Source organism: Protomyctophum parallelum (genome assembly GCF_964188405.1).
Source record: "Protomyctophum parallelum genome assembly, chromosome: 21".
In the NCBI taxonomy this organism is placed as follows: domain Eukaryota; kingdom Metazoa; phylum Chordata; class Actinopteri; order Myctophiformes; family Myctophidae; genus Protomyctophum; species Protomyctophum parallelum.
In genome coordinates this window covers 12,473,667-12,545,755 of record NC_139713.1, presented here as the reverse complement: position 1 = coordinate 12,545,755, position 72,089 = coordinate 12,473,667, and the positions used below count along the sequence as shown (strand labels likewise).

The 72,089-nt window shown below is 40.6% G+C and overlaps 1 protein-coding gene across 1 annotated transcript; it reads right to left on the bottom strand.

Moving 5' to 3' along the window:
* Positions 1-40,296: 40,296 nt before the first annotated feature.
* Positions 40,297-62,483, bottom strand: LOC310878778 (keratin, type I cytoskeletal 18). The gene is made up of 10 exons (XM_083793166.1): positions 62,395-62,483; positions 55,540-55,825; positions 54,321-54,446; positions 53,449-53,531; positions 50,971-51,127; positions 47,097-47,261; positions 45,104-45,229; positions 42,998-43,215; positions 41,752-41,780; positions 40,297-40,510 (listed from the first exon to the last, which is right to left on the bottom strand). Exons 2-10 carry the CDS (start codon positions 55,813-55,815, stop codon positions 40,395-40,397), a joined length of 1,296 nt encoding a protein of 431 aa, XP_083649292.1. The 5' UTR covers positions 55,816-55,825; positions 62,395-62,483; the 3' UTR covers positions 40,297-40,394.
* Positions 62,484-72,089: the final 9,606 nt, after the last annotated feature.

Here is a 72,089-nt window from a genome sequence, read left to right as displayed (position 1 = left end):
CAAATTAAATTAGTATTAGCTCCACCCACCACCAAACAAGGCAAACAAGGCAATCTGCTCTCTCAGACTCACACCACCACTCTCAGCTAAAGAGTGGTGGGGTTCTCTACAGCCGTCCCTATCAAATATCTACTGTATTTGCTAACAAGACACAGAAAATAAACCAAAAACAAATTGCCACTGTCCCAGGTCGATATACCTAGGGATGGCAATGTCTATCCTTAGCCGCTAAGCCGCCCCATGAGAGCTCACAACCCTGGTCTGGTAGCAGAGGCACCTCGGATGAAGGACTGGGCGGTTTCAAAATTTCAAAAAACGATGGGCTATAACCCATGTTTTTTCAAATTTAGATTTTTTTTTAAATCCTCAAAAATGATGAAAAACGGCGTGCTATAGTATGCCCTACGGTAGGGGCTATAGCCCATGTTCAAAAATGATGAAAAATGAGGTTAATTTTTTTTTCCAAAATTTCAAAAAACGATGGGCTATAACCCATGTTTTTTAAATTTTGAATTGTTTTCAAATCCTCAAAAATGATGAAAAACGGCGTGCTATAGTATGCCGTACGGTACGGGCTATAGCCCATGTTCAAAAATGATGAAAAACGAGGTTAAAAAAAAAATCAAATTTTCTAAAAACGATGGGCTATAACCCATGTTTTTTGAATTTTAGATCTTTTTTCAAATCCTCAAAAATGATGAAAAACGGCGTGCTATAGTATGCCCTACGGTAGGGGCTATAGCCCATGTTCAAAAATGATGAAAAACAAGGTTATTTTTTTTTCTCCAAAATTTCAAAAAACGATGGGCTATAACCCATGTTTTTTGAAATTTTGAATTGTTTTCAAATCCTCAAAAATGATGTAAAACGGCGTGCTATAGTATGCCCTACGGTAGGGGCTATAGCCCATGTTCAAAAATGATGAAAAACGAGGTTACATTTTTTTTTCAAAATTTCAGAAAACGATGGGCTATAACCCATGTTTTTTGAAATTTTGAATTGTTTTCAAATCCTCAAAAATGATGAAAAACGGCGTGCTATAGTATGCCCTACGGTAGGGGCTATAGCCCATGTTCAAAAATGATGAAAAACTAGGTTAATTTTTTTTTTCAAAATTTCAAAAAACGATGGGCTATAACCCATGTTTTTTTTAATTTTGAATTTTTTTCAAATCCTCAAAAATGATGAAAAACGGCGTGCTATAGTATGCCGTACGGTAGGGGCTATAGCCCATGTTCAAAAATGATGAAAAACTAGGTTAATTTTTTTTGTTCAAAATTTCAAAAAACGATGGGCTATAACCCATTTTTTTGAAATTTTGATTTTTTTCAAATCCTCAAAAATTATGAAAAATGGCGTGCTATAGTATGCAATACGGTGGGGGCTATAGCCCATGTTCAAAAATGATGAAAAACGAGTTTTTTTTTTTTTTCAAAATTCCAAAAAACGATGGGCTATAACCCATGTTTTTTGAAATTTTGAATTTTTTTCAAATCCTCAAAAATGATGAAAAACGGCGTGCTATAGTATGCAATACGGTAGGGGCTATAGCCCATGTTCAAAAATGATGAAAAACGTGGACAAGATGGAAGTGATGATGAATGGGTTAGGGTTAGGGTTAGGGTTAGGGTTAGGGTTAGGGTTAGGGTTTAACTGACAAGAAAGGAAACAGGTAACAATCAGTAGTGCAAAAAAACCAAAGGCATAATCAGACTTATAAGCAAAACGAAGGTACAAACTAATTTAGACATAACAATTCAAACTATAAAACTTAAACATGAACAAATCAAATACTAAAAAAGGACTTTCTGGTAAACAAGGAGCAAACTTACGAATAATGCATCAACATCAAACACAGGATAGCTGTGGTGTCCCCCAGCACCTCTCCAGTGAGAAAAGCAAATGTTTGTGTGGCACCCCAGGTGTGCCAAATTAAATTAGTATTAGCTCCACCCACCACCAAACAAGGCAAACAAGGCAATCTGCTCTCTCAGACTCACACCACCACTCTCAGCTAAAGAGTGGTGGGGTTCTCTACAGCCGTCCCTATCAAATATCTACTGTATTTGCTAACAAGACACAGAAAATAAACAAAAAACAAATTGCCACTGTCCCAGGTCGATATACCTAGGGATGGCAATGTCTATCCTTAGCCGCTAAGCCGCCCCATGAGAGCTCACAACCCTGGTCTGGTAGCAGAGGCACCTCGGATGAAGGACTGGGCGGTTTCAAAATTTCAAAAAACGATGGGCTATAACCCATGTTTTTTCAAATTTAGATTTTTTTTTAAATCCTCAAAAATGATGAAGAACGGCGTGCTATAGTATGCCCTACGGTAGGGGCTATAGCCCATGTTCAAAAATGATGAAAAACGAGGTAAATTTTTTTTTTCAAAATTTCTAAAAACGATGGGCTATAACCCATGTTTTTTGAAATTTTGAATTTTTTTCAAATCCTCAAAAATGATGAAAAACGGCGTGCTATAGTATGCCCTACGGTAGGGGCTATAGCCCATGTCCAAAAATGATGAAAAACGATGTTAAAAAACAAAATCAAATTTTCAAAAAACGATGGGCTATAACCCATGTTTTTTGAAATTTTGATTTTTTTTTCAAATCCTCAAAAATGATGAAAAACGGCGTACTATAGTATGCCCTACGGTAGGGTCTATAGCCCATGTTCAAAAATGATGAAAAACTAGGTTAATTTGTTTTTTCAAAATTTCAAAAAACGATGGGCTATAACCCATGTTTTTTTGAAATTTTGATTTTTTTTCAAATCCTCAAAAATGATGAAAAACTGCGTGCTATAGTATGCCCTACGGTAGGGGCTATAGCCCATGTTAAAAAATGATGAAAAACGAGGTTATTTTTTTTTTCAAAATTTCAAAAAACGATGGGCTATAACCCATGTTTTTTGAAATTTTGATTTTTTTTCAAATCCTCAAAAATGATGAAAAACGGCGTGCTATAGTATGCCCTACGGTAGGGGCTATAGCCCATGTCCAAAAATGATGAAAAACGAGGTTAAAAAACAAAATCAAATTTTCAAAAAACGATGGGCTATAACCCATGTTTTTTGAAATTTTGAATTGTTTTCAAATCCTCAAAAATGATGAAAAACGGCGTGCTATAGTATGCCGTACGGTAGGGGCTATAGCCCATGTTCAAAAATGATGAAAAACTAGGTTAATTTTTTTTTTCAAAATTTCAAAAAACGATGGGCTATAACCCATGTTTTTTTTAATTTTGAATTTTTTTCAAATCCTCAAAAATGATGAAAAACGGCGTGCTATAGTATGCCGTACGGTAGGGGCTATAGCCCATGTTCAAAAATGATGAAAAACTAGGTTAATTTTTTTGTTCAAAATTTCAAAAAACGATGGGCTATAACCCATGTTTTTTGAAATTTTGATTTTTTTTCAAATCCTCAAAAATGATGAAAAACGGCGTGCTATAGTATGCCGTACGGTAGGGGCTATAGCCCATGTTCAAAAATGATGAAAAACGAGGTTAATTCTTTTTTTCAAAATTCCAAAAAACGATGGGCTATAACCCATTTTTTTTAAATTTTGATTTTTTTTCAAATCCTCAAAAATTATGAAAAATGGCGTGCTATAGTATGCAATACGGTGGGGGCTATAGCCCATGTTCAAAAATGATGAAAAACGAGGTTATTTTTTTTTCCAAAATTCCAAAAAACGATGGGCTATAACCCATGTTTTTTGAAATTTTGAAATTTTTTCAAATCCTCAAAAATGATGAAAAACGGCGTGCTATAGTATGCCCTACGGTAGGGGCTATAGCCCATGTCCAAAAATGATGAAAAACGAGGTTAAAAAACAAAATCAAATTTTCAAAAAACGATGGGCTATAACCCATGTTTTTTGAAATTTTGATTTTTTTTTCAAATCCTCAAAAATGATGAAAAACGGCGTACTATAGTATGCCCTACGGTAGGGTCTATAGCCCATGTTCAAAAATGATGAAAAACTAGGTTAATTTTTTTTTTCAAAATTTCAAAAAACGATGGGCTATAACCCATGTTTTTTTAAAAATTTGATTTTTTTTCAAATCCTCAAAAATGATGAAAAACGGCGTGCTATAGTATGCCCTACGGTAGGGGCTATAGCCCATGTTAAAAAATGATGAAAAACGAGGTTATTTTTTTTTTCAAAAAACGATGGGCTATAACCCATGTTTTTTGAAATTTTGAATTTTTTTCAAATCCTCAATAATGATGAAAAACGGCGTGCTATAGTATGCCCTACGGTAGGGGCTATAGCCCATGTCCAAAAATGATGAAAAACGAGGTTAAAAAACAAAATCAAATTTTCAAAAAACGATGGGCTATAACCCATGTTTTTTTAAATTTTGATTTTTTTTTCAAATCCTCAAAAATGATGAAAAACGGCGTACTATAGTATGCCCTACGGTAGGGTCTATAGCCCATGTTCAAAAATGATGAAAAACTAGGTTAATTTTTTTTTTCAAAATTTCAAAAAACGATGGGCTATAACCCATGTTTTTTTGAAATTTTGATTTTTTTTCAAATCCTCAAAAATGATGAAAAACGGCGTGCTATAGTATGCCCTACGGTAGGGGCTATAGCCCATGTTAAAAAATGATGAAAAACGAGGTTACATTTTTTTTTCAAAATTTCAGAAAACGATGGGCTATAACCCATGTTTTTTGAAATTTTGAATTGTTTTCAAATCCTCAAAAATGATGAAAAACGGCGTGCTATAGTATGCCCTACGGTAGGGGCTATAGCCCATGTTCAAAAATGATGAAAAACTAGGTTAATTTTTTTTTTCAAAATTTCAAAAAACGATGGGCTATAACCCATGTTTTTTTAATTTTTAATTTTTTTCAAATCCTCAAAAATGATGAAAAACGGCGTGCTATAGTATGCCGTACGGTAGGGGCTATAGCCCATGTTCAAAAATGATGAAAAACTAGGTTAATTTTTTTGTTCAAAATTTCAAAAAACGATGGGCTATAACCCATGTTTTTTGAAATTTTGATTTTTTTTCAAATCCTCAAAAATGATGAAAAACGGCGTGCTATAGTATGCCGTACGGTAGGGGCTATAGCCCATGTTCAAAAATGAAAAACGAGGTTAATTCTTTTTTTCAAAATTCCAAAAAACGATGGGCTATAACCCATTTTTTTTTAAATTTTGATTTTTTTTCAAATCCTCAAAAATTATGAAAAATGGCGTGCTATAGTATGCAATACGGTGGGGGCTATAGCCCATGTTCAAAAATGATGAAAAACGAGGTTATTTTTTTTTCCAAAATTCCAAAAAACGATGGGCTATAACCCATGTTTTTTGAAATTTTGATTTTTTTTCAAATCCTCAAAAATGATGAAAAACGGCGTGCTATAGTATGCAATACGGTAGGGGCTATAGCCCATGTTCAAAAATGATGAAAAACGTGGACAAGATGGAAGTGATGATGAATGGGTTAGGGTTAGGGTTAGGGTTAGGGTTTAACTGACAAGAAAGGAAACAGGTAACAATCAGTAGTGCAAAAAAACCAAAGGCATAATCAGACTTATAAGCAAAACGAAGGTACAAACTAATTTAGACATAACAATTCAAACTATAAAACTTAAACATGAACAAATCAAATACTAAAAAAGGACTTTCTGGTAAACAAGGAGCAAACTTACGAATAATGCATCAACATCAAACACAGGATAGCTGTGGTGTCCCCCAGCACCTCTCCAGTGAGAAAAGCAAATGTTTGTGTGGCACCCCAGGTGTGCCAAATTAGTATTAGCTCCACCCACCACCAAACAAGGCAAACAAGGCAATCTGCTCTCTCAGACTCACACCACCACTCTCAGCTAAAGAGTGGTGGGGTTCTCTACAGCCGTCCCTATCAAATATCCACTGTATTTGCTAACAAGACACAGAAAATAAACCAAAAACAAATTGCCACTGTCCCAGGTCGATATACCTAGGGATGGCAATGTCTATCCTTAGCCGCTAAGCCGCCCCATGAGAGCTCACAACCCTGGTCTGGTAGCAGAGGCACCTCGGATGAAGGTCTGGGCGGTTTCAAAATTTCAAAAAACGATGGGCTATAACCCATGTTTTTTGAATTTTTGATTTTTTTTCAAATCCTCAAAAATGATGAAAAACGGCGTGCTATAGTATGCCCTACGGTAGGGGCTATAGCCCATGTTCAAAAATGATGAAAAACGAGGTTATTTTTTTTTTTCAAAATTTCAAAAAACGATGGGCTATAACCCATGTTTTTTGAAATTTTGAATTGTTTTCAAATCCTCAAAAATGATGAAAAACGGCGTGCTATAGTATGCCGTACGGTAGGGGCTATAGCCATGTTCAAAAATGATGAAAAACTAGGTTAATTTTTTTTTTCAAAATTTCAAAAAACGATGGGCTATAACCCATGTTTTTTTTAATTTTGAATTTTTTTCAAATCCTCAAAAATGATGAAAAACGGCGTGCTATAGTATGCCGTACGGTAGGGGCTATAGCCCATGTTCAAAAATGATGAAAAACTAGGTTAATTTTTTTGTTCAAAATTTCAAAAAACGATGGGCTATAACCCATGTTTTTTGAAATTTTGATTTTTTTTCAAATCCTCAAAAATGATGAAAAACGGCGTGCTATAGTATGCCGTACGGTAGGGGCTATAGCCCATGTTCAAAAATGATGAAAAACGAGGTTAATTCTTTTTTTCAAAATTCCAAAAAACGATGGGCTATAACCCATTTTTTTTAAATTTTGATTTTTTTTCAAATCCTCAAAAATTATGAAAAATGGCGTGCTATAGTATGCAATACGGTGGGGGCTATAGCCCATGTTCAAAAATGATGAAAAACGAGGTTATTTTTTTTTCCAAAATTCCAAAAAACGATGGGCTATAACCCATGTTTTTTGAAATTTTGAATTTTTTTCAAATCCTCAAAAATGATGAAAAACGGCGTGCTATAGTATGCCCTACGGTAGGGGCTATAGCCCATGTCCAAAAATGATGAAAAACGAGGTTAAAAAACAAAATCAAATTTTCAAAAAACGATGGGCTATAACCCATGTTTTTTGAAATTTTGATTTTTTTTTCAAATCCTCAAAAATGATGAAAAACGGCGTACTATAGTATGCCCTACGGTAGGGTCTATAGCCCATGTTCAAAAATGATGAAAAACTAGGTAATTTTTTTTTTTCAAAATTTCAAAAAACGATGGGCTATAACCCATGTTTTTTTGAAATTTTGATTTTTTTTCAAATCCTCAAAAATGATGAAAAACGGCGTGCTATAGTATGCCCTACGGTAGGGGCTATAGCCCATGTTAAAAAATGATGAAAAACGAGGTTATTTTTTTTTTTCAAAAAACGATGGGCTATAACCCATGTTTTTTGAAATTTTGAATTTTTTTCAAATCCTCAATAATGATGAAAAACGGCGTGCTATAGTATGCCCTACGGTAGGGGCTATAGCCCATGTCCAAAAATGATGAAAAACGAGGTTAAAAAACAAAATCAAATTTTCAAAAAACGATGGGCTATAACCCATGTTTTTTTAAATTTTGATTTTTTTTTCAAATCCTCAAAAATGATGAAAAACGGCGTACTATAGTATGCCCTACGGTAGGGTCTATAGCCCATGTTCAAAAATGATGAAAAACTAGGTTAATTTTTTTTTTCAAAATTTCAAAAAACGATGGGCTATAACCCATGTTTTTTTGAAATTTTGATTTTTTTTCAAATCCTCAAAAATGATGAAAAACGGCGTGCTATAGTATGCCCTACGGTAGGGGCTATAGCCCATGTTAAAAAATGATGAAAAACGAGGTTACATTTTTTTTTCAAAATTTCAGAAAACGATGGGCTATAACCCATGTTTTTTGAAATTTTGAATTGTTTTCAAATCCTCAAAAATGATGAAAAACGGCGTGCTATAGTATGCCCTACGGTAGGGGCTATAGCCCATGTTCAAAAATGATGAAAAACTAGGTTAATTTTTTTTTTCAAAATTTCAAAAAACGATGGGCTATAACCCATGTTTTTTTTAATTTTTAATTTTTTTCAAATCCTCAAAAATGATGAAAAACGGCGTGCTATAGTATGCCGTACGGTAGGGGCTATAGCCCATGTTCAAAAATGATGAAAAACTAGGTTAATTTTTTTGTTCAAAATTTCAAAAAACGATGGGCTATAACCCATGTTTTTTGAAATTTTGATTTTTTTTCAAATCCTCAAAAATGATGAAAAACGGCGTGCTATAGTATGCCGTACGGTAGGGGCTATAGCCCATGTTCAAAAATGAAAAACGAGGTTAATTCTTTTTTTCAAAATTCCAAAAAACGATGGGCTATAACCCATTTTTTTTAAATTTTGATTTTTTTTCAAATCCTCAAAAATTATGAAAAATGGCGTGCTATAGTATGCAATACGGTGGGGGCTATAGCCCATGTTCAAAAATGATGAAAAACGAGGTTATTTTTTTTTCCAAAATTCCAAAAAACGATGGGCTATAACCCATGTTTTTTGAAATTTTGATTTTTTTTCAAATCCTCAAAAATGATGAAAAACGGCGTGCTATAGTATGCAATACGGTAGGGGCTATAGCCCATGTTCAAAAATGATGAAAAACGTGGACAAGATGGAAGTGATGATGAATGGGTTAGGGTTAGGGTTAGGGTTTAACTGACAAGAAAGGAAACAGGTAACAATCAGTAGTGCAAAAAAACCAAAGGCATAATCAGACTTATAAGCAAAACGAAGGTACAAACTAATTTAGACATAACAATTCAAACTATAAAACTTAAACATGAACAAATCAAATACTAAAAAAGGACTTTCTGGTAAACAAGAAGCAAACTTACGAATAATGCATCAACATCAAACACAGGATAGCTGTGGTGTCCCCCAGCACCTCTCCAGTGAGAAAAGCAAATGTTTGTGTGGCACCCCAGGTGTGCCAAATTAGTATTAGCTCCACCCACCACCAAACAAGGCAAACAAGGCAATCTGCTCTCTCAGACTCACACCACCACTCTCAGCTAAAGAGTGGTGGGGTTCTCTACAGCCGTCCCTATCAAATATCCACTGTATTTGCTAACAAGACACAGAAAATAAACCAAAAACAAATTGCCACTGTCCCAGGTCGATATACCTAGGGATGGCAATGTCTATCCTTAGCCGCTAAGCCGCCCCATGAGAGCTCACAACCCTGGTCTGGTAGCAGAGGCACCTCGGATGAAGGTCTGGGCGGTTTCAAAATTTCAAAAAACGATGGGCTATAACCCATGTTTTTTGAATTTTAGATTTTTTTTCAAATCCTCAAAAATGATGAAAAACGGCGTGCTATAGTATGCCCTACGGTAGGGGCTATAGCCCATGTTCAAAAATGATGAAAAACGAGGTTATTTTTTTTTTTCAAATTTTCAAAAAACGATGGGCTATAACCCATGTTTTTTTGAAATTTTGATTTTTTTTTCAAATCCTCAAAAATGATGAAAAACGGCGTGCTATAGTATGCCCTACGGTAGGGGCTATAGCCCATGTTAAAAAATGATGAAAAACGAGGTTATTTTTTTTTCAAAAAACGATGGGCTATAACCCATGTTTTTTGAAATTTTGAATTTTTTTCAAATCCTCAATAATGATGAAAAACGGCGTGCTATAGTATGCCCTACGGTAGGGGCTATAGCCCATGTCCAAAAATGATGAAAAACGAGGTTAAAAAACAAAATCAAATTTTCAAAAAACGATGGGCTATAACCCATGTTTTTTTAAATTTTGATTTTTTTTTCAAATCCTCAAAAATGATGAAAAACGGCGTACTATAGTATGCCCTACGGTAGGGTCTATAGCCCATGTTCAAAAATGATGAAAAACTAGGTTAATTTTTTTTTTCAAAATTTCAAAAAACGATGGGCTATAACCCATGTTTTTTTGAAATTTTGATTTTTTTTCAAATCCTCAAAAATGATGAAAAACGGCGTGCTATAGTATGCCCTACGGTAGGGGCTATAGCCCATGTTAAAAAATGATGAAAAACGAGGTTACATTTTTTTTTCAAAATTTCAGAAAACGATGGGCTATAACCCATGTTTTTTGAAATTTTGAATTGTTTTCAAATCCTCAAAAATGATGAAAAACGGCGTGCTATAGTATGCCCTACGGTAGGGGCTATAGCCCATGTTCAAAAATGATGAAAAACTAGGTTAATTTTTTTTTCCAAAATTTCAAAAAACGATGGGCTATAACCCATGTTTTTTTTAATTTTAAATTTTTTTCAAATCCTCAAAAATGATGAAAAACGGCGTGCTATAGTATGCCGTACGGTAGGGGCTATAGCCCATGTTCAAAAATGATGAAAAACTAGGTTAATTTTTTTGTTCAAAATTTCAAAAAACGATGGGCTATAACCCATGTTTTTTTGAAATTTTGATTTTTTTTCAAATCCTCAAAAATGATGAAAAACGGCGTGCTATAGTATGCCCTACGGTAGGGGCTATAGCCCATGTTAAAAAATGATGAAAAACGAGGTTACATTTTTTTTTCAAAATTTCTGAAAACGATGGGCTATAACCCATGTTTTTTGAAATTTTGAATTGTTTTCAAATCCTCAAAAATGATGAAAAACGGCGTGCTATAGTATGCCCTACGGTAGGGGCTATAGCCCATGTTCAAAAATGATGAAAAACTAGGTTAATTTTTTTTTTCAAAATTTCAAAAAACGATGGGCTATAACCCATGTTTTTTTTAATTTTAAATTTTTTTCAAATCCTCAAAAATGATGAAAAACGGCGTGCTATAGTATGCCGTACGGTAGGGGCTATAGCCCATGTTCAAAAATGATGAAAAACTAGGTTAATTTTTTTGTTCAAAATTTCAAAAAAACGATGGGCTATAACCCATGTTTTTTGAAATTTTGATTTTTTTCAAATCCTCAAAAATGATGAAAAACGGCGTGCTATAGTATGCCGTACGGTAGGGGCTATAGCCCATGTTCAAAAATGAAAAACGAGGTTAATTCTTTTTTTCAAAATTCCAAAAAACGATGGGCTATAACCCATTTTTTTTAAATTTTGATTTTTTTTCAAATCCTCAAAAATTATGAAAAATGGCGTGCTATAGTATGCAATACGGTGGGGGCTATAGCCCATGTTCAAAAATGATGAAAAACGAGGTTATTTTTTTTTCCAAAATTCCAAAAAACGATGGGCTATAACCCATGTTTTTTGAAATTTTGATTTTTTTTCAAATCCTCAAAAATGATGAAAAACGGCGTGCTATAGTATGCAATACGGTAGGGGCTATAGCCCATGTTCAAAAATGATGAAAAACGTGGACAAGATGGAAGTGATGATGAATGGGTTAGGGTTAGGGTTAGGGTTAGGGTTTAACTGACAAGAAAGGAAACAGGTAACAATCAGTAGTGCAAAAAAACCAAAGGCATAATCAGACTTATAAGCAAAACGAAGGTACAAACTAATTTAGACATAACAATTCAAACTATAAAACTTAAACATGAACAAATCAAATACTAAAAAAGGACTTTCTGGTAAACAAGGAGCAAACTTACGAATAATGCATCAACATCAAACACAGGATAGCTGTGGTGTCCCCCAGCACCTCTCCAGTGAGAAAAGCAAATGTTTGTGTGGCACCCCAGGTGTGCCAAATTAGTATTAGCTCCACCCACCACCAAACAAGGCAAACAAGGCAATCTGCTCTCTCAGACTCACACCACCACTCTCAGCTAAAGAGTGGTGGGGTTCTCTACAGCCGTCCCTATCAAATATCCACTGTATTTGCTAACAAGACACAGAAAATAAACCAAAAACAAATTGCCACTGTCCCAGGTCGATATACCTAGGGATGGCAATGTCTATCCTTAGCCGCTAAGCCGCCCCATGAGAGCTCACAACCCTGGTCTGGTAGCAGAGGCACCTCGGATGAAGGTCTGGGCGGTTTCAAAATTTCAAAAAACGATGGGCTATAACCCATGTTTTTTGAATTTTTGATTTTTTTTCAAATCCTCAAAAATGATGAAAAACGGCATGCTATAGTATGCCCTACGGTAGGGGCTATAGCCCATGTTCAAAAATGATGAAAAACGAGGTTATTTTTTTTTTCAAATTTTCAAAAAACGATGGGCTATAACCCATGTTTTTTGAAATTTTGAATTTTTTTCAAATCCTCAAAAATGATGAAAAACGGCGTGCTATAGTATGCCCTACGGTAGGGGCTATAGCCCATGTCCAAAAATGATGAAAAACGAGGTTAAAAAAAAAATTCAATTTTTCAAAAAACGATGGGCTATAACCCATGTTTTTTGAAATTTTGAATTTTTTTCAAATCCTCAATGTTATGATTAATAGCTTACTGATTCTAATCTAAGTACTTGGACCCTCGTCTGGTTCTGGTGTGTGACGACCCGGTTGACATTTCCATGGTTCGGACAGACGGACATACGGGCAGGCCTGCTCCGGGAGAGAGATTAACATGACACGGAGACTTGGTCACATCAATACAATCACAAGGTTTATTGTCTTACAGGATCATATATATGCTTGCATACTTCGTGTCCTACTGACGTCACTGACTAGACATCACAATCACTGCTGCAGCACGCGGCCTTCAGCGTTCCCCTAACAGACCTAGGGAATGTTACAGTTCAGTGCACCATACACATATATCCATACACATATATAAGTACATTGCATATTCACGTACAAGTACCTGTTATCAGTACACAGCCTGTTGGATATTACAACAGTCCACTCTTTGGCCTTGAAAAGGACATCAATCCTCAATCAATCAATCAATCAATCAATCAATCAATCAATCAATCAATCAATCAATCAATCAATCAAGTGCTGTGGTTATAGTGCGGAAAAAGTGTACAATCACGTATTGATACCAAAAAAACCTGGACTCCGCCAGGGAAAATTGTAATCAAGCTTCTCTTAATATGATCTCTTTACTTAATCAATAATCATTGATCAATCTCTGAGCAAGCACGCGCACGCCACCTGATTGTACACGAAATACAGATGGAGAGAGATAGCAGAAACACAGGAAGAAAAGAGGGGAAGAACAATATATAATATATCTGTACAATATATACACAATTTGAAAATACTAAGGATGTGGGGATAGGAAAGGGTACATTATAATATCACATTAATGTAATATCACTTCAGATCACTGATCATTTACACTTAACATTACCTCGTGTCTAATTTCAACACTTCCCGGATCATTCCCTGCTAATCTATTCCTGATTTGCAGAACGCTCTCTGAGCAGTATGTTATGACTCCGTCCTCAGTTATGCCTTATCAGGCCATGTTGTTGCTCTGTCTGGAATGAAAGTACAGCATGTCTAACTGGATTAAATCAGGCAGGACTACACTAGCCTACCTCTACCTAAGGGAAACAATTGCCTTACTAATTGACATTTCTGACATTTATAACTGACGTTTCTTTTATACCGCTCAACACCACTCTTTTATACCTGATCTTGCCTGCCTTCCTTATCTCCGGAGGCCCTGTGTGAGTGTATAACAACAGTGTATAATAACAGCAAAGAAACACATGTTTTACATTGAGACACAAGAAACAAGCCACCAGTCATTAAACCAATAAAAAGAAAATGTTGCAAACCGTCCAAGAACCGAAACATTACAATAAAATATTCCAAACGTCCAGGACCCTATTCCAAACGTCCAGGACCCTGACAAGACAATGTTCCAATCGCCCAGGACAATGACATTACTAGAAAATGTTCAAGAGCGTACCATGTTCACCTCACGACCCTAATCCACGTCACTGGAACCGATAGTTCATGGCCCAGAACCAACAGATCTTCATACTGGCAACCGCGCGCAATTGTCCCGTACCGAATCCATATCAGATAGCGCGCATGTGCCCATGAGGCCGCGTTGATGATATATCCATAAAAGTTGCGCGCGAACAATCTCGCGCACATCCTGACCCAGGACTTGTCTCATAAAAGTCTGAGCAAAAACAGTTCTCCGTCACAATGTGACTAGGATCCTATTCCCCTCATGAGTTCAGGATCCGGGTAATCTGAACATGGGACGTCGTTCAAATGGCACACTTGCATCTGGTCTCCTAGACCCCCCGCTGGGCCGACGCCGACCCTCCTGGCCTGCGGTCCGACATGTGACCTGTCAGATACAGACCCTTGCAGGACGCGGTCTGCGTCCGGTGTAGGCCGTGGCTGGTCTGGCCCTGATGCAGACATACAGGGGGTCTGCAGCACCGACGCGATGGTCTGGCCCGCACCGACGCGATGGTCTGATGTAGGCCGTGGTGGTTCGACCCTGATGTAGCGTCCGCTGTAGGCCGTGGGCTGGCCCTGACGTGTCATCCGATGTAGGCCGTGGTCTTGGCCCAGCTGCAGCATCCGATGTAGGCCGTGGTCTGGCCCTGATGTCATGGTCGGGTGGACCCTTGCAGGCAATGGGTGCTGTTCAATGCCCGAGGCCATCTCCCAATGTCCCCGGCTGACCGCTTAAGCCCGCTGGACCTGGTGCATACCAGGGCTGGGTCTGGAGAACCTTTCTGCATTTTGCAGGCTGCTGTGTCCTGTGGAAAAACTTGGAACAGCACAGGGTCTCCCCCCCCCCCAAAACAACGAATACACACGCATACTGTGTGTGTGCGTGGGGGCCTATGCCCTGTCTTCATTGGGTTTTCTTAATCACTATGCCTCCAATTGATCCATCACCCATCCAAGAGGACTACTAATATAATACAATTAAAATTCAAAATGTGTATTTTTGAGCATGTTGCGTGGCGCGTCTAATACTTACCGCCCGTGACCCCTGAACACTGGTGCTCTCTGGACCTCTGCCTCGTGCTGCACACCTGCTCTGTGTAAACAATTGCTAACGGCCCACTGTGTTCTGATAAGACACAGGGCCTTGCTTTTTCACAACAACCATATACGCTCAGAGGGCCTTCTCCCAAATTCTTTCAAACCAGAAGCCCAAACACACTTGTTATGGATTAATCTTTCAGACCATATTGCGTCATACATCCATCTTCAAATACAATATGTATTTGCCCTCTTGAAACACAATTAAACCGACACATTTCATACAAACGGCGGTAGGGGACATAAAAACATGAATGATGGTTATTAGCATGTCTCAGGTCTGGTCCCGCATGAACTGCATTCCTGACTGCTTCTGTGCGTTTCTGTGAAGGAATATAATTAGGGTTGAATATAATTAGGGTTAACTTTACTCACCCACTCTTAACCACGCTTGTGAAACACAACGTGGTTTTATCACAGACAGTCAACTCTGTACTGCTGGCATGAACCCTTCACACACAACTCTATTGCTTAACCATATTTTTCTCTGGTCCTTTATAGCTTGACAGACGTACCTTACTTAATTTTGCTTTTCTCCCCTGAATAACACTTCATTTATGTCTGTCTAAACACTCCGCTATTTATTTATTTGACCTGAATATGCACTTCTCCCCTCTCCACTAACATGCGTCCATGTGTGGAATGAAGAGAAACGCCAGTCCAGCCAAATTTAAAGCCTATTCTCTTGACTGACTACTTCTTCTCTCACTAAACTGGGGTTTCCCTAACTCACCTGGGGTTTTTCCTAACCCACTTAGTAATTAAATACAAATTATTTCAGGCCTAATAGTGCACTGATTATATTACTACACAAAACTTGCACACCTATCCTAATGGTGCACTGACGCACCCCCTATCTTCTCTAAGTTTACAATAACATTGTCCCAAAAACACCACAACAAAATCGTCTCTCTTTGAACGATTTATTCGTGAGCATCGCTTTCTGCTCCTTACCAGGTGTCATACTACTGAGTGGGACATGTTATATAGGGTGTGTGTGCTGTAGTCCTGTATTACTTTTAAAACCACTGTCTATTGTCCGAATGTTGTGGTCATTATTTGTCCTAATTTGACATTTACTTACTTGACCTATCCGGACTTTATAAGACTAAAGTTGGCCTAATCCGATAAAACACAGTTACTTGTCATTCACTATTGACTGGGCCTAGGCTCTATTGGCTTTTTTATTTCTCCTTAATCCTTATCTAGATGGAGTTCCCTTCCAAATGGATTACAGCTTGCTTATAAATTGCACCAAAATTCTGCAGAAACATGGGCTAAAGGATGAATTAGCCCCCCTAATTACATTGACTAATGATCTTTGCTTTCTTACGAAAATGTCAGATCTACCCTGATGCACACACGTATGTGTACGCGCGTACGTACACGCACCTCCCTTTTTACCCAGGCCACTCTTACTAGACAAAACATTTCCCTGTTGTCTAGCTTTCTGTGTGTGTGTGCGCGTGTGTGCGTGTGCACGTGCCTCTGAGCTGCTCTAACTCTAAATGTGAACAAACTTGCCACACTTTTCCGAATTCCACCAGAAAACTGGTAACATCGATATTTAACCTTCCCTTTCTACATTGTACTCCGCTGTTGCTGTAGATATGACTCCCAACACCGCCTGTAGTCACATGATGGAAAACCCCGCTTCCTTTCATATGAAACAAACAAAAACAAAACAAGTGTTCATTGTTCAATTCAATCGAGTATGTCACCAACTCCTCTCAGCAAAAATGTCTCTGGCAACACACCCCCATCGCCCATCCGACACAAAACAGTTCAGTGCCAAACAACCGTTTCAGTGGTCAAAAACTCCACAGAATGACTTTCTGCTGCCCCTCTCAGCAACATGTCCCAAAGTTCATTGGCAAACACGCTTAGTGGTAAAACTCCACAAAATGTCTTTCTGTCACCTCTTAGCACAAAAAGAAAAGTCCAGGTTTATTGTCTTGGGTGCTCCTGGCTGGGCTGTTGACGATCCAGCTTTTAGACGATTACAGAATGGGAAGGATGAATATCCTTAATACTTTGGGTTTTTTAATGTGGCAGTTTTACTAACATAAAATGTTTTGGACATAAAATGCTGACTAACCACTTCCTTTTAGTGTGTGGGTGTGTGTGTGTAGTCGTGTGAGAAATCTACACACATGAAGTGCTTACTTGATAGCAGCTATATGACCTGACCTACAGGTTGACTATTGCCTAGAATATACACCTGACTTAAAATCTGACTACACCTTAGAATATGATTTGACCTACCAGGCCGGCTACGCCTTGGAATATGAACTGAGCTCCCTGAGTCATATCCATTATAGTTTAATTTGAATAAAATACCCTATGCTTCAGGCCTGTCTGATTCAATATTCACCACACACAATTTGGGATTACATTTGGTGCAATTTAATAAGGCTGTGTAATGATTGAATTTGACTGGAACTCCAGATTACTGCATTTACTCTGAATAATGACAAGTTTTCACTTCAGTAATGCTTACATTTCTTGATACCACTACTTAACCTGGCCAATCTGAGCTATTTATTTTATTTATTTATTTTTCTTAGTGAATGCGGCCCTACCGGCCATTACGAGCTTGTAGATCTGCTATATATATATATATATATTTTACTGATCGCTTAGTTGGGTGCCATTATGTTCTATCTACAGTGACCTTTTAAGACTAATGATCAGAGTGGAACCAACAATGAATGCTGTGGGAAAACTTTCCACAGGCTTAGTCTGCTGTGATATCACTGTATCACAGAACGTCCCCCGTTAGCAAGTCACAAGAACTACACCTGTCACCTTCAAACAAGCTGACTACAGTGAATGCGGCCCGTTTCCTTAACTTTACTGCAGATCTACTTCACTCCTGATAAATAGCCTCGCCTGTTACTACCTTGTCTGGCTTGTCATACTGAATGGCTGACTTACATTACGGTAAACTCACTTAAATAGTAATGTACTTGACCTAGCCAATGTGCCTATATTTTACAGCTGAATGAGGCCCTTCCGGCCATTACCGACGTTTGTAGATCTTCTCTTTTGGTGCCTACATTAATTTAAAGTATTTGTACTTATCTTGTCCAATTTGCCCTTGTAGCACTATTTTCTTAATCACAGACAGTGCCCTGCCGGGCATAATGAGCTTGTAGCTCTGCTCTTTTCTTTACTTTTTAGGTACTACTTGGCATCCTGTCACTATACACGTGACTAATCATCTCCTATTTAGTGCTCCTGATAAATAATCAAGTATTATTTGTTACACCTGAACTTTGGCCCAATGCCATATCACTTATTTGTCCTGTTACCTTACAGCATTTACTCGTCATTAATTAATATAATGGGTTTCTTGATGCGTTTTCAGTGAGTAATATTAGCTCATACTGAGAGCTTTATTTGAGTGTCTTAAGCATGCATTTGACCTTGGCTATATGAGATAAGAGATAACACATTCCGTGAAGCGCCAAACGCTCTCCCGGCCCAAATGAGTTCTAATACTCCGCTCCTAGATTAATACTGAGTTTCCCCCTGACTCTACAACAATCGAAACCCCCCCAAAAACAACTTTATAGCACTTCTAATCCTTATATGAAGGCAATTTTTTATTATTATTACACTATTTATTAGTCACGTGCCTAATCCACTTCTGCTTTTGCAGTGACCATTCGCTCTCATACTGAGAGCTACACATTAACCCTGGCCTCGTGAGGGAGTGACTCTCTCCAACTGATTGCTGTGGGGGGGGGGGGGAGTTTATCAACAATTAAACAATTTGTCTGCGCCCAGCCGCCAACGCTCTCCCGGCTTTCCTCTTGGCCCAGTCAGAATCTCGGGGAGTGCTCCTCTCTGGCGATAAGGTTACCATGGCTACGCCAGCTTCCGCTTAGGTCCTTTGGACTTCCCTGTGTAGGGTGCAGTCCCGGGCTGGACCCCTTTCCGCCTGAGGTCACCCCCCAGGCAACCCTGGACAGAGAAATCAAGCCTCCTTGCTTCCCGGCTCCTTCTTTTCAAAGGCAGCCGATCACAAAGAGCACTGCTCGCCTACTAACTCATTCGTGTTGGGCTAACAGTGGCCTGACTGAACATTGAGCCGAGCACCGACAGCCACCAGTTCTATCTTTCAAGCAACTGGCTTGGACTTAATGTCATTGTGACCCAACCGGCCAGTGACCCAGTCGATAGCGAACTCCTGACCCCGTAGTTGTGTTTGGCAACCCAGGAGGAATCCGACGGTCTGGCCCGGACCCCACGTAGCTATGGGCTATCCGAGCTTTGACCGTTTTCACTGGCCTTGCCTATTCACAGAGGTCGTCTCGAACGCACCTCTGCTAGGTGTGGGCTGTCGCCCACGTACCACGCATCGCCTGCCCGTTACCGCCGACGAGTGCGCTGACTAGAGGATACCACGGTAGGGTGTTAATTCACCCTTCATCAGACACGGAGGCCTTCAGTAGCTCTCCCCAGCACTATAGAAAATCTTTAACGTGCCCTCGGAACCTCGCGGTTCCACCGTCCCCTGTTAGCGCCTAGGTTCAGGGGCGCCCAATCCCCCTCCCTAAGCGCTTTCTCGTCCATGGCCCGATGTGCGGAACAGAAAAGATGAGTTCTACGTCTCGCAACCGAAAACCGAAAATCCCCCCCCAAAAAAAACATTATAGCACTTCCAATCCTTACTTTGAGGCTATCTTTTTATTATTATTTATCTATGGTCAATTGATTCTTAACAGCTCACAGGGCAGGCTAACTAGACACATTGAAACTTTACTCCACTCTTACATTAGACCACCTTTCCTGCCTTTTTACTACTAGGCTGGAGATCCTTCTTAATGCTCAGATTTCGGCTATTTGAGACCTTCTATCTACATGCCTTGTAACTAGGCTGGACACACTTTCTCACTTAGGCTATTTGAGAGCTTGTAGATCGGCTATTTTGCTCACTCAGTTAAGTGAATGAAACCAGAACCTCACTTAGGTCCTTACTGAATACTGATTCATATTTCACTTAAGCAATCCATCATCCCCCTCAGATTGGAGGCTATTTAGCGCTGTGATAACCACATCAGATTGACCACATATCGTGTTTACACTGCATTAATTCACAACGCATGCTACTGTTTTAACTCATTTCCCAGGCTGTAGCTCCGCAGATGCCAATGCATTACATGAAAAAACACCAGAGATGCCACTCTATTTTTATGCCCACTTTAATATCACCCTGGCATAATAGATGACTGTGGCATTAACGACTGTGGTACACTTAAGCGTGTCTGGAAACCACAACCTCACTTTTTTTTTTTTTATATAAACTTGTGCACCCCACTGCTGGGGGGTTGCATCAACTTTGACTGTCCATAGTCGACAAGACACAGAACACAACAAAAAACATAGACGCAACATGGAATGCACAACAATGTCTGTTCACACACCAGCCCTTATCTGGTACCTTGAAATGGGTACCTAAAATCTAGCAGTGACTTTTGACTTTGACCAGAGTGAATTACTGTATGCTGTGGAAACACGACCACAGTCTTTAATACGCTATATCTCAGGAACGTAAATACGCTATATCTCAGACACGTATCCTGCTAGACAACATCATAGCAGATTTATAAAACAACAGGCAGAACTCACAGCTGTTGTGCGGGGCGTAAGGCCTCGTCCCGGCTTCTAACCTAGCTGCGTGATACAAACACTAGGCCACTGTCCTGCTTCAAGAACAGTGTAATAACCAACAGAATAAATCTGTTCTGCTGAACGTACCAAACGTCAGGCTTAATATGGACTCCAACCATATGCTGCGTGGAAACACCGACGCAGTCTTTTTCAACAGAATTAATCTGTTCTGCTAATGAACCTTCATTAGGCTTACATATGGACTCAAACCATATGCGCTGCTTGAACACAAACAGTCTTATCTCTAAACTCTGTCAAGTCACTAAAAAAATTGTATCAGTCACTTAAAAAACACACACTGACCAACAGGATCTATATCAGTGAAATTTGGAAGCTTGTACTAAATGTGGGAACAATAAAAAAGACAAGGTTTAACTAAGGTAAACCCTGCATCATAACCTATATTACTTTTACCAGACAAGAGGAGAGGCACTTTTTCTCTGGATGAAGAGTAAAATATGAAGTGAACTCACCCCTTGTCTGATCCCAACTTCACGACACCAATTGTTATGATTAATAGCTTACTGATTCTAATCTAAGTACTTGGACCCTCGTCTGGTTCTGGTGTGTGACGACCCGGTTGACATTTCCATGGTTCGGACAGACGGACATACGGGCAGGCCTGCTCCGGGAGAGAGATTAACATGACACGGAGACTTGGTCACATCAATACAATCACAAGGTTTATTGTCTTACAGGATCATATATATGCTTGCATACTTCGTGTCCTACTGACGTCACTGACTAGACATCACAATCACTGCTGCAGCACGCGGCCTTCAGCGTTCCCCTAACAGACCTAGGGAATGTTACAGTTCAGTGCACCATACACATATATCCATACACATATATAAGTACATTGCATATTCACGTACAAGTACCTGTTATCAGTACACAGCCTGTTGGATATTACAACACTCAAAAATGATGAAAAACGGCGTACTATAGTATGCCCTACGGTAGGGGCTATAGCCCATGTTCAAAAATGATGAAAAACGAGGTTAATTTTTTTTTTCAAATTTTCAAAAAACGATGGGCTATAACCCATGTTTTTTTGAAATTTTGAATTTTTTTCAAATCCTCAAAAATGATGAAAAACGGCGTGCTATAGTATGCCCTATGGTAGGGGCTATAGCCCATGTTAAAAAATTATGAAAAACGAGGTTACATTTTTTTTTCAAAATTTCAGAAAACGATGGGCTATAACCCATGTTTTTTGAAATTTTGAATTGTTTTCAAATCCTCAAAAATGATGAAAAACGGCGTGCTATAGTATGCCCTACGGTAGGGGCTATATAGCCCATGTTCAAAAATGATGAAAAACGAGGTTATATTTTTTTTTCAAAATTTCAAAAAACGATGGGCTATAACCCATGTTTTTTGAAATTTTTAATTGTTTTCAAATCCTCAAAAATGAGGAAAAATGGCGTGCTATAGTATGCCCTACGGTAGGGGCTATAGCCCATGTTCAAAAATGATGAAAAACGAGGTTCTTTTTTTTTTTTAAATTTTCAAAAAACGATGGGCTATAACCCATGTTTTTTGAAATTTTGATTTTTTTTCAAATCCTCAAAAATGATGAAAAACGGCGTGCTATAGTATGCCGTACGGTAGGGGCTATAGCCCATGTTCAAAAATGATGAAAAACAAGGTTAAAAAAAAAAATCAAATTTTCAAAAAACGATGGGCTATAACCCATGTTTTTTGAAATTTTGAATTTTTTTCAAATCCTCAAAAATGATGAAAAACGGCGTGCTATAGTATGCCGTACGGTAGGGGCTATAGCCCATGTTCAAAAATGATGAAAAACTAGGTTAATTTTTTTTTCCAAAATTTAAAAAAACGATGGGCTATAACCCATGTTTTTTTGAAATTTTGATTTTTTTTCAAATCCTCAAAAATTATGAAAAATGGCGTGCTATAGTATGCAATACGGTGGGGGCTATAGCCCATGTTCAAAAATGATGAAAAACGTGGACAAGATGGAAGTGATGATGAATGGGTTAGGGTTAGGGTTAGGGTTAGGGTTAGGGTTAGGGTTAGGGTTTAACTGACAAGAAAGGAAACAGGTAACAATCAGTAGTGCAAAAAAACCAAAGGCATAATCAGACTTATAAGCAAAACGAAGGTACAAACTAATTTAGACATAACAATTCAAACTATAAAACTTAAACATGAACAAATCAAATACTAAAAAAGGACTTTCTGGTAAACAAGGAGCAAACTTACGAATAATGCATCAACATCAAACACAGGATAGCTGTGGTGTCCCCCAGCACCTCTCCAGTGAGAAAAGCAAATGTTTGTGTGGCACCCCAGGTGTGCCAAATTAAATTAGTATTAGCTCCACCCACCACCAAACAAGGCAATCTGCTCTCTCAGACTCACACCACCACTCTCAGCTAAAGAGTGGTGGGGTTCTCTACAGCCGTCCCTATCAAATATCTACTGTATTTGCTAACAAGACACAGAAAATAAACCAAAAACAAATTGCCACTGTCCCAGGTCGATATACCTAGGGATGGCAATGTCTATCCTTAGCCGCTAAGCCGCCCCATGAGAGCTCACAACCCTGGTCTGGTAGCAGAGGCACCTCGGATGAAGGACTGGGCGGTTTCAAAATTTCAAAAAACGATGGGCTATAACCCATGTTTTTTCAAATATAGATTTTTTTTTAAATCCTCAAAAATGATGAAGAACGGCGTGCTATAGTATGCCCTACGGTAGGGGCTATAGCCCATGTTCAAAAATGATGAAAAACGAGGTTAAAAAAAAAATTCAAAAAATTCAAAAAACGATGGGCTCTAACCCATGTTTTTTGAAAATTTGAATTTTTTTCAAATCCTCAAAAATGATGAAAAACGGCGTGCTATAGTATGCCCTACGGTAGGGGCTATAGCCAGAGATGGGCAGTATTTGAAATACATGTATTTCAAATACGTATTTGAAATACTTTTTTGTATTTTGTAATTTGTATTTCGCTGGGATGGAAGAAATTAGATGTATTTTGTATTTAGATACATTTTTTGACCCAGTATTTGTATTTTGTATCAAAATAAATTTTCAACTATTTTGCCCATCAGAGATGGGCAGTATTTGAAATACATGTATTTGAAATACGTATTTGAAATACTTTTTTTGTATTTTGTAATTTGTATTTCGCTGGGATGGAAGATGTATTTTGTATTTTGTATTTAGATAAATTTTTTGACCCAGTATTTGTATTTTGTATCAAAATACATTTTCAATGTATTTTGCCCATCTCTGGCTATAGCCCATGTTCAAAAATGATGAAAAACTAGGTTAATTTTTTTTTTCAAAATTTCAAAAAACGATGGGCTATAACCCATGTTTTTTGAAATTTTGAATTGTTTTCAAATCCTCAAAAATGATGAAAAACTGCGTGCTATAGTATGCCGTACGGTACGGGCTATAGCCCATGTTCAAAAATGATGAAAAACGAGGTTAAAAAAAAAAATCAAATTTTCTAAAAACGATGGGCTATAACCCATGTTTTTTAATTTTTGATTTTTTTTCAAATCCTCAAAAATGATGAAAAACGGCGTGCTATAGTATGCCCTACGGTAGGGGCTATAGCCCATGTTCAAAAATGATGAAAAACAAGGTTATTTTTTTTTTCAAAATTTCAAAAAACGATGGGCTATAACCCATGTTTTTTGAAATTTTGAATTTTTTTCAAATCCTCAAAAATTATGAAAAACGGCGTGCTATAGTATGCCCTACGGTAGGGGCTATAGCCCATGTCCAAAAATGATGAAAAACGAGGTTAAAAAAAAAATCTAATTTTCAAAAAACGATGGGCTATAACCCATGTTTTTTGAAATTTAGATTTTTTTTCAAATCCTCAAAAATGATGAAAAACGGCGTACTATAGTATGCCCTACGGTAGGGGCTATAGCCCATGTTCAAAAATGATGAAAAACGAGGTTACATTCTTTTTTTCAAAATTTCAGAAAACGATGGGCTATAACCCATGTTTTTTGAAATTTTGAATTGTTTTCAAATCCTCAAAAATGATGAAAAACGGCGTGCTATAGTATGCCCTACGGTAGGGGCTATAGCCCATGTTCAAAAATGATGAAAAACGAGGTTACATTTTTTTTTCAAAATTTCAAAAAACGATGGGCTATAACCCATGTTTTTTGAAATTTTTAATTGTTTTCAAATCCTCAAAAATGATGAAAAACGGCGTGCTATAGTATGCCCTACGGTAGGGGCTATAGCCCATGTTCAAAAATGATGAAAAACGAGGTTAAAAAAAAAATCAAATTTTCAAAAAACGATGGGCTATAACCCATGTTTTTTTAAATTTTGAATTTTTTTCAAATCCTCAAAAATGATGAAAAACGGCGTGCTATAGTATGCCGTACGGTAGGGGCTATAGCCCATGTTCAAAAATGATGAAAAACGAGGTTGCTGGAAGGCGTAGGAGGAGGAGGAGGAGGAGGCCGGCGGCTGCTGGGAGGTGTAGGAGGAGGAGGCGGGCGGGTTAGGGTTAGGGTGCTGCTGGGAGGTGTAGGAGGAGGAGGAGGAGACCGGCGCCTGCTGAAGCGAAGCGTAGGAGGCCGGCTGCTGGGGTGAGGCATAGGAGGAGGAGACTGGCTGGGGTGAGGTATACTGCTGGGGGGCCGGAGGCTGGGAGTTGTAGTACCGCTGGGGGGCCGGAGGCTGGGAGTTGTAGTACTGCTGGGGGGCCGGAGGCTGGGAGTTGTAGTACTGCTGGGGGGCCGGAGGCTGGGAGTTGTAGTACTGCTGGGGGGCCAGAGGCTGGGAGTTGTAGTACCGCTGGGGGCCCAGAGGCTGGGAGTTGTAGTACTGTAATAAAACGAAGGTACAGACTAATTTAGGCTTAACAATTCAAACTATAAACAAACTTAAACATGAACACATTTTCATTAATCTATCATGTATAAAGTACACTTGTGACTTTGTGAGATGCATAAAAACACTGGCCTGTTGCGTTTTAGACGAATGATTCCCAACCCTGGTGCAGTTGGTAATGGTAGCACTGTCGCCTCACAGCTGGACGGTCCCAGGTTCGATTCCCGCCAGGGATGCTGGGGGCACACACACAGGTATGAGGGGTACTGAGGGCACCGTCCCTTAGACCATTATTGATAATGATGTGATATTTTCTTTACCCTAACCCGAGCCATCCCAAACAAGCAAAATATCATATCCACAAGGTTGTCAATCGGCTATTTTCAGCAGAAAAGGCTTTCCACACAACAGAAAACGAGAAATACACTAGAATAAAGTACTGAGAGGGTTTGCGAAGAAGCACCTGCATGTGTCAGTGATCCGTTCCAGTTAAACTTGGTATATTTTAACATGCATTTTTTTAAATGCAGGCAACTTATTTGACATCAACTATTCGGGGCCCCATATTGATGGAAATCATCAGGTACAGGCGGGAAGACATGTTTTTAATTTCCACTTTCAACCTGTGTCCTGTAATGATGTTCTTTGTGCACTACAAGCTATTGACACCAAAGAAGCTCTGAGAAGGAAGAGAAGTGGTCACGTGACTGGGCTGCGCCATGACACTTTCATGGACACTTTCATGGGAGCCAAACTCACACCGGAAGTGCAATTAATACATGGCAGTGAATGGAGCTGGCTGGACCAGCTCATAACAAACATTTATGAACAATTGAGACCTTTTGTAAAGTAATCACTTCTGGAAAATAACAGAAGACAGGTTGTTTTCTAATCACTTACTTTTTGATGTGCACAGAATTCACAGCATATAATTTTATCTGAGGATCTAAACAGCATCAGCATATTTTTTCTGGCTCTGAAGTATCGCGAGATTTGGCGATACTTGGTGCATTCAGAAAGGTACTTTGTGCTCTTTAGATGCCATACCTCTATAAGAAATTACAGTGTACACATCGAATAGCAACACAGCAGACAATAATGTGTTACTTGTCTTGTTATTTTCCAGAAGTGTCATTAGCACAAAGAGGGTAGTTGAGGCAGTGTTCCTGTCCGTCTTGGATTATGGAGACATAATCTATAGACATGTAGTAGCATCCACTCTTAAATCCCTAGACTCTGTTTACCACTCATCGATGTCCACAAGGGAAATTTGTCTTGGGCTTTCACCCCAGCTACAGCCACACAAAAAACATCAATGACAACAAAAAATACATTACAGAGGAAGACTGCACAACATTACACAACTTGTTAAGCCATGCTTGGAGATTGTCCTAAATACATCTCATCTTTCCTGAAAAGGGTCTCTGAACCCTACCACACCCGCTCAAGTAATTTCCCCAAATTCAAGGTACCAAAAGTTAACTCTGAACTTGGTAGATCTGCTTTTAGCTTCTGTGGCCCTAATAAATGGAATGACCTGCAAACGACTTGTTTTACTGTTTACTGTTTTAGATGTAATACACATGTATGCCTTTTGTTTTTTCTTCATGATATTGTATTTCTCGACAACTCTAACGTTTAATTACTCCCAAAATATTTATTCATTCATTCAAGTTTTATTTATTCTCAAAATTTCACTGATTGGTTACCTGAATGATTATGTCTGCTTGTTTTTTGTGTGATTTTGATATGTAGAATATAGTGTTGACATATTTTAGAAAAGTCTCCTGTGGACAGGTGCTTACACAGTAAGCAAAACATCTACAAATTGTGCAATGTGAGTGTGATATCTGGGGTGCATACATTTGTTAGACATACCATCAGTCCGACAAGCATTAGTCCGACAACACCGTCGCTCCCGACATGCATACAGTATGGATGCCTGGGTGACTAACGGACGGACGGGAGATGCAGGTTTTCATAGTAAATGCGACCTATGGTCGCAACAATATCTCACACTTATATAGCGCCTTTCTGACTACCCAAAGATGCTTTACATGAGGCAAGAGGAAGCAACAAAAATAAAAACAACTTTATTATCCCATGCCACAAAAGCTCAAATGTCTTTTTTTTAAGATATTTTTTTGCGGCTTACGCCTTTTTTTTTTCTTTTTTTTTTTTTTTTAAGGGACAGACAGTAGGCTGACAGGAAACGGGAGAGAGATGGGGGAAGACATGCAGTAAAGGCCGTGTCGGGCTCGGGAGTCGAACCCGCGGCACACTGCGACTGGATTACCAGTCGGATGCCCAGACCGTTACGCCACCGCCTGGGCTCAAATATCCTTTTGAACATAGTCTAAACCCCTTACACAATAGTCCATATTTCACATATAAAAACCTGTATTCCAATACCTCAAAATCTCAGCCACTCCAGCATGGTGGTGTTACGATGAAATTGGTGACCTGCATAAATATGTGAAACTCGTGTAGACAATCACAATGTCAGTGTCTGCTGATAAATGAAACTTAACAATTTACATTCAGAGTAAAAAACCGAGTGGTATTTAGGCCTTATTGTATTGAAAGATCTCCATAAAGTTGTGTGAAGTCCACAAGATCGATGGTCACATATTTCAGCAGGTCACCAATATCACCGAGTGTGAGTGAGCAAGTGGCCGAGATTTGGGGTATTGGAATTTAGAAGAAACATCAAGCAGAACCCGACTATGTCGGGGGAGAGAAAAATGGAGAGACAGAGGAAATACAGGCAATAGTAGTAGCAATAGAAATAAACGTAATAGTGTAAGATAATATATAGTATAACAATGTCAGATAATACAGTAGGCCTATGAATCAGTATACAACTATATACATTTCCTTTCACAAATGACTGACTAAAGGATTTTATTTAAAGGGTACCCTTTAAATACAATCCTTTAGTCACCTTAGCCAATCCTAGAAAAACACTTTGAACACAATACAGGCAATGGATAAAACACCTTGGTAAAAGACCCTTAAAAAGACGCAGGAATACAGACCACACTGAATTACAAAGTTTAGGGGAATTTATATGAATTGATTCTCAGTGAAAAGATGTTACAGATCCAGGCTTGACATAGCGTTATTCCATGACTGAATCACAACATTATTCCACAGTTTTACAACTTCATATAGTAGGGACAGAGACCAAGTGCAGTATCTCGTTGACTTGTTTTGGAAGAGATGGGGTGATTACCCCATCTCTTCCAAAACAAGTCAACGAGATACTGCACTTTTTCACCCTTCAGCGTGTATACAAGTCTTTTGTGAACAGTTCAAGAGGCATGACTGAGGTACCGATGCATTTCCATTGCTGACACACGGCAAAGGCCAGGTCTGGGTTTGTACCAGTGGGAGTGAGTGAATTCACACACTTCTGCAGATCATCTTCCACCAACATGGAAGGAGGTGGTGTTAGGAGGTGGTGTTAGAATGACGTGTTAGAAGGACGTGTTAGAAGAAGGGGGTATTAGAAGTTGTTGGAAGCTGATCTGCTGGTCTACTTGCACCTGCCATATATACAGGGGACTTAAATTCCCAACACAAGGTTTGGGGTTATACCGTTTGACCCAAAAGTGCACCCAAGCTTCTTCTCTGCACGATGGAACACCCATACCAACCCAGACCTGGCCTTTGCCGTGGTCACCCACGTGTCCCCACATACATAATGCCTGCTACAAGCGAGGACAGTCACCACCATGTTGCCACAATGATGTCAGATCATATGCAGTGGTATAATAATGTTTAGATAAAATAGTGTTGTGGTGTACTATGATATGGTCCATGTGAGGAGGCCGGGTCCACAGTCACTCTTGATAGGCTCAGTGAAGGCTCTGTGAAGAAGCCTCGTCCACAGTCACACTCTTGATAGGCAGCTGGGGGTCCATAATACAAGTCCATGGAACTGCAGAGTGTGAGACAAAAATAAACACCGGGGAGTGGCTCCCCGGATGAGGAGTTAGTGGCAGGCCTTACTGGACTGTGAGTCTGTACCATGCTTATTTATTTGACAGGGACAATGCTCATTAATCAACATGTCAGTTTTCACATCCATGTAAATGGGACAGAGTTAGCCAAAAGATAGTTTACATCTGTAGTTCCTGAGCACGTTCTTAAAAATTATAAAACTATCCATACAAAAACACATACAATACAAGGGGGGAGGAGACACTTTGACACACCATACCCAGTACATGACTTTCTTTTCAATTTTATACATATTTTCTAAATTTCACATGTCTTCTGCAGATCAGCTTCTGCAGAAATAATGTTAGGAGGTGGTGTTAGGAGGTGGTGTTAGAAGGAGGTGGTGTTAGAAGGAGGTGGTGTTAGAAGGAGGTGGTGTTAGAAGGAAATGGTAGAGGTGGTGGTGGAAGCTGATCTGCAGAAGACACACGGAAATGTGAATTCACTCACTACCGCTTTTACCTGCACATGCTATCTATACAAGGGACCATCATTCCCACCACAAGGATTAGGGTTACAGCTAAACATCAAATGGAGAGACACCGATCCAATAAATAAACTTTTTAATGAAAACATTAAACGTTAGTTTCCGTCTCACAGATGAGGCATAACTTGTCCACAGGTCTTTCCAGTGTGCTCGTCTTGGCCTGCACACAAATGACCAGCCCCTTTCCTCAGGTATCATCTGTGTGACTCTAGACATATACAGTAGCACTATAGTATCTATGCATAGTTTCATTACATAGAAATTAGGTTCTTAGCTTACATATGATACTTGACTATTTCCAGGCAGGCACTCTGTTGCTGGCTCCATGAAGAGGCCTGGTCCACGGTCACACACTTGAGGCAGCTGGGGGTACATAATAGAAGTGCATGGACCTGCAGAGTGGGAGACAAAGGTTTTCATGATAAAGTTTATTTGACACTTATGTAACAGACACGTTCAATGTTAACCATACATGTCTTTCTTTTAACATTTTTACATAGATTTTCTAAATTCCACATGTCTTCTGCAGATCAGCTTCCACCACATCATGGAAGGAGGTGGTGTTTTTCACCCTTCAGTGTGTATATGTACTAGTTTTTTGTGAACAGTTCAAGTGGCATGACTGAGGTGCCGATGCATTTCCATTGCTGACACACGGCAAAGGCCAGGTCTGGGTTGGTACCAGTGGGAGTGAGTGAATTCACATCGTCATATGTCTTCTGCAGATCAGCTTCCACCAACATGGAAGCAGGTGGTGTTAGGAGGTGGTGTTAGGACGTGTTAGAAGGAGGTGGTGTTAGAAGAAGGTGGTTTTAGAAGTTGGTGGAAGCTGAGGTCTATTTGCACCTGCCATATACTGTATACAGGGGACTTCAATTCCCAACACAAGGTTTGGGGTTACAGCCAAACATCAAATGAAGAGACACAGAGGCAATGGGCCTCTAGCACCAACACACTACTGTTTGACCCAAAAGAGCCCAGCACGATGGAACACCCAGACCTGGCCTTTGCTGTGGGTCAGAAATGGAATTATATCAGCACCTCAGTCTTGCCACTTGAGCTGTTCACAAAATAAGTCTCATACACGCTGAAGGGTGAAAAAGTGCAGTATCTTGTTGACTTGTATTGGAAGAGATGGGCGAGTACCTGTCTCTGCTTCAAGAGCCACAAAAATGCACTCGGATTAAGAAGAACCTGGCAACAGCAGACGTTATGATTATGGACGATTCAGTGCCAGAGAGCTTGTGGGTGTCGAGAAGAGTCAAGCAGATGATACCTGATACAAAGGGAAGAGTCACATACCTAAGCCGTTACGAGCAATGACATTCACCCACATGTCCCCACATACATAATGCCTGCAACAAGCGAGGACATTCAACATGTTGCCACAATGATGTCAGATCATATGAAGTGGTATAAATGTTAAGATCAAATACAGTGTTGTGGTGTACTATGATATGGTAGCAGTCCATGGTCATGCTCTGTGAGGAGGCCGGGTCCAGTCACACTCTTGATAGGCTCAGTGAAGGCTCAGTGAAGAAGCCTGGTCCACAGTCATGGAACTGCAGAGTGGGAGACAAAGAATAACTCCGGGGAGTGTCTCCCCAGATGATGAGTTAGTGGCAGGCCTTACTGGACCGTGAGTCTGTACAGTGTTAATAACAATCGCACAATCGGAGGAGAAAAGGGAGGGGAAAAGGGAGGGGATGGGGAAGGGAAGGGGTAGATGTAGAGTTCTCAATGGGCCTGAAAATTAAGGCCCGGCCCTACCCTACCCAGGCCGGCCCGAGGCTCAGCCCCGACCATAACAAGAACCAAAATGTTAGGCCAGTAGATGGTTCAATATACTGAGTGATTGTGTGAGAGAACGGACTTATCGCCAAACAAAGACAACGCCCTGGTAACATCTGTCCCAACAGCCATTTTATACTGACTTATAGCAGTTACATAGACGGCACTAGAATTGCATTTTATGTAGTCATAGCACTTTATAGTATATTAGTATAGTATATGGGCTATTCTACCGAATTAGTTCAAATTGCAGTCCCACAATGAAAAACACATATTAAAAAACAATTTAGTGTTCAGACTTTTCACTGTAGTAATGTCATAGTATGGTCTAATTAATCACAAAACATTAATTGAGATAATGTGAAATTAAATATATAAAAGAACACACTTTATATGTTACTTCCTATATTGGACGCCGGACGGTGGCTGTCCCAACCTCTAACCCCTAAAGTTCAATTCATGAAAAAGTACTTAAATGATTTGTTACTTTCCTAGATTTATTTGAAATAAGTTGAAATAATGGAATTGATTTTGTAGATTTGTTTTAATTAAAAAAATATATATAAAAAATGCTGTTTTCATGTCACTACCGGAACAGAAAGAGTTTAAGGTCGCATTCATACCAGAGAGCTTTGCTGCGATTAAAACGAATCCTGCTGCGCATTGTCAGAAAGTGCGCTTCGTTTGGCAGGTGTGAAGGCTCATTCGAATCCTAATGCGCAGCAAATAACCGCATTTTACTCCTCCCAAAAACGTGGGTTTCGCTTCGCTTCGAATCGCACTTGACTACGATTCGGTGCAGGTGTGAATGCAATCCGCAGTAAATAAAGGAAATGAAGCAAACATAATGTGGCGGGTGAGGAGCTGAACACAGTTGGAGACGGAGAAGGCATATTTTACGCAGCGCAAAGATGTCCCGTTACTGTGGATAGACGTGGTCGAATAAGGAGACTGAAGCCCTGATCGAAATGAGGACGTGTACATTAATCAATTGCTTAAGAAAACACATAAAAACACTGCAGTGTATTATAGCCTACATAATATTCTGTCTGTCTGTCTGTGCGTGCCGTAAACATGGAGTGCTGTCACTGTGTGGGACTGGGGAGTTATATCAGTGCGCTCATGCAGCGCTGTGCCTCCATGCCCAAAAGAACAGTGTGTGGCGGCTGCGGCTGCGTGCGTAGAGAGAGAGAGAGAGGGGGGGGGGGGGTCCCAGACGGCACGACACATGCACGTTATGAGTGTAATTTTATCACCATAGATTTCACTGTGTAGGCTATAGTTTATGAATGGAACACATTGATAAAGGTCCCCTCTGCTGCGTTTCCAATTGCTGCGAATGACAGTGTGAAGGCAAACCCCAGCCAATTAAAAATGCAAGAATTCCAATTCCCCGCCCATACGGATCTGAGTCTACCGAAGTATTAGGTGAGAATGTGACCTAAGTCCATAGATGGAGCCTGGTTTAACTTAGCCACACCCCCACACTCTTCACCAAGAAGTGACAGACTTCATGTTCATCATGGCCAAATGATGAGTAGCTAGTTTACTTCAGTCTGAAATTAATGTCTTCCAAAGTCTGAAAATCAGTGTGTGGTTTTAAGGAGTGTCACTACCGAAACACATCATTTCTCATAAATTATAAACTATTTTGGATTTTCTGCTAAATGTGATGTTTCTATCCATGTACATCAGTTTAAAGCTGTTTTTCTTAGGCATGTTTTTCCTAGCATTGTAGAGTTAAGCTAAAAACTAGATAAAATTGTCACTACCGAAACAGTCACTACCGAAACAATTAGTCACTAATTATATATACTGTTACGTTCTTAGCTTACTCATGTTTCATGATAACTAACTTTTTATGTGTGTGATGTATTGCCATGCTTTTCGTTCTTTCTTAATGTAAGTAGCTCTGGATTAAGAGCGTCTGCTAAATGCCTAAATTGTAATAAATTGCAAGATACTAGTTGACTGAGGTACTGATGCATTTACATTGCCGACACATGGCAAAGGGCAGGTCTGGGTTGGTATGGGTGTTCCATTGTGCAGAGTGGAAGCTTCTTTTGGGTCAAACAACGGTAGTGTGTTGGAGTTAGAGGCCCATTGGCTCTGTGTCACTCCATTTGATGATGTTTGGCTGTAACCCCAATCCTTGTGTTGGGAATTGATGTGTCAACTACCATAATGCAATATTCTTTGTAAAATGTATACATTTGATTATATTGATTTCAAATCAATATAATCAACTTTATACATTTTACAGTTAAAATTTAAAAAAGTTAAAATTTCAATTTAAATGCATTTAATTGTGGAACCACCTACCTAAATTCTTAAAAATGGTATTAACTCATTTTGGATACAACATAAATAATTTCAGTTTTTCTCCTCTGGTGAAAAGTTGGAGGCTGCTACTCTTCTGCAGATCAGCTTCCACCAACATGGAAAGAGGTGGTGTTAGAAGGACGTGTCAGAAAGAGGTGGTGTTAGAAGAAGGTGGTATTAGGATGTGGTATTAGAAGGAGTTGGTGGAAGTTCATCTGCAGAAGACATGATAATGTGAATTAATTCACCCCTGCCGGTATTTGCACCTGCCATATATACAGGGGACTTTCAATTCCCAACACAAGGATTGGGGTTACAACCAAACATCATCAAATGGAGAGACACAGAGCCAATGGGCCTCTAGCACCAACACACTACTGTTGTTTGACCCAAAAGAGCCCCCAACCTTCTTACAGTATAGTATCCATACTATACTGTACATACAGCAAGCCAAATAAATATCAAACTTTTTTGATAATGATCGGAACGGCCCAGGGTTTCTCGTCTGCTTTAATTGCCAGCCAGCCAGCCGGCCGTAAAACAGCCTTCGGTTTTAGCGCTCCATTTACCTGGAATCAATTACAATGGACTTCAATAATGGACTCCATGATGTCATTGCATGGGGCAATTTAGAAACTTGCAAGGTAATCTTGTTTTCATTTGTTACCGTTTAAAATAAGATGACAGTATTGTTTTTACTTTATATAACACATTTCATGCTGCTGTTCTTATTTTTAATATTACACTGCTTATGTATTATGCCTTTTGTAATCTTGTAATACGCAGTTCAATGTATTTCCAAGAAAAGAAGGACGTACTCACAGTTTGTACTTGGTCCTTGGTGCTCTGTCTGCACAGTGGGTCCTTGGTGCTCTGTCTGCGCAGTGGGTCCTTGGTGCTCTGTCTGCGCAGTTGGTCCTTGGTGCTCTGTCTGCGCAGTTGGTCCTTGGTGCTCTGTCTGCGCAATGGGTCCTTGGTGCTCTGTCTGCGCAATGGGTCCTTGGTGCTCTGTCTGCGCAGTGGGTCCTTGGTGCTCTGTCTGCGCAGTGGGTCCTTGGTGCTCTGTCTGCGCAGTGGGTCCTTGGTGCTCTGTCTGCGCAGTTGGTCCTTGGTGCTCTGTCTGCACAGTTGGTCCTTGGTGCTCTGTCTGCACAGTGGGTCCTTGGTGCTCTGTCTGCACAGTGGGTCCTTGGTGCTCTGTCTGCGCAGTGGGTCCTTGGTGCTCTGTCTGCGCAGTGGGTCCTTGGTGCTCTGTCTGCGCAGTGGGTCCTTGGTGCTCTGTCGGCGCAGTGGGTCGTTGCTGTGCAGGAGTAGCGAAGACATTGAGCGAGGTTTCCATAAACTGTGCCCTACACGTAAAAATTAAAGTTAAAAGATACTGATGATAACAGCACAAAGTAAATAAGTAACCACAGCAAAATCCCAAACAAGCAGTAATGTGTGTGTGTGTGTGTGTGTGTGTGTGTGTGTGTGTGTGTGCGTGTGTGTGTACTATAACAACTGTACTACTTCAATGTGGCTACACAGTATATAACTATCTCACTCTGTTTCTTGCACAACAGTGCCCCTACTGGTACTAATAGTGTACTAAAGGTGCTCACAGTCACATAGGTGCATGGGTGGGTGGGTGAACCAACACATAGGCAGGGTTGCACCCTTCAAAAATGTTAGTCAGGCAAGATAAGATAATAAAGTGACAAGTTTATAATTAGCTCTCCTATGAAAGGGCAGGTCGGACCGAGGACACCAACTATTATACCGAAATTATATTGGGGAAAGAAAAGGGGACAACTCAAGACAATAACTCATGCAACAACATTAGCAGTGGAGGTATAACCAATAAACATACACACCAATAAACACCCAAAGGTCCCACGGTGCAGTCCCAACAACAGAGGAAAGTCGTGTGCAGCAGGGCGGACCCGGCCTTGAAAAAGGTTACAACTGTAACAGATTAGAGAAAACAATTAAAACGTGCCAGTAGAAAACAACTCAAATGTCTACAGTAACTGCCTATACAAACTAAATGGATAACTCAAATTAACAACAACATAAAAGACTGGTCCCCTCAACCCATTTAGACCATGGGGCCACATCGGTGTTGCCTTTATATAGCTTTTAACCACTTTAACCATTATTTTAAACTTTAACTGTTGAAAAATAGCAGATCTACAACCTCTGCGCTACGAGCTTGTAGATCTGCGATTTTTGAAAAATCTTGAAAATGTGTGCAAATCTTATATATATTCTTTCATCGAATTTTTAACTCAAATATATGGTTCTGGGGGGGGGGGGGGGGGGGGTCCCTGGAACACCATATATTGAGGCACAGCCAAATACAGATAATTCTGGGGGTCCTTGACATGAAATAGTTTGAGCACCACTGACATAGAAAAAGTTTTTTCAGAAATCTGTCATGATTTAGAAGACATTTGTAGAATCTGTTCTCACGTCTAAATGGGTTAAGGAAATGGAAAAACACATTAGTGGGCAGCCCTGGTATAAGCAAACACTGCATTCAAATCATTATTAAAAGAACAAACAATAAAACCTACTTTGATTTGCAGTGATACTACAGCACAATCAATGGGAGGGCAAGGGGGGACATCAACAGCACCACAGCTACAAGAAAAGAAAAGTGATATTACTAAACTAAAAGTGCATTTAAATACACAGACACAGGTAGAATGTAGAACACATGTATGCTTTTTACCGGTATCTCCACGTCTCTATAGACACAGCAGCAGAGCACTTCATTTGTGGTCAACTCATTTGAAGACTGAAACAAATAAATTTGAATAAGATCAAATAAGACATTAATGTTTGACACAGACTAAAGTGCTAAAACAACCGAAAGCCAGTAGCAGCATCAGCTGCAACAAACATTTTGGCCTACCATGCTTGGTGAACAGTGAACACCATTCTGTGTCAGAGTCAAAATGGCTGCTTCTGCTTCTTCTTCTTTCTGTTTTACGACAGTTGGCATCCAGTTTTTGGTGCATTACCGCCACCTTGTGAGTGTGACCCAAATCTTGGATCAGCCAACAACCAGACATCACCTCAGACAACAGCAACATTATGAAAATTACACAAATACAAGGTAGAATACCGCAGGTTTCTTCCTAATTAGGCTACATATGTTAGTTTCTCATGTGCCAAACTGGTTGTTAAATTCCTCAGCCAAAAGCCGATCGTAGGGGCATTGACATTTTTCCAACATAGCGCAATTGAGCGTCTGGCCTGTAACAGGCAAAGGTCGGTCATTATTTTTTCATTACTATTTAGTGTACAATTTAATGGATAAATACTGAGTATACATAATTTAGGACAAAGAGGAACTGGACCTGATGTAATCTGAGAGACATAATGGACCACAGACCTCCAGAATGTTTTAATCTCCTCACATTCCCATAAGCAGTGTAACAGTGTACCTTTATGTTCCCCACATTTATAACATAAATCAGGAATGTTTGGATCAAATTTATTTACTTTCTCCGGGGTTATGTAAGTTCTCATTATCCAATTATACTGAATTAGTCTTAATCTAGTATTGATAGGTTGTGTTTGTGCCTTGGAACATATTAAAAACCCCAATCAATTTCTGAGATTTCCACTTGAAGGTCCTGTGTCCATTTTTGTCTTATTTTTTCCGAGTCATCTTTATGAAACCCTTCTAGTATACCATACATTTGTGAGACCAACCCCTTTCAAAGTCACTAACTTAATAATATCAACATCTATCTATTCTATAGAACCTCTACAACAGTGGTTCCCAAACCTTTTCTTGTCAAGGACCCCCGAATTTACACTTTATTAGCCCGTGGAACCTAACCCTAACCCGGCTATAATCCATGGTCAAAAACGATGAAAACGAGGATTTGAAAAAAGACAAAATCATGGGCTATAGTCCATGGTCTCGGAGTGATTTTAGTCCTCAAAAATGATGAAAAACGGCATGCTACAGTACCCAAACCCTAACCGTTGATCGTAGGAGATAGTAATGTAGGACTCTACAGATCGAGTGCTATCCAGTCATAAAATTTGAACACTTGAAGAAACTACTACAGAAAACTGGAATATGCTTTTTTAAATAGCTAAATTATAACTGTTTAAAACACCAAAAGAATGAAAAAAGAAACGGCATTCTTGATTTAATGTTGTGAGGCTAAACATTTTCAGACAAAAGACAAATAAATAAGACACAGGCAATAGAATCGAATCGAATACACACAGGTAAATATAGAAAATAAAACATATGAAACCAGTCCAGACGATCAGTAATTATAACACCACTTCATTTCTGGAACCAATGACCCCAACCCTGTGTATAAACTAATGGAATCCGTCAGGACAGTCCAAGAATGACATAGGATGGCATTCGACACCAAAAACTATTTAAAACAAAAACTACTATAATTACCACTTTGTTATCTACAACGTACTACAATGCACTTTGGTCTCACTGTAGAAAATGCTAGATTCGTCACTGAAATCTAAAACCCCTCTTAAAAGACATGGAATGAACAATCATTCATTCAAGAAGCCAGTTGAAATGTAAACTCAACATTATTATTTATCTATTTGGTCATATCTGTAAACCATTCCTATGGACTATATCATGAGGTCACCATCAATAACAAGTTAAATGGAGGATGTAGCCAAACTGAATGCATTGCTGGATAGCACTGAAATTAAGAGGACAGAAATAAAGAAAAATAAACTATAAAACTGAAGGTAGTTTGACCAGGACATGTGAACAGTGCAGGCAACAGCGCCTCTCAGTGGTGTACAAAGAAACAAACGAGAGAGAATTCCATATCAAGGATCTTTCCTTTCTCCTTGTACAAACTGGGTTAATATTACAATCCTCAGCATGCAATCACACACACACACACACACACACACACACACACACACACATACACTTTAGCTCAATGGAAACAGCTGTGACCCATGCACCTTCATAATAACTGGGGAGGAGTGAGTCAGTGACTCTAATTATAAAGGTAAGCTGGTTTCATATTTCTTCTGTTCTGCCCTATCCTCTGTAACACACTGACTGCATGTGTTTATGCTGAGATATGATATGAGCTTTTAACGCAAATACATTTTTAGATTCAATTAGTGAAAACAAAGTATAGGCATAATGCCAAATTGAAGGCAGCATCTAAGTTGCATCTCAGCAAAGACTTGATTGTCGCTTGATTTGACTATACAACTGATAGACCTAATTATTAACTGCATAAGCTCTCTCTCTCTCTCTTACATTTAATTTCTTTCCAAAAATAGGAAAAAAAACAAGCTCCATCCAGGCATCCACAAGCTCACAGCACATTGCACTACATAAAATACCTTACAATTTTACATTTTATGCATCACGGTAATAAGAGAAAAATGGAGGGAATTCATACTTTTATAAGGGGCTGGGACAACTTTATTGAGATTTTCAGAGAATTTAAAAACAAGCACCTGGATCAAAAACAATGAAATGCAATTCAAGAGAAATACATATGTATTGTGATTTTACTTCAGTAGGCCTGTGTATTGCCTTCTCTGGTATAGATTCATAAGAAATAAATATCTGAAGAAATTCCAGAAAGCTGTAGTAGCAAAAGAGAATGCTATAAAGTTAGATTCCTCTAGTCACCATAAACAGAGTTTCATAATGCAGAACTAAACTATATTATTGTTAAAACAAACAATTACAATTATTGTTATAGAATATGTTCACTCACACAAGCGATTCAAAGTGGGTGTTGTTAAAATGATCTAGTCTGTCTACTCCAAAAGCAAATAAATGGGCTTCTTTTGTAAGTAAGAATGATGCTGGTTTAGTTACAAATATTTCTGCATCTCCTGTGCATCTCCGTAAACTATTTTCTTCATTAATTAATTTCAAATTCAAACCAAAGCTAAATTACTTAGGCCTTAGTTTGCCCTTTTCTCCTCTAGCCCAGTGGTTCCCAAAGTGGGTTCCGGGGACCCCCAGGGGTCCTTGAGGGAGTTACAGGGGGTCCCCGGCTAAGTGATAGTTTGGAACCAAATGGACCCTTATGGGTCTGTAACTCTGAGAGTGTGGGTCATTTTCTACACTCTCAAGAGTAAAATTAACCTTGATTTTACCTGAATTTGGGGGTCCCGGAGATAGAAATGCCATTAAATGACTTTAAACAACATTAAATTAACTTTGTCACTCACTTTTCCACTCGATCTGCCATTCACTTAATGCATGCACATACCCTATATTGGCATATCTTTTTAAATGGGGGTCCGCGGGGCTAATTAGTGTCAATGTGGGGGTCCTTGAGATGAAACAGTTTGGGCACCACTGCTCTAGTCTTATGCTCTTTGCTCTCTCTCTCTCTCTCTCTCTATTTCTTTGTCTCCTCAATCTCCTCAGTCTCACTGGACTCGTCCACCACCTTGCCATTGACCATGGTCTGGGTCACCACCTTCACGATCTTCCTGGTGCGCACGTCAGGCTCCTCTGCACCGCAAAGACACATGATTGAGAGCAGATATTACATGAGATGACGCTGATGATGTGATCTGATTGAATTCCAATGGCATTGGCAGGAGTGTGTTTGAGAGAGAGATGAGATGAGATGAGATATACTTTATTAATCCCCAAAGGGAAATTGAAGCGCTACAACAGCATAGAGTGACACATAAAATCAAGCTGGACAAACAAAAAAACGGTAAACACGAATAACACAAATGTGTTTAAGTTGATTTTTACATAATTCATTACATTCTTCTTCTTCTCCTCCTTCTTTATTGTATTTGTTTATTTGAAAAGGATCCCCATTAGCTGATTTAATTAACACAATTACATCTCATCAAATCTCAATTAGAAAACAGATTTAAAACATAAACACTGGTATAGAATAACTGTAATTGTATTTAGCCTAAAGTTGTTTCTTTCAAATTCTGGTCATCTATATTCAAGTAAATACCTCTTTATACCTTTTTCTTAAAGGCTGATTTATTATTTGTTAGACGAAACCTGAGATTACATGAGATGAGATTAAAAAAAGATGTATCAGCATTCTATGTCTATATGAATGTATATTCATGTGTGTATATACTGTATGCATATACCTAGCAAAGGAATCAACAGCCTTCCATGAAGTCTTGCATATAATTATAGGCTACATCCCCACTCTAATAACTGTAATTACACTGCACTACAATACAATACAAAATGAACAGCAATACTGCTGGAAATTTCCTTTGGGTTTATTTAACTTGTTTAATAAAAATTACATCCTATACAACACACGCACACACACACACACACACACACACACACACACACACGCACGCGCACGCGCACAGCCGCACACGCACACGCACACACACACACGCAAGTTCTGGTAAATGGACTTTCACACCCACATTAGTTGGTTGCTATAGGAGCCGAGTTGTTTGTGATGTTCTTGAATTGTTTATGGCTTGTAATAGTATCATTTGACATATGGCTTGTGCCGCACTGCCCTGGTTCTGTGTGTGCGTGTGCTCGCTCGCGCACCATTTTATTGTCATTTGTATCAACATGTAATTTTGTCCACCCATATTTACAAATGGTAGATCAATCACTATTACCGTGTGATTACATTATGAATGCTTGAAACAGCTGAAGGAAAAATAACCCTAACCCAGAATCAATTAAATATAACCATTCCCATCCCATTACACAAATCTTGCGTATCAAAGCAAAGTACTCACTTTTAGGAGGAGGAGGAACTTCCTTGACGCTGAGGGACAGAAAGAAGACATGTTAGCATGAAGACAAGATTAGGATTGGCTCTAACCCTGGCTTTGTAAGAAGAACCATTGTAATACACAACGGCTTTAATGGGAGACGGCGGCTCAGGGGTAGAGTGGCTGGATGGGAACCGCAAGGTTGCCAGTTCGAACCCTGTGGGCTCCCTCAGAGTTAGTGTCGAAGTGCCCTTGAGCAAGACACTGAACCCCTAATTGCATGGTTTCCTCTGGCATCGGTGTATGAATGTGTGTGTGAATGGGTGAATGTAATGCACCATCTATGTAAAGCGCCTTGGATAAAGGCGCTATATAAATGTACCATTTACACATTCTTCTCACATCCTGCTAAATGGTTTATTCAGACACTTAAACCAAGCATGGCATCCCCAATCTGGGGGAAATATTTGCCTCTCTCTCTCTCTGATATTTTATATTTTAGTAGTGAGCCCAGTCTATAGACGAATTCAGAAACGGGTCTCATGGTCGCAGCTTACGTATTTCCTGTATGCAGAGCTGATGTAGCTGCGGGGTAAATTTGCACCTCTTCTACAACATTGAATGGTAAGAGTGACTGATGTTAGTCTGCCTCAAACGTTACTCTTTTACTAGCTTTTTACTAACACCAACATTACAAAGATGCCCAGAACATCGGGATGAACCTGTGTAGTTTATGGCTATTCCAACAGTAGTGGCAACATAACAAAAATAATAATAATAATAATGTCAAAATATCCACTGTGGTGGCTGAGAGCAGAGCCATAGCGTAAAGCCACATAAAAAAAAGAAAATAGCTGATCTACATGCCCGCGACACGTTGTGAACTTGTAGATCAGCTATTTCCAGCATGCAACTAATTGTAAAAATGAATTATACTGGATCTATTGTCCACTTGTCCCTTCCTAACATTTTAGTCTAGTTTTTATTTGACGAAATTGTTAGTATATTTAGTCTTAGTTTTAGTCATGTAGTTTTCGTCAGTGGAAAAAGGTAATCAACGAACATTTTTCGTCTTAGTTTTAGTCGACGAAATCAACACTGGTGCAGACAATGCCCCAACGGTGCAGTCCAGAAGACCTGGCATCAGCCCATCATCAGCTGTGCATGCCGGCCTGTGCCCGATATTGGCAGAACGACGATCTGAGATTGCTACGGACTCGAAGAAGAAGAAGAAGAAGAAGGTATACATAAAGACAGAAGAAGAACTCACGCCTCCTCTCCCTCCAGCAGACGCCTGTAGGTGGCGATCTCCATCTCCAGGTTCTGCTTGATGCGGAGCAGCTGCTCGTAGTCGGTCTTGGTGCGCTGCATGTCCAGCCGGAGCTGGGACAGGTCGTCCTCCTGCTGGTTCAGCGTCCCCTGCAGCTTGTCCATCTCACTGGCGTACTTCTGGCCCGTCTCGCCCAGGTTGCCCTCCAACGCTGCCACCTAGTGAGGACGCAAGACGAGACAGGTTACCTCTCCAACGCTGTACACCTAGGCCCCTTTTTCCACCAAAAGAACGTCGCTTCAGAACCAGTGCCGTTCCGAACCTTGGTGCTTTTTGCGAACCGGTCGCGAACCGGCTGCATTTCCACCAGATTGAACCCCGGTTAATTTGGTGGCGCTATTATACCTATTATTATTATACCTAAACACAAAATGTTGAAAAGGAGGAGGATCCGTCATGCCCGCAGACGCCCCGAGGGCGCTGCACAACACAAACCGATGTAAACAGTATCCACGAGGTTGTTATAACGCCCCGCAAGTCTCAGCTGGATTCTGGATCGCGATGCATCCGTATACGCTTGGATCGTTTCGTGTTTGCGTTATCTGTTATGTTCTGTTGCGTGTGTCACTGTGTCTGCGTCCTCCCAAATTCCAACCTACTGACACACCACCCACTTATATCGTCTCGGTTCACAAAGCGCTGCGTGCAAATTACAAAGCTGAACCACTGTTTTGTGGTTCACATTGGGAACGAACGTTTATGGTTCGGAACCAACTCATTCTCAGTGGAAACACTCTGAACTGGTCTCCTGCCTCCTCACGTATGCTGTCAATGTGAGCATCTCAGAGGCTAGTATCAGTTTTAGTTGTAATGGATTTGTTGTCAGTTTGATGTCAGTTTTAATTTCCGGAATTGTACTGTACTGACCTGTATGTTCTATTCAACTACAAAACAACAATTTGGAGATATTTATTGCAAGGCAAATATACATCTGTTACTGTACACATACACAATTCTTGTCTTCTCCACATTGAGCCAACACTTTCTTTGACATTACCTATATATTAGAGTTGATGCTGAACCTACTTGAATGATGTTTCAATTCTATGTTTTGGTGTCAATATGAAGTGAATATTCAAATAATTTAGGAGTACATGGGCATGCATGAGAATATACGCAGTATAACAAGATGAATTATCTGTGTGCATTACAGTATTTCACGCATAGGGTGACACAAATCCTACCCCTATTCAGTCCCTCCTAATACAAGTGAGATCCAAACAGATCCTAGAATCAATACATACTTCTTCAGAGAGCTATACAGTATACAGTAAAGCCTGTTTCATAAAAGCTTAAGATGTGCTGGCATCTTCATGAGGTAGGAGAGACGCACAAAGAATGGCATTTTTATAGCGCTTTTCAAAGCGCTTTCTTTACAATTGGGTTTATTCATTGGGAGGTGAAGTGGCATTGAACAGCGTCATCACTTCCCACACCAATGGTGGCAAGCCAGCAACAACCGACTCATTGGAGCCTGGAGTGGCCATAGGATGTACCGGGCATATTCTCGGTGGGCCGCGACCATAGGGGGCTGCCATGATATAAAAAAAGATAAAAAAGAATTGACAGGCAGGCAGGCCAATAGGCGGCAGGCAGGCAGGCCAATAGTCGGCAGGCCACCAGGAAAGGTCCAGTCGTGCTGCCATTCTGCCAGTGCCATCATGATAATTTCACTGTACCTGTATCAGTGAGTGACAAATAAACCCTCTTCTATCTTGAATCCTTTTGCCAGCATCTTTCTTGTGAGAGCAACAGAGGGTTGTGTAGTTGTCTGTTGGTTTGTATCATTTATGTTGTTCTGTAAAAGTGGTGGTATTAGGGCTTGCTTGTTTGTGTGTGCCTCGACGGAGCGGGCGGTAGAGTTTCTGCTATCTGCGCGCTGCTTGTGGTGTCCCAGTCCAGCCCTGCATGGAGCCGGGATTCAAACCTCCGACCCACGGATCATTGGACGACCTGCCCTAGCTGCCCTACCTCCTGAGCCACACAGCCCACAGCCGCCCGACATATTCCATTCATACGCCATCTCCATCACAATTTCCAGCGTACCTGTTTGTGCAGGCTTTCCATCTCCACCTCCAGCGTCTGCAGGAAGCGCTGCCGCTCAGTCAGCTCACTCTGAGATCCCCTCAGTGCCTCGTTGCTCTCCTTCACTTCGTTCTGCACGTTATCCAACTGCAGAGGAGACCAAATTAAAACAATGTCTTCTACAGTAAATCCTAAAAGTTTTCTGAAAACCCATGTTTCTATGCCAGTGGTGCTCAATATTTCATGTCAAGGACCCCCAGAAATGATATGTAATTGGCCTCCGACCCCCATCTGAAAATAATGTTGTTCCAGGGACCCCCAGAAGCAAAGATTTGAGTTAAAACCGTTCGTTCTGAATTTGCGGCACATTTTACACGATTTTTTTAAAACACCAAAAGGGGTTCCCACCCAAAATGGGTTAAAACAATGGCCCGGTTTCCCAAAGGACACATCTTACACCATGGTGTAAGTCAGAGGTATGGTGTTGCACATGCTCAGTTGCCCTCTAGGCCGCACATGAAGCCTGTCACTGTGTGCGGCCTAATTGGCAGCCAATCAAACACTATGTCCTTTTTTGGGAACCACAACAACATAGAAATACACAACCTAGACTAGAGCACAGCCATACCTGTCATACCTCATTGCCTCCTGCATGAATACACAAACCTGTTTCCCTAAAGCCTCTTTAGCCTACACACACCTGTCGACATGTGGCAGTATTGAAACCATTCGCAGAGAAATGTGTGGAGACTTTCAAGGCCTACTTCAGCATCAAAGAAAAAAAAAATGTAAGAGTGATGAGAGCCTACTGTCAGCTGTCCAGCAGTCCAAATATTATTAAATTAAATTTCAGAATGGTAGACCTGAGGCCTACCATACCAGGCCTCAGGCCCGAGGCCTACCATTGCGTGGCACATCTATGCACGGAATGTCTATTTATTTATTTTTAAATTAAAAAAAATAGCAGACCTATAAGCTCGTAGCGTGGCACCCGGTGCCGCGCTATGAGCTTGTAGATCTGCTATTTTCCAATAGACAAAGTGTAACATAATGCTTAAAACACAAAAAGGGGTTCCCACTTCGCGCCCAGAATGGGTTAAAGGGCCACTTCACCCCTTTAGCAACCAGATCTTATTTTAATGATGTTTGTGAGACAAGAAACACTTTCCTGGGGGGTTTTATGTGGGTAATATGTGTTTGTAGATATTTAAGTATTTCAAAGTGTCCATGGACTCCATGATGTCATGGACACTGGGATCACTTTACTTCCTGGACTACAATTCCCATAATGCTTTGGTGCACTGCTCCTCCCTCCCTCCTTGTGGATGGGGAGGGCTGTCTTACTGAGACAACATGTAGTGCACCTTTAATACTAGTAGTGTTTTTCCATCACCCCCCCCCCCCCCCCCCCCCCCCCCTTTGGTATAACCTGCTGTGACACCAGGAGAAGGGTATTGCAAATTATTGTTTTGTTGAATAAACAATAAAACTAAATAATTTGAATGCATTTTGACCACTCACCAGTGTTGTTTTTGGAACCCCTTTTTGATTTTAGTTTTAGTCAGTCATTTGAATAGTTTTCATTTAGTTTTAGTCACATTTTAATCACCTGGAATGTCTACTTTTAGTCGACTAAATGTCACGCGATTTCGACAACATTTACGGTTGATTTAGTCGACTAAAATGTATTTTGGCGGGCCTTGATGCCGTCATAATGACTGATTTTACACTTGCTGAAAATAGCGGATCTACAAGCTCACAACGTGTTGCCGCGCGACACGTTGTAAGCTTGTAGATCGGCTATGCAACCAAGTGTAAAATGACTTGTATTGTCCCTTTTAGTCTAGTTTTTTATTTCTTGACGAAATTGTCTTAGTCTTACTTTTAGTCACCGTAGCTTAGTTTTCATTCAGTTTTCATTTAGTTTTCGTCAGTGGAAAAAGGTAGTCGACGAACATTTTTCGCCGTCGTAGTTTTTTTTAGTCGACGAAAACAACACTGCCACTGCACTGACCTTCTTGCGGTACCACTGCTCCGCCTGGTCCTTGTTCTTCTTCACGATGCCTTCGTACTGCGTCCGCAGGTCCGACAGCACCGCGCCCAGCTCTGGGCCGCGGGCCGTCTCCACCTCCACGGTCACCTCGTCTCTGGCAATACGAGACCTCATCTGCTCAAGTTCCTATATAGAGACAGATGACAAGCCAAGGGTTGTGTTTTTGTTTTGGCAGCAAATTTTGATTTTAGTTGTGTGTGTGTGCGTGTGCGTGTGTGTGTGCACAGAGAGAGAGAGAGAGAAAGAGAGATGAGGGGGGGGTACAATACTGTCCTCACTGTTGCTGTAGTTACAGTATTACAGACAATAAGGACAAGTCATATTTTTCCCTGTAGAGTATAGATGAAAGGAGCCACACGGGAGTCATATTTAAACATATACAACTTACTGTATTGTTCAACATGAGTGATTATCAGCTACTCACTTCCATTCTTCTCCCCCAACTCCCTCCTTGTCTAACACACAAATTAGTTTTAGTCATAGTCTCTTGAATAGTTTACATTTAGTTGGAATGTGTTGGTCTATAGTTTTAGTCGACTATATTATAAGACTTTAGGCGACTAAATCTACAGTTGACTAAAATGTCGACTAAAATGTGTTTTGGCGGGCCTTGATGCCGTCGTAATGACTGTTTTTTTTTCACTTACTGAAAATAGCCGAGCTACAAGCTCACAACGTGTCACGCTGCGACGTGTTGTGAGCTTGTGGATCGTCTATTTTCAGCATGCAACTAATTGCAAAATGACTTATACTGTCTCTTGTCCACTAGTCCCTTCCTAACATTCTGTTGACGAAATTGTCAGTATATTTAGTCTTAATAGCTTAGTTTTTATTTAGTTTCCATTTATTTTTCGTCAGTGGAAAAGGGTGGTCGACGAAGATCTTTCGTCTTAGTTTTAGTCGCCGAAATCAACACTGGAGACTAGCAAGGGTGTCCACAAAAGGCTTAGTGTAACATAATGGTATGTTATCGTGACATTTTTGTTAAAAAAACGCTGAGGCTCTATATTCTGCTATAGAGTCCTGACTGGATGACATTGGTATCCATAGATTATTCATAGAGCTGGAGTGATGATTATATATATAGACCTATATTTTAACACAGGATGAATAAAAACAAATAAATCACCACCAGGCTTTGAAGGAGAATTCCATGCTAGAAGGCTTTCTTACCTTTATTTGTAGTTGTTACGTCCCCACCAAAGAGGTCCAGGTGTTATTTTGTGCAAAAGTGCATTATTGTCTATTTCCCCTACCATAAGCCCTCAATGGGGGTTGGGATACTATTTATTTACTGTACATGGATTATATGATCTTTGAGCAAAATAAGCGAATTAGCACAACACCCCAATGCCCCATTCAATGCAATGCAATTCAATTCAATTCATTGAGGGCTTATGGTATAGGCAATAGCCAATAATGCGCTTTTGCACAAAATAACACCTGGACCTCTTTGGTGGGGACTTAACTACAAATAAAAGTAAGAAAGCCTTCTAGCATGGAATTCTCCTTTAAGAGCACTTATCACAAATCATTTGCCAGCCAAGTCTATACGGACTTTAATGTTTGTTATAGGGCACTAAATGACGACGTATAAGTACGACGTCTCATGTGGCCGATATAAACACTCCCTTCACAGGAGTGTGATTATTTTTCTCTACGTGGCTTGGCTGACAGATCCGTGTGTGTGGAGGAGGTGCATTCAACATCTGTGTGAAGTTACATGCGGCACCATATGGAAGTGAGTGCTCTGTGAATATCCTACACCCAGGGTGACCAGAGCCAATGGACGTGAGTGCTCTGTGAATCCTACACCCAGGGTGACCAGAGCCAATGGACGTGAGTGCTCTGTGAATCCTACACCCCAGGGTGCCAATGGGAGAGCACATCTTCATTATTTAGTTGTTCTCCATTCATTGTTAATGGGCTCACGTTACCCCGGTGTTTCATCTTCCAACTCCCACCTTATGCACGCGGTTAAAAAGCTGAACACTCATGTTGCTAGGAGACTATTCCAAACCCTTGGAAACATGCTGCGGGCTGTTGGTTGATTGTAGTGCTTAACTAGGGGGGGGGGGGGGGGGGGGGAAGCACCATTCGGGCATTTGGCCCCGTTTAACTTTTATCTGAAAGACCACCTATTTAACCCGGGAAATACTGGACTGAAATAACCCATAGAAGATCGAGTGTTGTGCCCTGATCTCTCTTGGGCCAGGAAATGACTTCACGTGTGCTTTTTAGCTTCATAGGTTGAATCAGAGCCATCTAGTTACGACATTGAGGGGGCAGAAACCGAACACTCGAGCGCTGTTCATGCAGCCTGGAGAGGCACAAGCTGGAGTTTGAAATACATTGTTTTCAATGAGGGCGGCGCAAATGAGAGCTATTTTAAGTATGTGTGCAACACGACATATGTTTAAAAGTATTGTACAGTAACAACTAAAGTCTCTGCAATGTTTATGTTGTACTATATTACTACAAAACAGTCTCAAATAAAGGGATTTAAGATCATTAAAGCTGGGCTGTTGCCTGAGTCCAATGCATTTCTGCCTACTTCCGGTCCCTATTTTGTTGTCCCCATTCTCAATAGAAGTCTATGTAGGACTGAAGCCCCATGAAGTGAACGCAGTTTGCGTAACTCTTTTGATATCTAAGGCTCTCGGTTGAATATGTGGCCAACAATGATTTAACCCGTTCTTTTAAAACAGCTGTGAAGTGTAGAATGCATAATACTGGCTGCATTCTATACAGTTGTATGTGTGGGAGCATTGTGACCCAAAAAGTGAATCATTCTAAAACAAGCACTAACCCTGCTAATCTTGAACTATACAATTCCCATCTTAACGGAGTGCCTCAGGGCTCCGTTAAGATGCTAGGCCCGTTCCCTTCTCCCTCTATGCTTTCTCTTTGCCGATAATAGCTGATGATGGAACAAGCCTACAAGACATGGCAATATGTGTCACGTTGTGAGCTTGTAGATTGGCTATTTTAACTGAATGTTTGACCCAGAAAAGTGACACTATAGGGTTCATGAGGTTAATTCTTCCTTAAGAGAGGGGGTAGGTTTGTCTCAAGTCCCTTAACCCCAGAGAGGGTGCTGCTTATCGGGCCGTACCATATCAGCTGATGAGAAAGAAAGAGTTGGTTTGTGGAACCAGATCCGCTCGCTCCTTTTGTCTCGCAGTAACTAAAGGACCACACAGCAGTGGACTCTCTCTCTCTCTCTCTCTCTCTCTCTGAAAAGACCTCTGTGAGGGAATGGGAATGAATCTTGACAAACTGGGTCAGTCAAATACCAGACACATTGCTATTTGTAAAGAGGGGTCAGAGTAAAAGGTGAGGTATTCAGAGTGAATGCATGGGGGGAAAAGGAAACACAAGAGAAGTGTAGAAACATTAAAATGACGGTTTGATATAAAAAAAAACATCAAAGGCAGAAAGCAAACATACTGGCACATAATATCGCACTGTTTCTCAAAGTCAGGTGTGGGAACCACCAGGGGTCCAAATGAACCAATATGCGACTATAAAGGTCCCTTGCACACTACTGCGTTGCCGTTTTTGGACACGAATATCAGAGCAAAGTTTGGTAGCACCGTTTTTTCCCCACGTTTTTTCAGAAAAACGACTGTTGACTGTCGGAAAAGGGGGTGCTGTTTTTCCTTTATTTATGGACGATGGGTTCTCAGAAAAATGCAGCAGTGTGTGTGTGTGTGTGTGTGTGTGCAAGCTCCTTAATTTAGAGTGTAAAAATTTAGTTGTGCTTGAAATGTACTGTAATTCTGCAAACTGTTAATAAATACTTCAATCAATCAATCAATCAATCAAATCAAACCTCCTCGTGGTTCTTCCTGAGGAAGTAGAGCTCTTCCTTCAGACTGTCCAGGTCTCCTCTCAGCGTGGCAATGAGCTGCTCGTGGTCAGTCTTAGCTTTCTTCAGGGCAACACAGTCCCTCTCCACGGACTGACACATCACCAGCTCCGTCTCCCACCTGGTGGTAAACGGTGCATTTTAGGGCATTCACTTCTTTTAGTCATTTTTACTGGTTGCCTAGTTTACTAGTCGACTAGTTGTTTAACTACCTAATTATTTTTTTTAAACTGTGTACATTGGTGACTATAATACTCTACCTGAACTTGAGGCCTATAAAATCGGAGGGGATAAACGAACTTGCTGAAAATAGCCGATCTACAAGATCACAACACGTCGAGCTGCAACACGTTGTGAGCTTGTAGATCTGCTATTTTCAGCATGCAACGAAGTGTAAAATGACTTATACTGGATCTCTTGTCCACCAGCTCCTTACTAATATTTTAGTCTAGTTTTTATTTGTTGACGAAATTCTCAGTACCGGTATATTTAGTCTTAGTTTTAGTCGTCATAGCTTAGTCTTCATTTAAGTTTAGTTTAAGTTTAGTTTTCGTCAGTGAAAAAAGGTAGTCAACGAACATTCTTCGTCTAAGTTTTAGTCGACGAAATCAACACTAACATCAGGAGCAATTAGGGGTTCAGAGGCTTGCTAAAGGACACTTGGACACTAACTCTGCAGGGGGAGCCCACAGGGTTCGAACTGGCGACCTTCCGGTTACCATCTGGCCACTCTACCCCTGACGTCCGTGGAGAGACAACAGAGAAGGAAATAAAATAAATTATATACCCAAAGTTGGCGAAAAACTGACTTTTTTCAAAAGGCGTATAATTTTACACCTGGAGTATATGTGTGCTACAATTTTTTTTCTTTGATGTTGGTGAATAAAAATCCACATGGATGTCTTCATGCTTATGTTCTTCATTAGTTTGCATCGTGTTTAGACGGAATGCACGTTCATTCCGGTCGGTAAGCAACGGCAAAGAAAACTTGCAAAAGTGGGCCATTTGTAACATGTTACAAATGGTCCGCTTTCCATTAAATACCATTATATGTAATATTTACATATTTGACATATTGGCCAATATTATATGTTCTAAAATTGTATTGTGTAGCGTATTCTAAAATTAGTTTAGGGTTGTATAACATTGTACAACTCAATCAATCAAACGTTTGTTTAATCAATGTATTTCCCCATTGAACTGACCAAAAATAAATAAAAAGCCCAAACTGGTACACCCGATACTATTTAATATTTCCCTTATGTTTGATACATTTTCTTATCACATCCATGGTATGAAAACAATGATAAGGAGTTGCTTTAATGAAATATAATTGCTTTAAGCTGAAAACGATATGTTTAATGGTGTTTTTTAGCGTTGTTACATTTATCATGCATGCAGTTACAATTAATCCGATATGCGCAGCAAATGTAACACTGAAACAGCGTCCACGTTCGGTTTAATAACTCCCGATCTGTTTTATCATAAACATAACTTGCAGTGGTTTATGGTAGCAGACATGTGTAGGTCCGTTGCCTGAAAATATTAGATGTGTAGATAAACGGATCTCTGAGTAAAAAAATGAAACGTGCAAAATGTTACATCCTTGGCGGCTCTCCCCTACTCTTTATCCAGAATGAATGTCTCATTTCAAGTTGTCAAATGTATACAAATGTTTGGGTAATGTATGTTTTGTAATAATAATCCAAATCTACAAACTAACTTCAAATAAATGTAGTAAAAGTACAATATTTGGCTCTGAGATGTGGTGGATGTATAGTGGAGTATAGAGAAGTAAAAGTAATGGATATTGGAAATGCTCAAGTAAAGTACAAATACCTCAAAACTGTACTTAAGTACATAAAATAAATGTACTTTACACCACTGCAGAAAAGGAAAGAAAATTTATTATACTCAAAGTTGACCACTGCCAATAAGGGAAACTTCACCACTATAGACAGATCGAGCAACAGTTTGTTGAAAGTCTGAATTGAGTTTACCTATAGCTAAGCCCCTCCCCGAACTGCTATGGTCCAATCCCAGCTAAGCATAACATGGGTTAGACCCGAGTGGAATAGTATGAGAGTGGTGACACTATAGCGTTGACTCCCGTTGTAACAATGGAATGCGGAAGTGCTCATTCCATCTCAATGGGATATAGTTCCAGTGTTTGGAACTATAGCTCTATAGCACCAGCTTTGCGGTGAGAGCAAAGCGTGTGGCCACTCTCTTACTATTCCACTCGGGGTGGAAAAAAGAGATTTGGAAGAGATTTTGAAGGTCTGGTTCCAAAAATGAACCAGTATATTTATTTAATGTGTCAAATCCATGATATTTACATTGGAATGAATGAGCCCGGCTGGAAAGTGTCCAAGTGGGAGTGTCTAAGTGGGAGAGGGGCGGGGCTTATAGCTAAAGGTGAATTGAAGTGAATTCTCTCACTTGATCCTGAAGTCGTCCGCTGCCAGTTTGGCGTTGTCTATCTCCAACATGAGACGGGCGTTCTCCAGGGTCTTCTTCCTCACCTAATGGATACAACACGTCAACATGCTGATCAACATCATCACAATTCATATGCAGTGGTGGAAAGTACTTTTACTTAAGTACTGTACTTAAGTACAATTTTGAGGTATTTGTACTTTACTTGAGTATTTTCAATTTCCAGTACTTTTACTTCTGCTCCACTATACAGAGCCAACATTTGACTACAATTATTTGAGAACTTTAGACTATACTTGGGAGATTTTAAAAACATACATTAACCACCTATACATTTCGGTCATTTGAAAATAGCCGATCTAAAAGCTCACAATGCGTTGCGTTGTAGATCGGCTATTTTCAATAGATTTTCTGTAAAGTAACATCTTTATACATATATGAGCTATTAACATCTGTTAATAGCTCATGTATGCAAGTCATGGGCGGTCCAATCAATCAATCAATCAATCAATCAAACTGCGGTACTACCACGACAACTGAGTTTCCCCTCATCTATCTAGCAGCTGACACTTGTTCAAAAATAGCAAAATTAGCCGAGTTAGTTTGTAGACAGCTATTCTTCTATGTCAAAATGGTTAATGAGAAGGCGCACAAACATGCACATAACACAGTTAACCGTTGTTGCTCGGGTTAATGGGTAGACACATCTTCACCTGAATGTCTGTGGTCATTTTGTTACACGTTAACTTACAAAGGGCAACTGTATACTAGGTCATTGTCTGGCCCTGATGCATATAAGGTTCATTTGCATTGCATGTAAATCAATGTAACCAGACTGTCGCACCGTGCGTGCGTGCGTTCTGTGTTCTGCATACCTCCTGTTCGACGGCATGGGCTTGGGCCATCATGCTGTCGATGTCGTGACCTTTGGGGATGCGGTCCAGCATGTGCTGCTTGATCCTCAGCTCCAGATCAGCGTTGGCACGCTCCAGAGAACGCACCTGGAGACACACCAACAGGTACATACGTTCACAAAACAACCAACCTCAATATAACTCTGGGCCCTGCATGGCTCATAACAACCATAGATATTTTAAAAATCGCACCCGTGTGAACTGAGTGGTGCAACACCCCCACCCCCCCCCCTCCCCTCCCCTTTCCTCTCTCTCTCTCTCTGTCTCATTAGCAGGCAACAGTGCAGCACGCTCTCTCTCTCTCTCTGTTTCTGGCACAACAGCGCCCCTACTGGTACTAATAGTCATACTCGTGCTCATTAACACATAGGTGAACACGGACATTGCTGTTCCTTGGAGTGGTTGCACCACTCAAAAATAGATGCCTCATTGGCCGCTGCAGTTCGTTGGAGCGGTGTGTGTTGAAGGAGGGGCGGAAGTACGCCGGAAGTGTGGAAGGCTACGTTACGTCGCGCTGCCACTCAAGTGACTACTGGCCATTTACAGCGCATCTTTTCCGGGACTTACAGACCGAACATGCGCTCTGTGACGCACGCTCATGCTTCTGCGGAGCTTCGCAAGGAATCTCGGGAAAGTTTTGCCCTCCCTTGAGCACATATATACACTCCAGAGCCGGAAACGGCGTCTACGTTTATTATGTCTATGATAACAACCACATCTAGGCTATTTCACATCATTTAAACCTATTAACCACTAAATCCCCATTTAAATGCATACTTTGGATATTAAAAAAAAATAGCCTATCTACGAATAATGACCCAAAATAGGGACAAAATCTGGTTAAGAAGAGGCCAGCTGTTTACTATAGTACAGGGGTTCTCAACGTTTTTGGCTGGGGACCGCCAGAAATGGTTTATTGGCCATGTCTTGCAACCCCCGCCCCGCAGGTTCGAGTCCCGATCCCCAACGACTTTTGCTGCGTGTCTCCCCCCCCATCTCTCCCCCCCAGTTTTTAACTAAAATCTTTGCTTGCGGGGGGGTCCCTGGAACAACATATTTTCAGATGGGGGTCAGTGGCCAATTACATAACATTTTTGGGGTCCTTGACATGAAATATTGAGCACCACTGATACAGAAACTTTACATTTCGACGAAAAGCCAAGGTGGAAAAAGGTCTGACCTTCTCCAGGTAGTTGGCCAAGCGGCTGTTGAGGCTCTGCATGGCTTCCTTCTCGTTGGTGCTGTTGCCATGGATGCCGTTGCCGTGCTGCAGACCGACCGGCCCGTTGAGGAGGTCACCCTGGCTGACGGAGGCCGAGCGGGACAGCGGCAGGGCTCCCCCGGCGAACGACACCGAGGCCCTGGAGCGAGCGCGGCCGCTGTCGCGCAGAGACAGGCTGGAGAAGGACGGCTGGCGGCCCATAGAGTAGCTCCTCATTGACATGGTGGAAGCCATGATGGGTTGGCTGTGAGGGACAGACGGACGGACGACAGGGAGAGGGAATGAATGAATAGTTTATTTCAGAGAGTCATTACAAATTAAACAGTTCAGGCAGGGGTGCCCAAAAGGTAGATTGCGATCTACCAGTAGATCACAAAGGCTGTGCAGGTAGATACCAGCATGGCATGGTCCTAAACATATATATTTAATCTAAATATTAAAAAACATTTGGAATTTGTTGTCAGTAGCATTACAAAGTTATATACAAAAACACCCTACCAATTTCATTTCCCCTCTATTTCCCCATTCCAAGTGTCTTTGTCTTATGTCTTGCTGTATGTAACGCCAGCGACACTATATTCCAAAGCACCCTCAGGTACATTTTTAAACACATTTCAGCAATGGGATCATATTTTTTCTGGTGGGTAGATCTTGTTGAGCTGGTCATTTTGAAAGTGGCTCTCAAGTTAAAAAAGTGTGGGAACCCCTGTTTTAAGGTGATCGAAAAGGCTTAGGTGGAAGCTTATAGCTTATTAGTGCCTATATCCTTATCACAATATATTCCATGTGATACTATACATAAACAACATATAAACAAAACAAACAAAAAATATTAAAAAAGAGAAAAGAGAACAAAGAAACATTTACAAAAAAAACAAAACAGAGAACCACAAAGAGAAACGAGGAAAAAAAAGACAAAAAGACATTGAAGGCATCCCACGGTATGCAGGGTGCTTAGCCCCCTCCTATACCCAGCTTTGTGTGTTGTGTGCGTACCACACAATGTGATGATTTGATTGGCTGAGCACGGAAGGTAATGATGTATGATGATAAGTTCGCCCCTCACTTCACACGAGTGTGATTCTTTTTTCTTTTCTTTATCTGTACTATACGGTTAATAAGACATATCCACTGAATGTTGTATTGCAACGCTAATGGAAACAAGTAGAAACTGAATCTGAAGAGACTGTTAGTGTTAAGTATACCACACCGCTCTAAGAACAATGCAGAGTTGTTCAAAAGAAGAATGCATGCGATCAAAAGGAAATAAGGCTGCTTCAATGCTTAGACTGTTTCAATTGCATGTAAGTGATTAATAAAGGACAACTTTATTTTTTTTTCAACCAAGGTTCATGTTTTAGGTAGTTATTAGAGAAAGTAAAAGATGAGTGTTAAACTTTTTTCATTTGCTGCTTTCTTTCGTTTTAGGGATTTTACCTGTTTTTGACAGGGGGACGGGGGGATTCGAGGATGGGGCTAAACATGTATTTATTTACACAATATTATGGCAATGTTTTATTATTATTTACTATAGTCCTAATAGACCCCAGGAAATTACATCTGGCCACAGAAGATCACAAGAATCTACTGCCATACTGTGTCATACATGTAGGCTCAATATTGACACATTCAGTAGATCTCTTGATCTTTTGTGGCCAGATGTAATTTCTTGGGGTCTAGTAGGACTATAATAATAATAATAATAAAACTTTATTTGTATAGCACCTTTCATGACATAAAATGCAGCTCAAAGTGCTTTACAGAGCAATGGAGAAAAAATAAAATAAAAGCAAGTAAAAAACATAAAAAAACAAGCAGTAATGCAATACAGTGAGGACATGAATAACAAAAAATAAAAGATCAATTAAAAGCAAGGGTGTAGAAGTGGGTCTTGAGCTGTGCTTTAAAAATGTCTACAGAGGCTGCCTGTCGAAGGTACAGTTCTATGCCGTCGGCCCGTAGAAGCAAAAAGCTGCTTCCCCGTATTTTTTAGTTGCCATTGTTTTTGGCAAAGCGAGCAGGCCAGCGGTGGAAGACCTTTGGGACATATTTAGGCAGGCAATCATGTAGGTAGGAAGGTGCGAGACCATTGAGAGCTTTATACATGAGTAAAATAATTTTAAAATCAATCCTAAAAACAACCGGAAGCCAGTGCAGTGAAGCCAAAACTGGAGTAAATTATGTTCTCTCATCTTAGTAGTTAAAACTCTGGCTGCTGCATTTTGGACAAGTTGTAATCTGTCAGTTGTTTTCTTAGGCAGTCCAGAAAAAAGTGCATTGCAATAATCAAGCCGAGAAAAAACAAAGGCGTGGATTAGCATTTTTGCATCGTCCAATGACAAATAGGCTCTGATTCGTGCAATATTTCTAAGGTGAAAAAAGGCAATCTTGGTAACTTGGTGATTATTTGTGTGAATTAAAATTCAACTCAGAATCAATAATGACCCCCAGGTTCTTTACTGTACTGTTACTTTCTACAGTCAGGTTGCCAAGTCTGCTTATTAGTGTGGTTGCCCGAATGGGCAACCAGACTCTAGTAATTGTAACACTTTATACTTATTGTCTCCACCAGGCCGAAGGCATGTGGGGAGAGTATGTTTTGCACTCCGTCCGTCCGTGTGTGTGTCCGTGTGTGTGTGTGTCCGTGTGTGTGTCCGTGAACAGCTAATCTCGGCCACCGTTAACCCGGTCGATGCCATATTTTGCACACACACTCCCTGGATGCCAACCATGAACCTCTGCCCCAAACTTTCCAGAACGGCCTGTTATAGCGCCACCAGGAGGCCGCTTTGTGCAAAACAAGTTTTTCAATGCCATATTTTGCACACACACTCCCTGGATGCCAACCATGAACCTCTGCCCCAAACTTTCCAGAACGGCCTGTTATAGCGCCACCAGGAGGCCGCTTTGTGCGAAACACGTTTTTGCACAGTACACCTACAGATTTTGTCCAAACATCACGCAAATTGGTACACAGTCTCTCTAGAGCCATTCAACGAAACGGGTCTTTCAGATTTATCAGACTCCATCCTGATTGGTTAAGATTGGCTTCCAAAGTTCACAGGAGTGCTCAGTTTCAAACAAAATGCTGCAAATCATGAACACATCGCGTGATTTCCGTGAAATTGTACACCCACATTCCCACTAGGCCGAGGACGAAATGCCACATGAACAATTTCAACTCAGCCTCAAGGTGGCGCTATAACTGGCCGAAAACTGTTTTTACCTCTAACTGCACGGATCTGTGGATAACCTGGTGGAGACCTGTGCCCGGAAGGGCACTTTTTCTAGTTTTTTCACTGGAGTAGTCTTTATTTTGACGCTTTATACCTCCCACACTGTACGCTGTACGCACTTGAGCCATATGTCAAATTGACCGGAAAAATCGGGAATCGTGTGCTTGTATTTTGTTAAGAGAAATGTTGTATAGTTTAATTGATATGAATTTATTAGTGAATTAAATTTCCCCATTGACATGAATGGGAAAAGGCAAAAATTCACATAAAAGTATTTGTTCGTCGGAGACTGTAATGACTATAGTTACAAAACTTTTAGGGATAATTCAACATTATCCCTAAAATTATTTAACCCTAAAATTTTATCGGTCGGCCTCATGGTGGCGCTATAACAGCCCACTTTACCTTTTGGCTTATAACTCTTGAACCGTAGGTCGTAAAATCAAAATTATTTTTTCCCTGGATTCCTTGGGTCATGACGCATCTCCCCATATAGGCCACGCCCATTTCCGCCATGATAGATTTTCCGCCATTTTGAATTTTGTCCAAAACACACTTTTTGCTTTTCCTCCTACAGATTTCGTTCAAATCTCACAGAAATCGGCACATGTGATCTCTGGACCCATCCAATTAAAACTGAGCCGCAGAATTTTGAAAGTGCGTATCGTTCGGCCGTAATCGTCTTCCGAAGTTAGTAGGAGGGGCCTATATCACAAAAAATGCCATAAATCACGAACGGAATGTCCAATCCATCCCAAATTTCAATCACAGGTCCGGGGTGGTTCAATCAACCAAGTTCTAAAAGCAATTCCATTTTCATCCATAGGGGGCGCCGCAAATGCGAGAAATGTAACCGTTTGTCGCAAAAACATGAATTTCGGGGGTTAAATCCCCTCCGAATTACTTATGCATGATCTAAGGCGTGACTTGAAATTGTAATTGGCTGGCAATACTAGTGGGAGGGGCATATGTAAGCCGGCAACCACACTCTGCAATTTTTTTAAATTGCGAATTTTCTAGTTATTGATTATTTCTGCTCACTAGAACCGATTATGAGAACTTCTGTCTTATCCTCATTTAGCTTGAGAAAGTTCTCACTCATCCAGCATTTGATGCTAGACAGACAGGTCAACAGCGGGTCTAAAGCACAGGGATCATCTGGAGCCACAGAAAGATATAGTTGGGTATCATCAGCATAGAAATGAAAATTGACTCAGTGATTGGTAATGAGTCCTCCCAATGGCAGTATGTACAGGGAGAATAACAGACGACCAAGAATAGAGCCCTGTGGAATACCAGAACCGATGTCGTGTTTGTCTGAGTCAAACTCAGCTAGATTGACAAAATAACTTCAGTTTGATAGGTAGGAGGAAAACCAGGACAGGGCCATACCAGACAGGCCTATCCAGTGCTCCAGACGCTGTATTAAAATGGAATGATCAATTGTGTCAAATAGTAAATAGTAAATAATAAATAAAATATTTTGCCCCATGCTCGAATGCCCCTGCCCGCCTGTCAAAAACTGCTAAAATCCCTAAAACGAAAGAAAGCAGCAAAATGAAATAAAATAAAAAACACTCATATTTTAATTTCTCTACAACCTAAAACATGAACCTTGGTTGAAAAAAAGTAAAGTTGTCCTTTAATATTTTGATTTGGCAGTTCTATGATCTTTAAACTAATTCAGTTCTATTCTAGCATCAGGCCCAACTGTCACAGTTTGAGACAAGGAGAAGTAGCAGGACCCCAAGTGCATGACAATGCAATAGATTGTAATTGTAGAATTAAATACACGAGGGAGCCAGGAGCAAGAATACACAAGGAGAAATACTAGGAAACTAGCCTACTAGGATTACAAGAAATAAAACACTGAAAGAACTGAAAAACCAGGGAGTATACACACAGGAGCACAACAGTAGCACAACCGAAAAGTAAAACACCACCTAAAACTAAGAACAAGGAACACTAGAAATCATAACATGTCACAGACCGTGACACCAACTGTACTTGAAATAAAAGCACAAAGTAGCTAGCAGCCCACTTGAGAAAACTAACGCACACACTGAGGATACATCACTGGCTGTTCAAACTAACCATCTGCCTCAAGAGATAAACTTTAATAAATTACTGACTTGATATGGTTACAGGCGCTCCAGTCAATTCCTCGCAGCTCTGTTCAAGTACAACTTAAACACAGCCAAGAGTACACTCAAAATGTAAAATGACTGCAGCTCAGTCGGAGTCCCTCACTATGCGGGCTGAGGACACCCTTATGTATTCAATTTCTATGATAATGAGCCATATTTCATATTCAAGAGGATTCTAATGAGGTTTCATGGAAGCAGAAATGGAGGAGTTAGCTCCAAATAATATGGACCTCTTTCGAAAGCATAGAAAGTGAAGTGTTAGAAGCTAGAGCCAACAGAGTTGTTGGGAAATAAGATTCCCGGGGACTATGGGTGAAGCCATCCATGGACACAAAACCTGAATGTTTCCACTCTCCAGCATTATTGGAACTATTAAACCCGATTTTTGTCAAGCAATGCTCAAACTGTGAAAGATAAATGCTTCTATTCGTATACACTTTCAGATTTTCAGGGTGCACTTTTGTACAAATCGGAAATCTGGTCTTTCGTTATCTTTTCTCAATATTACATGGGTTTACTTTAAGGTTACCTGGTGTTCAAAGGAGAGGATTGCCAGTTCAAATTACACGGGGTCTTTACATAGTAGGAGGGTGCTCGCATGCAGGTGCCCTGACAGGACAGGGAGTTGTGTGTCTTTTGAGTGTGCATGTTAAAGGTGTGCGTGCGCGTGTGTGTGTGTGTGTGTGCGTGCGCGCTCGTGTGTGTGTGTGTGTGTGTGTGTGACTGTGTGTGTGTCAGCAGGGTTTCAGTGGGAGATTAGCGGTCAAGGGAACCTCTCTGTCGCTGTCACCTGATCCTCACAACACTGGTTTCCCACAATACTACAAAGGACCTGCATGGCAAGAGACAGGCAGTCCTTGTTCAGATGAGAGATTGGAGGACTTGGGGATAAAATGATCAGGAAAATATTTAGACGGAATTCCAGCGACACAAGGAAGCACATTGTCCTACGGCAGGAAATGGCCTTTCATTTTGTTTTCATTTTTCCCCGAGAGCATCTCACCGTCCGTTCCGCTGAAAAGACGTACGGTTTGTTGTAACATTCAGTAGGAGTCAGAAGAGGACAATGGACACAATGATTTTGTTGTACGATGGTCTCGCACACCCAAAATAACCAAAATCTACAAGATCTGTAACACATTATTGTTACTTGTGTTACTCAGTGAAATCGTAGATCAGTGAAATCGAAATAATGCACATATAAAAAAACACTTATGATTGCATTTCGTACAACAACAACATGACTGATTGCTGAAATGACTATGATCAGCCATCAATCAGTTGAAAGATGATCACCTGAGTGATTGTTTAAAATAATGAATGTGATAAAAATTCACAGATATTATAACGTCTTTTAAGACAAATTCTAGTTTTCCCAGTGTAGAATCCATAAAGACATTTGTAAAAGAAAAACAAAATGGTTTACTTACGTATAGTGGGTACAAGTAGGAGTGGGTTTTGGTCAACTAGAGGAAGAAGTGAGATCCAGAGGAATGTAGGAAGCTCTGTGTTGCTGGGTGATGCTACACGTGTGCCTTTATACAGGTGAGCAAGGAGAGCGAGGAGCTACAGGAGAGGGAGGAGCTAAGGAGAGGGAGGAGCTACAGTATGCCAGTAGGCAAGTCAGCAGTACAGTGTACATGCAGGTATGGTGTTGACCTGAGACCAGATTCTACAAATGTCTTCAAAATCATGACAGTTTTATGAAAAACCCATATCTTTGTATGTCAGTGGTTCTAAAAACCAAGGAGCCCCAGAATTATTATGGAATTATAAAACAATCAAAATATGTTGTTCCTAACGTAAGTATCATTATGGCTTGATCGATCGAAAGCACTATAAACGCGCAATTGCCATTAATCTACGGCAATGGCATATGAGGGTTTTATTAAATAATGAGCTTTAATTGACGTAGATCTCGGCCAATGGTGTTATTATTCATCATGATACAATGTTCAAGTTATATAGGATTGGCATGTGGCTCAAGATGCATACATTATCATTTATTATAACCTACAGAACTTACATATTTATTTGCAACATGCTATCAGAAAAATAGTCATGTTCAGTAGTTCAGGTGTTACCCTGTACATAGACTGAGAGGCCCACATATTTGAGCCTTATACTATATAGATTTTAATGAATTATAAAAGAGCCTCACAGCTTTGGCCCAGGCTGTCTATGTGTATCTATGAGTTGACTTATGTACGTTGACAATGTACGTTCGGTTGTAGGGTGTTGCCTGCCAAACATATAGACGATGTACAAGAAAATGTGCTTTACTTGGACATTCTTTTTCTTATTGTGGACCGGAGCTCAATTCATGTTTCAGCTCGGGCATTCAACATTCCTGTGCAATACCATACTGTAAGTCAGGGGTGCCCACACGTTTTAGATTCGAGAGCTACTTTCAAAATGACCAGCTCGACCATATCTATACCCGCCAAAAAATATATATTATCTTATTGCTGAAAATAGTTACACATTAGGCATTAGGCAAACGCTCTTGGAATGGGAAATAGAGGGGGGGAATGGAATTGGTAGGGTTTTTTGTATATAACTTTGTAATACTGACGCTTGTGCGAAACAAAACTCTTGAAATGGTGGGCCTATTGCATTTTAGGTTTCGAGCTTCCCTTTTTGATGTCTATGAATCAAGTGAAGTCACCTTACTGTAGTTCAAGTGGCAGATGCCAAGAAAAGTTTATTCAAATTATATATTTTAGGGGCATGTCATGTGGTCTATACCTGCACAGCCTGTGTGATCTATAGATCTACCTTTTGGGCACCCCATGCTGTAAGTCAACAGCTTCAGCCTGCAGGTCAAGTAGCCGTTTTTATTTTTTATTTTCTTTCCCCATGTTCTTTTATAGTCTTCTTTTCAGACATCAGAAAGCATTGCAGGCAGTATTTAACTATGATATAAAAGCTGTAATAGCTTAGAGGGGGGCTTTGTCGTAAATTATTGGCCAGTCATATGTGCTTAATACCTATTGCAAGCACATGAATTCCGTACCCATAATCATAAGCGAGATATGTTGTTATATTATAGTGCATGATGTGACTGACATGAACCTTCCCTGTGTGGACACTGTTGTTTTTGGCAGCAAATTTTAGTTTTAGTCATAGGGCTGGATTTTGAAGATGCGTTTTACAATGGGGTAATACATACAGTTTTATGAGCTGGGGGCGTGTTGTATGTCATATTGCAATTTTGGGCATGTTAAGAAGCGCTTTCGACACCCCGTGGATTGCGCAAAACGGCCTTGAATTAGTCATGGGTGTGTTTAAGGCGTGATGAAGGAATGAGTTGAAATTTATTTTGGCGGGCCTTGATGCCGTTGTAATGGCTGATTTTACATTTGCTGAAAATGGCCGATCTACAAGCTCACAACGCGTCGCAGCGCGACGTGTTGTGAGCTTGTAGATTGGCTATTTTCGGCATGCAACCATGTGTAAGATGACTTGATAGTAGATATCTTGTTCACTAGTCCCTTCCTAACATTTTAGTCTAGTTTATATTTGTTGACAACATTTATATTTAGTCTCAGTTTTAGTTTTTTTTTTAGTTTCAGTTTCTATTTAGTTTTGTGAAAAAAGGTAGTCGACGAACATTTTTCGTTTAGTTTTAGTCGATGAAATCAACACTGGCACAGAGGTGTAACCTTTCCTAGACTGTGACACCAAGTCGACTGTCTCACGGTAACCCGACACGCTGTATCCTCAACAGTTGTAAAATATTCAACAACAAGGAAAAGCCAGCTGGCCAAAGCCGTTTTAAAACAACCATGATGTGCCTTCAGGCCCTGAAGATGGATGGATGAATGGATGGATAGATAGACTTATAGACTTAAACTTTATTACAGGCTCGTGGCCCACAAGGTAAGACAGTACATCACATATACGAGAATACAAATAAATCAAAAAACAGTGCATTTACGCAGCCCCACAGGTTACTACTCTAGGCGAGGCACTCATGCCAGGAAGGAGAGGGGAGTTGCACAACTCAGTTCACACAGGTGTGATTTTTTTATGTTATGATTCATGTCTTTATCTCTCAAGGGAGGGAGGGGGGGGAGGGGGGGAAGGAGAGGGGAGTTGCACAACTCAGTTCACACAGGTGTGATTTGTTTATGTTATGATTCATGTCTTTATCTCTCAAGGGAGGGAGGGGGGAGGAGGAGGGGGGGAAGGAGAGGGGAGTTGCACAACTCAGTTCACACAGGTGTGATTTTTTTAATGAAACAAGGCAGAAGGAAAAAGCAAGGTGCATCAAGAAACAATAATATGCTTGACTGGAAAAACATTATAAACAATAGAGATAGATAGATAGCTTTATTGTCATTCAGCAGATACATAAAATGCATAAGAGAACGAAATGTCGTTTCACTGGCTTTTAGTATGCTAGTTAAAAGAGCTAAAATACTATTAAAATCTAAAATCCACTTAAAAACAAATAAATTAAAAGCAGCATTAGTTCATTTGGAGACAAGATATTGCACAACAGGAGTCCTTATAGCATGATGGCTTGGGGGAAAAAGCTCTTGGAGAATCTTGCTGTTTTACTCCCAATGCTTCGATACCTTCTGCCAGAAGGCAACAGAGTGAACAGTCCCTGGTGTGGGTGGGTGGGGTCATTTCTGATGTTGTTGGCCCTAGACAGACAGCGGTTGTGCGCAATGTCCTTAATGGGGTAATACATACAGTTTTATGAGCTGGGGGCGTGTTGTATGTCATATTGCAATTTTGGGCATGTTAAGAAGCGCTTTCGACACCCCGTGGATTGCGCAAAACGGCCTTGAATTAGTCATGGGTGTGTTTAAGGCGTGATGAAGGAATGAGTTGAATGCTGCTGCTGCTTAATGCTGTGCCTGTGGCCCCGATGGTATATTGTCTTCGCTCGTAGCATTTTATTGAAAAAGACTTGAATCGGGTGTGATACAGCATATGAAAGCAAACTTCCCAAGGATTATGGAGATGTTTTTCTAATCTCAACATTTTACAAAAAAAGACGCAATAAGAGGCTGTTGCCATGTCTCATAGAAACAAGTAAATAGGTCTATAAAAATAAGCGCATATAACAGGGGTCTGTAACCTATTTTAAATGAAGTGCCATGTTTTTATTTTCTAGAGTTCATAGTTTTAATGAATGAATGTGATGCATTGTGAGCTGGTATAGATCTGCTATTTTCAAAAGTAATCTTGGAAAAAATTAATTACATTTTTGGATTAGCCGTCCTTAGTTGGGCAAATGCATTCATCTGGGGATCCTTGACATGGGAATGTGCTGTGTGAGGATCACTGGTTTAAACAACATTAGGAGAAAAGCCCAAATAACCACCAATATTTACAAGCAACTTTACAGAAAAAGAAGCCGCTTATAATAAACAGACATGGCAACACTAGCAGCCTCCTAGAGCCGCTCAAGTGTACAATCAAACAGTGCTTTTTGCGTTTATGAGGTGGTCAGACCCACGTCTAATCGTTATGCGCTGAGTGTTTTTAGGTCAAGGGGCTTAATAGCAAATTGAGCAAAGCGAAAATAATTAACATATGGACACTCCCACAATGCTAAAATATTCAGGAACGCCGTATGCCATATGTGTGTGCGTTCAACACGGGCCGATATGCCTTTCATTATACGAATGTGCGCAGAGCGAGGGCAATTTATGTATTACCCCATTGTAAAACGCATCTTCAAAATCCAGCCCATAGTCTCTTGAATAGTTTTCATTGAGTTTTAGTCACATTTTAATCACCTGGAATGTTTTAGTGTTTAGTCTATAGTTTTAGTCGTCTAAATATCATGAGATTTGGTCGACTGAAATTTATTTTGGCGGGCCTTGATGCCGTTGTAATGGCTGATTTTACATTTGCTGAAAATGGCCGATCTACAAGCTCACAACGCGTCGCAGCGCGACGTGTTGTGAGCTTGTAGATTGGCTATTTTCGGCATGCAACCATGTGTAAGATGACTTGATAGTAGATATCTTGTTCACTAGTCCCTTCCTAACATTTTAGTCTAGTTTATATTTGTTGACATTTATATTTAGTCTGTTTTAGTTTTTTTTTTAGTTTCAGTTTCTATTTAGTTTAGTGAAAAAAGGTAGTCGACGAACATTTTTCGTTTAGTTTTAGTCGATGAAATCAACACTGGCACAGAGGTGTAACCTTTCCTAGACGGTGACACCAAGTCGACTGTCTCACGGTAACCCGACACGCTGTATCCTCAACAGTTGTAAAATATTCAACAAGGAAAAGCCAGCTGGCCAAAGCCGTTTTAAAACAACCATGATGTGCCTTCAGGCCCTGAAGAAGGATGGATGGATAGATAGATAGATAGACTTAAACTTTATTACAGGCTTACAAGGTAAGACAGTACATCACATATACGAGAATACAAATAAATAAATAAACAGTGCATTTACCCAGCCCCACAGGTTACTACTCTAGGCGAGGCACTCATGCCAGGAAGGAGGGGAGTTGCACAACTCAGTTCACACAGGTGTGATTTTTTTATGTCAATTCATGTCTTTATCTCTCAAGGGAGGGAGGGGGGAGGAGGAGGGGGGGAAGGAGAGGGGAGTTGCACAACTCAGTTCACACAAGTGTGATTTTTTTATGTCATGATTCATGTCTTTATCTCTCACGGGAGGGAGGGGGGGAGGAGGAGGGGGGAGAGAGGGGAGTTGCACAACTCAGTTCACACAGGTGTGATTTTTTTATGTCATGACTCATGTCTTTATCTCTCACGGGAGGGAGGGGGGGAGGAGGAGGGGGGAGAGAGGGGAGTTGCACAACTCAGTTCACACAGGTGTGATTTTTTTATGTCATGATTCATGTCTTTATCTCTCACGGGAGGGAGGGGGAGAGAGGGGAGTTGCACAACTCAGTTCACACAGGTGTGATTTTTTTATGTCATGATTCATGTCTTTATCTCTCACGGGAGGGAGGGGGGGAGAGAGGGGAGTTGCACAACTCAGTTCACACAGGTGTGATTTTTTTAATGAAACAAGGCAGAAGGAAAAAGCAAGGTGCATCAAGAAACAATAATATGCTTGACTGGAAAAACATTATAAAAAAAAGTGCCCTTCCGGGCACAGGTCTCCACCAGGTTATCCACAGATCCGTGCAGTTAGAGGTAAAAACACTTTTCGGCCAGTTATAGCGCCACCTTGAGCCTGAGTTGAAATTGTTCATGTGGCATTTCGTCCTCGGCCTAGTGGGAATGTGGGTGCACAATTTCACGGAAATCACGCGATGTGTTCATGATTTGCAGCATTTTGTTTGAAACTGAGCACTCCTGTGAACTTTGGAAGCCAATCTTAACCAATCAGGATGGAGTCTGATAAATCTGAAAGACCCGTTTCGTTGAATGGCTCTAGAGAGACTGTGTACCAATTTGCGTGATGTTTGGACAAAATCTGTAGGTGTACTGTGCAAAAACTTGTTTTGCACAAAGCGGCCTCCTGGTGGCGCTATAACAGGCCGTTCTGGAAAGTTTGGGGCAGAGGTTCATGGTTGGCATCCAGGGAGTGTGTGTGCAAAATATGGCATCGACCGGGTTAACGGTGGCCGAGATTAGCTGTTCACGGACACACGGACGGACACACACACGGACGGACGGACGGACGGACGGACACGCGGACGGACGGAGTGCAAAACATACTCTCCCCACATGCCTTCGGCCTGGTGGAGACAACAATAGAGATAGATAGATAGCTTTATTGTCATTCAGCAGATACATAAAATGCATAAGAGAACGAAATGTCGTTTCACTGGCTTTTAGTATGCTAGTTAAAAGAGCTAAAATACTATTAAAATCTAAAATCCACTTAAAAACAAATAAATTAAAAGCACCATTAGTTCATTTGGAGACAAGATATTGCACAACAGGAGTCCTTATAGCATGATGGCTTGGGGGAAAAAGCTCTTGGAGAATCTTGCTGTTTTACTCCCAATGCTTCGATACCTTCTGCCAGAAGGTAACAGAGTGAACAGTCCCTGGTGTGGGTGGGTGGGGTCATTTCTGATGTTGTTGGCCCTAGACAGACAGCGGTTGTGGGCAATGTCCTTGATGGAAGGCAGTGATGTCCCGATAATTTTCTCCGCTGTCCTCACTACTCTCTGTACTGTTTTCCAGTCTGCTTCTTTGCAGCTTCCAGACCAGACAGAGATGCAGTTTGTCAGGATGCTCTCTATAGTTCCCCTGTAGAACGTAGTGAGGATGGGAGCGGGGAGTTGGGCTCTTCTCATCCGGCGCAGAAAGAACAGCCATTTCTGGGCTCTCTTCACAAGAGAGGACGTGTTTGAGGACCATGATAGATTGTCTGTGATCTGTACCCCCAGGAACTTAGTGCTGCTCACTACATCCACTGCAGTGTCCTCTATGAGGAGTGGTGAGTGGCTGCGCTGATTCTTTCTGAAGTCAACAATGACCTCTTTTGTCTTGTTGACATTCAGGACCAGGTTGTGCGTGTTGCACCATCCCACTAGCTGTCTCACTTCTTCCCTGTAGGCCGTCTCGTTGTCGTCCTTGATGAGGCCCACAAGTGTGGTGTCGTCCGCGTACTTCACCATATGGTTGGTACTGAACCTGGCACAGCAGTCATGGGTCATCAAGGTGAACAGCAGTGGACTCAGGACGCAGCCCTGGGGAGATCCCGTGCTCAGGGAGATGACGCTGGAGTTGTTATTTCCGACTCGGACAGATTGAGGTCTGTTCGTTAGGAAGTCCAGCAGCCAGTTACACAGGGGAGTGCCCAGACCCAGGGGGAACAGTTTGTCGACCAGTTGCTGGGGTATAAAAGTGTTAAAAATGCTGAACTGAAATCCAGAAACAGCATGCGCACACTGGTGTTCTTACCCTCTAGATGGGCCAGGCTCCGATGTAGAACCGAGGCAATAGCATCTTCTGTGGAGCGCTTAGCACGGTAGGCAAACTGGAATGGGTCGAATGTGGGGGGGGGGGGGGGGGGGAGTCTGGAAACTATGTGAGCCTTCACTAGCCTCTCAAAGCACTTCATCATTATGGGGGTGAGTGCAACTGGGCGGTAGTCATTGAGAGATGTTATTGTGGGCTTTTTTGGCACCGGTATTATTGTAGCAGCTTTGAAACATGAAGGGACGACAGCCTGGTTTAGTGACATGTTGAAGACGTCTGTGAGGACCGGAGCCAGCTGATCCGCACATCCCTTTAGCACACGACCTGGAATCTTGTCGGGGCCTGACGCCTTCCGGGCGTTGATGCCTCTCAGCGTCCTCCGCACATCATGCACATCCAGACTGAGTACCTGCTCATCTGGAAGAGGAATAGTTTTCCTTGCAGGGATGTTGTTTGTGGCTTCAAAGCGTGCAAAATAATGGTTCAGCTCGTTGAGGAAGTCCTCATTGTCCTCACAGGGTGATGGAGCCCCCTTGTAGCCTGTGATAGACTGAATGCCCTGCCACATGCGCCGGGAGTCCGTAGGATCCTGGAAGAAACCTTGTATTTTCCCTATGATGAATGGGCAATGGGCATGTAGGCAAAACAGTTCCAAGATTTTCTAAATAGTTTCAGAAATTGGTCAAAATGTTAATTGGAAGTAGGCCTATAAATTAGGGCTTTCTCTGTAGTGGTAGTTTAGGTGCGGCCTACAATAGGGCCCGTGGCCTATACACTGGCAATGACTGCGTGAAAAGAGGAGTTGACGGGCAATTATTATGGGCATTAGATTTGCCCGTAAACCTCAAGTTTAGCAGGCATTTATACGGTAATATACTATAATATATATATATATAATAGGCCTAACTCCCTGACTGTAATGATCACTCTGGATTAAGAGCGTCTGCTAAATGCCTAAATTGTAAATTGAAGGCTGATCTTATGAGCATTGATTGATTGATTGATTGAAATTTTTATTTCAGAGTATGTAGAATGGGTACATTTCAAACGAAAGCACAAGTCAATACAACAACTGTTGCTTTGTGGACGATCCATGATTCAGCATTACAATCTTTAACAACAGGGTCCATCATAATAACTGAGATAAAAACGTTTTTTATTAAATGCAAATTCCAATGCTTGCATGCATTTGTGTATATTACAGGAAATTCCCGTTAAACTTTCCAACAAACTCTGGTAAACCCGAATTGTACCATCACACCTGTATATTACCGTATAAATGCCTGCTAAACTTGAGGTTTACGGGCAAATCTAGTGCCCATAATAATTGCCCGTCAAGTCCTCTTTTCACGCAGTCATTGCCAGTGTATAGGCCATGGGCCCTATTGTAGGCCGCACCTAAACTACCACTACAGAGAAAGCCCTAATTTATAGGCCTACTTCCAATTAACATTTTGACCAATTTCTGAAACTATTTGTAAATGTTTGTAGATTTTAGAAAATCTTGGAACTGTTTTGCCTACATGCCCATTCATCATAGGGAACCAAGTAGGTCGAAATTGCTTTCATTGAAATGATTGACGTTATTCCTGTGAACTGTCACCACTGTGTGGCTAAGAGTGGCAAATGCAGCCTACAGAACCAGGCATTTGGCAATCAGCAGTTAAGCACACGAGCTTCAAGCAAGAGCCTGAGCGACTAGTGCTTCAAATGGATATCAAATGGAACACAACCACCCTAAAGATTAATCATTGTGTATATTCCTGCACTATACCTGCATTGAGTGACCTTGGTGTAGCACCTGTATCACCGAGGTTAACCACTGGACTAGTTCTAGGTTCTAATGAGTGGGGAACAATAAAATATCAGACCAGAGACCACTTACTTTAAATGTAAAGCCGGCAAACCTTTTACTCAATAAGACAAAGACAAACATACAATACATACAACACACAACATTGACCTTTGACCCAATAAAACAAAAACAAAATCCTGCAGGTCCTAAGGTAAATTTCCACTTTCCCTTTTGATTTCCCTTAATCCTAATTTAGAAGTAGCTAAGTTCTAAACTAAGTTCAGGTATTTTAGTCAACTATTTTAGTCAGCTAATTTAGATAGGTATTAACTAATTTTAGGAACTAGTTTGAAATCCTATTTAATCTATTTGTTTTTCCTAAATATCTTGAGTTAACTCTTTCCCTTTTCTCCAAAATATCAAAATAGAATGAAAAAACCTTAAAT

Bases quoted from the DNA above. Each gene is read 5' to 3' on its own strand.
- LOC310878778 (XM_083793166.1), bottom strand. From the start codon at position 55,815: ATGGCTTCCACCATGTCAATGAGGAGCTACTCTATGGGCCGCCAGCCG. The intron at 53,532-54,320 runs GTATGCAGAACA...TGTATCCATTAG, and splicing joins CCCATGCCGTCGAACAGGAG to GTGAGGAAGAAGACCCTGGA. The intron at 40,511-41,751 runs GTGAGTACTTTG...TTTGCGGTGCAG, and splicing joins AGTTCCTCCTCCTCCTAAAA to AGGAGCCTGACGTGCGCACC.